The sequence below is a fragment of the Pelmatolapia mariae genome, linkage group LG4 (genome assembly GCF_036321145.2).
Source record: "Pelmatolapia mariae isolate MD_Pm_ZW linkage group LG4, Pm_UMD_F_2, whole genome shotgun sequence".
Taxonomy (NCBI): Eukaryota; Metazoa; Chordata; class Actinopteri; order Cichliformes; family Cichlidae; genus Pelmatolapia; species Pelmatolapia mariae.
The window spans coordinates 35,914,603-35,986,691 of record NC_086230.1 but is presented as its reverse complement, the minus strand read 5'-3'; the positions used below and the strand labels follow the sequence as shown (position 1 = coordinate 35,986,691).

Sequence of the window (72,089 nt, the reverse complement as noted above, 5' to 3'; positions counted from 1 at the left end):
CTTTTCCTGTGAGATACACCGTGCTTTCATAGGAGTCACTTCATCCAAAATGTGTGCATATCGAAGCACTGGATAAGAGTGTTTACATCATCGGCGATCGTGGCTCAAGAGTTGGGAGTTCGCCTTGTAATCGGAAGGTTGCCGGTTCGAGCCCCGGCTCGGACAGTCTCTCGGTCGTTGTGTCCTTGGGCAAGACACTTCACCTGTTGCCTACTGGTGGTGGTCAGAGGGCCCGGTGGCGCCAGTGTCCGGCAGCCTCGCCTCTGTCAGTGCGCCCCAGGGTGGCTGTGGCTACAATGTAGCTTGCCATCACCAGTGTGTGAATGTGTGTGTGAATGGGTGGATGACTGGTTGTGTAAAGCGCTTTGGGGTCCTTAGGGACTAGAAAAGCGCTATACAAATACAGGCCATTTACCATTTCCATTAGAAAGCAGAGAACTGTCAGACAGAGAACCTCTCATCAGTAGTCTCAGTCATTATGCCTCTGTGAGTTTTTAATATGAAGAGCATTTATTTAGAGCTAAAGTTACAGGTACGTCCTCGACAAACACAAGGTCCAAGGTACGGCCTTTCAGATGTGTTGGTCCAGAAACATGTTTAACAAAGTTAAAGGAATCAGATACAGATCAAAGTTCAGCTGTTGAGTTTGATGTGGCATCATCAACATGTTAAAATCCCCAAGAATCAGAACCTTCTCAAAATAATAATAGAAGATAAAAAAAATCCAAGCAATCCGAGATTCTCCCAGGTGTGCAGTCGGCCTTGGCAAGTGATGAAGGTAATATATGGTGTGCTAAGAAAACAACCATTCAAACCACCACTACCCAGCATGCTTCTGATCATCACACAGGTCTGGCTACATCGTTTTATCCCGGATGCTACAGTGTAGCTACTGGGCCCCACAACTCACCGCCATGATTAAAATGAAGACTTGGGTTGGACTGTGTATCTATATTCACAACAACTGGTGCATAAATAGTAAGACCACAGACAATTTTCCATCAGAGGAAACACACTGGATCGAGTCCATTCCTACTTGAGGCACGCTCACCGCATAGTCCCCCTCCCACACCCGGGAACATCTGACCACCACTTCCTCATCCCAGCCTATACTCCCCTCAGAAGTAGAATCAACCTAATCAGATCAGACTCAAGAGCGTTGAAGCCTGCACAGAAAGATCAGTCACTTATTTGCAGGACTGTTTCGGTGCCACAGAATACCTAAGAATCCAGGACCTGCAGGACCACACAGACACTGAACTATCATACATCAAGTTCTGTATGGACAACATCACAGCTGCTAAACACATCTGTGTTTTATCCAAACCAGAAACCATGGATGATATGTGAAGTTCAGCCAGCAACTCTGCCTTCAGGGCAGAAGACAACGCATTCCTTGTGACTTTAATTTGCCATTAATTTGCAAACAGATCCACTGATGGTGCCATTTCCATCGCCCTCCATACCGCTATAAACCACTCAAAGCTCACAGGGACCCTAGTTAGACTGCTCTTCATAAACTACAGCTCTGTTTTCAACATTCTTACAAACCTTTGTTGGGCTCTGTTGTGAAAGACACAAGAGCCTGACAAAAGGAGGGCACCTTTGTTAAACACTAAAACACATGGGTATTGATGTGCCTTGAACTGCAAAACATTTGCTATTTACTCCGAAGGACTAGAGCGAGATTTGAATGAAAAAACCAAGCAGCCTTTAGCACAGTCATATAATCAAAAAAAGCTGCATCACAGATCCCTCTCAGATCACCGCTTCAGCTCGCTGCGTTGTGTAAGAAGCTACAGGAGCATAAAAAGCAGAACCAACACATTAAAGAATAGCTTCACTGGCCATCAGGCTACTCAACAATCACAAAGCAGTGACTAAACATCACTGATCCCTGTGCAATATCCCTCCTATAGTGCAAAGTGTAATAAGAATATACTAATAATGGATGGATATTTTATATCTACTCTACTGCTTACCTGTACCACTGTTAAAGCAGCTATCATTGGGATTACATAGAAAAGAAATTCTTATTACTCTTTTATTCAAGTAGTGTGATTGTTTGTTTGTCTGTATACACACAAGTTCAGCAGTTCTTCCACACTTTAACATTGTGTGTTTGGTAGGATTACAATAACAGAGCTTATGTTATTTTATAATATTTTTATGTTTATGTTGTTTGTTGCTGGTTTTTAGTTTGTTTTTTTGTCTGTTTGGGAGCTGACACAGCCTCTATGGAGATGGGTTTCTGGGGGGGTAACAGGAGGACAGAAGCTGCAGAGAGGCGTGTAAGACTGCAGCTCTGCTCCCAACTCTGGATAGTCATATTTTGGGAGGTGTTGAAAATTTGAAAATGTTTGTTTTCAGTATAAATAAAGCTGGTTTAATTATTTTTATATACACACTGTAAATGTGCTCATATGAGTTGGCACTCCTTTGAAGGTCGAAAGCTTCATTCGGCGTGACTGTCCACACTGATATATTGTAGGAATGACACAGAGTGCAAACACGCTGACACACAGATAATGGTTAGAATAAGTCTTTGGGTTAGAGAGTCCAAACAAGATATTCTGAACCAGAACTTAGAATCAGTACAAGAACAATGGATTATCAAGGCTAGGCGGGAGGTGTTTTCCTTTTCTGTCTCTTACAGAGGAGGGAGCAGATACCAGACGAGGTCGGACATGGACGGGGAGCGAGACAGCAGGACTGCCACATTCGTGCGGGAGCCAGAAAGCCATGATAATCTTTGTTTTTGTTTCACTATATAAAGTTGTAAAGCCCGTTTGAGGGTTATCCTTTTTGTGAACCAAATGCTGGATTTCACACAGATGTCCAGAGCTGTGTAAACTTGTAATTTCAACTGCCAACGCAAATTAAATCTTTTTAACTGACAGAACTTTCTCCTGAAATTCCTTCTGAAAATATTGAACACGACAGAGGTTTGATACATTTGTCCATATTTCTAGAAATGAGAGCTGCTCCATCCAAAGTGGGATGGATGCCGTCTCTCCTAACAAGACCAGGTTTCCTCCAGAAGGTTTGCCAATTATCTATGAAGCCCACATCGTTTCTGGGACACCACTCAGACAGCCAGCAATTTAAGGAGAACATGCGGCTAAACATGTCACTCCTGGTCTGATTGGGGAGGGGACCAGAGAAAACTGCAGAGTCCCACATTGTTTTGGCAAAGTTACACACCGATTCAATATTGATTTTTATATTTATTATTTATGTAGCGCCAGCTCACACACAGAAGACACGCAGAGCAAACTGCAGCCATCACCTCATTTCCAACAGTGCAGAGCCTGTGCTCCAAACACAGACACAGACTACATTTATTAAAAGAACCATTAATGCTGAAAGAGGCATAGGCCATGTTTCTAGGTTACAGTATGATATTAGCTGCTATGTAGAACTTTGTAATTAATTAAGTGCTACACAAAACACCACTGTCTGAAACAGGAAGTGGCACAATGAGATAAAGAAGTGAAAGCAGCAGTAATGAAAGCGCACACAGAAGCCTTTAAAGAGTCCTCTTTCTGCTCATGACGAAAGTGAAACCGCTCGACTGCTGATAAATTAACCCTTGGTGTGCGGGAATGACAAAACAGAAGGACAGAAGAAAATGGAAATGGACATTTAAAAAAATGTGGAAGCATTTCACAGAAAACCAAGTTAAATGAAAACTCTGCGACGCACAACAGCACTGCTGCTGTGCACGAGCATTTAAAAGGGCCGCACCCGGAGCTGTGACGTCAACTCTGAATGGGTCTAATATCCAAAAGTTGAATCTGTTCATCTGGACGTAGCGTTTTGTGGGAGAAACGTTTCGTCACTCATCCAAGTGACTTCTTCAGTCTCAGCTGACTGCAGGTTTCCCCAAACCTTATAAACAGTACATTTGCATAATGACTGAAACCAGCCCACTGAAGGAACAATGGGCTGGGAGGTCAGTTCATTAATCATAATTATGCAAATTCCCATGACCATTGATCAACAACCACTGACCAAAACCCACTGATCAAAGAACACTGATCAATGGCCATGAGTCCCATTCACAGAGAGTTGGGGAATGGCTGCAATCACAGCATTGTAAGATGGTGACAGATGGACCCTTAGGCCCCCTCCTCCATTCAGAGATGGTCTTTCCCTTTTCACGTAAATGGCCTCCTTGACTCCGCGCTCAAACCAGCGTTCCTCCCTGTCCAGGATGTGTACATCCTCATCATTGAAAGAGTGGGATGCAAGTGAAGAGAGATGTAACGTCGTACGAGACCATGGTTTCATCTGCCTCCATAATGACATCTCTCACCTTCTCAACAAAATCCAGGGTGTTCTGGATGTGGTGTTCAGAGCTGCCCACCAGCGGGTTGAGGATTGAAGCCAGAAACTTGGAGATGTTATAGGTGACCGAGTTGATCATGCAGACAATTGGTCTTAAAGTTGCACCCTGCTTATGTATTTTCGGTAAACCATACAGACTTGGTGTAGACTACCCTGGGTATAGCCTGTGGTATGAGGTCCAGTCAATAGCCTTGTCTTGTTCTAACTGTTTCAGACAGTCTATCAGCCTCTTCCTGTAACCACTTCCTGGGTCTCGTTTCAGGGGCTCATAAGTATTTTCATCACTGAGTAGTGACGAAATCTTCTCATGATAGTCTTTCTGGTTAAGTAATACTGTGCACCTACCCTTGTCCGGCAGACAAGAACACCCTGGATTTTGTTGAGAAGGTGAGAGATGTCATTATGGAGGCAGATGAAACCATGGTCTCGTACAACGTTACATCTCTCTTCACTTGCATCCCAGTCACGGAAGCGTTGGAGGTAGTCCGTAAGAGATTACAGGATGACACCAACCTCAGCAACAAGACCACTCTCAGCATCCACCAAGTGTGTCTGCTTTTGGAACTGTGTCTTCATTCCACCTACTTCACATACAAGGGTCAGTTCTACTGGCAGAAACATGGGTGTGCCATGGGCTCCCCAGTTTCACCCATCGTGGCCAATTTGTACATGGAAGAAGTGGAAAAGAGGGCTTTGCTATCCTACCCTGGAACACCACCAAGCCATTGGTTCAGATATGTGGATGACACCTGGGTGAAAATCAAATCTCAGGATATACTACATTTCACGGATCACATTAACTCGGTGGACCGACACATCAAATTCACCAGGGAGGATATGAAAAGTGGCAGGTTAGCCTTCTTAGACTGTGAGATTTCCATCAGTAATGGGGGACATCTAAAAGCTGACGTGTACCATAAACCTACACATACGGATCAGTATCTAAGGTCTGACTCTCATCATCCACTGGAGCACAAACTGGGTGTCATCAGGACGCTACAACACAGAGCGAACACCATCCCCACTGACACAGCGGCCAGGGAGGCAGAAGAACATCAAGAAGGCCCTGTGTAAATGTGGTTATCCCAGCTGGACTTTTGTCAAAGCTGGAAAGACACCTGTTACGACCCGGCTCATAGCCGCAACATAAAAGAAGATGAATACCAGTTTGTGGGATGAGAAGAGGCTTTATCTTAAAATGGACAACCAGGTTGGCTAAAAATGGCTGGTGCCACTAAGGCAAACACAACAAAAGAGATGGACAAAATGGTGAACGGAGAACTAAACTATACTGGGAAAACTAAACTACTGACCCTGAACAGAAACACAAACCTGAACACGAATAACAGCGAGCAGAAAACAGATGACGGTTGGGCAGCAGGGAAACACACGGATGAGACACGGTGGATACACAGACGGACCAGCCAAACTACAAAGACAGAGGACGCGACTTAAATACACACAGGGAAACACAGGGAGATTACACACAGGTGGGGAACACAGCTGGGAATAATCAACAAGACGAGACAGAGGTAAAACTGAACACACTCACATGAGACGCAGACCTTCACAATAAAACAGGAAACGAGAACAAATCCTTAAACATAACATAAAACAAAACACTGACAACATTAAATCGTAACATTTCCCCCCACCCAAAAATCAAACATTTAACCCCAAATGAAAATGTTTGATTCATGACCTAGAAAGCCATGAATGCTGTAGTCCTGGAGGACCAGTGCACAAGGCACTGGCCGCTATTCTGCAGGCAGACGGAATGCTGAAGCGGTCCTCCGGACCCTCCAGCGAAGACGGACGAAGGCTGGACAGGCCCCTCGGACCCTCCAGCGAAGACGACTGTTGGCTGGACAGGCCCCTTGGACCCCTCCAGCGGAGACGGACGAAGGCTGGACAGGCCCCTCGGACCCTCCAGCGAAGACGAATGTTGGCTGGACAGGCCCCTTGGACCCCTCCAGCGGAGACGGACGAAGGCGGGACAGGCCCCTCGGACCCTCCAGCGAAGACGAATGGTGGCCGGACAGGCCCCTTGGACCCCTCCAGCGGAGACGGACGAAGGCTGGACAGGCCCCACGGACCCTCCAGCTAAGACGAATGTTGGACAGCAGGGAAACACACGGATGAGACACGGTGGATACACAGACGGACCAGCCAAACTACAAAGACAGAGGACGCGACTTAAATACACACAGGGAAACACAGGGAGATTACACACAGGTGGGGAACACAGCTGGGAATAATCAACAAGACGAGACAGAGGTAAAACTGAACACACTCACATGAGACGCAGACCTTCACAATAAAACAGGAAACGAGAACAAATCCTTAAACATAACATAAAACAAAACACTGACAACATTAAATCGTAACACACCTAAAGAAAGCTCCAGCCGATCCAGGAGAGAAGGACAACCACTGCCCAAGCGAAAACCTGTAGTGATCCCATATGTGTCAGGAGTATCGGAGCAGTTGAGACACATTTTTTCTAAACATCGGGTCTCTGTGGCTTTTAAACCCCAAAATACGCTGCGCCAAAAACTGGTCCACCCCAAGGATCGGGTCCCCCGACACAAACAGAGTAACATAGTGTACGCTGTTAAGTGCCAGGAGGATTGCCAGGATTTATACATCGGGGAAACCAAACAACCTCTGGCGAAGCGGATGGCACAACACAGAAGAGCTACCTCGTCAGGCCAGGACTCTGCAGTCTATTTACACCTACAGGCCAGTGGACACTCTTTCAATGATGAGGATGTACACATCCTGGACAGGGAGGAACGCTGGTTTGAGGGCGGAGTCAAGGAGGCCATTTACGTGAAAAGGGAAAGACCATCTCTGAATCGAGGAGGGGGTCTAAGAGTACATCTTTCGCCATCTTACAATGCTGTGATTGCAGCCATTCCCCAACTCTCTGTGAATGGGACTCATGGCCATTGATCAGTGTTCTTTGATCAGTGGGTTTTGGTCAGTGATTGTTGATCAATGGTCATGGGAATTTGCATAATTATGATTAAGGAACTGACCTCCCAGCCCATTGCTCCTTCAGTGGGCTGGTTTCAGTCATTATGCAAATGTACTGTTTATAAGGTTTGGGGAATCCTGCAGTCAGCTGACACTGAAGAAGTCACTTGGATGAATAACGAAACGTTTCTCCCACAAAACGCTACGTCCAGATGAACAGATTCAACTTTTGGAGATTTACTTACCTGGATGATTGAGAATGCATCAAGACGAATGGGTCTAATAGGTGAGGGGGTGGGAGGTGTGGGGAATACACCCCAGTGATGTTTTTATGGTTTATTTTTAATGATAGACAATAAATATTAGAATATGGTAAGAATTCATATCTGTGAAGATGTTGCTCAAAGAACTGACAGTTACATTGCGCTTGCTTTAAAATTACTTTCAAAACTTTCCTCAGTGTGCAAGAGGACGGCTTGGTGCTACTTGCTGCAGGAGAGGCCGGATCTTTGGGTGGTTAGAGGTCAGTCATGTGTTGTCATCAAGGTCTAAAATATATTTTGAGAGAGTATACTCTGCACTCGAATCAAATGTATTCATATTTATTATTCTTTTAAACCTCATTGTTAGCATTTTGAAAAAGTGTTTCCATTTCATTGCAGTCGTCCTGATGCTTGTTTTAAACAGTTATCATTACCGCGGTATTACATTCCTGCTTATCACACAGGAACCACCACAGGTGTGTTTTGGTAGTCATCACTATTATGTAAGCAGTGTTGGGAAGGTTACTTTTAAAATGTATTCCACTACAGATTACAGATTACATGTCCCAAAATGTATTTTGTAACGTATTCCGTTACACTACTCCATGACAGTAACGTTTTCTAAATACTTTGGATTACTTAATATATTATCATGCCTTTTACAACTACATGAATGTCCTATTGCTGTGTGATTTATTACTGTTACTGAAGGTTACTCTCCATACCAATACCAACTAGATGTTTAAATCTTAATATAAATGAGTAACAGTAGGTGGACATTAGGTAAGGCTGCACTTTTTGCAGCGATCTCGTATAGAAAACTATTCCGCGCGTATATAAAACAGGTCCGCGGCTCCGAACCGTAGTAAAGGGACCTCTGGCTAATACGTCGGGTTCGTGTCGGGCTCGTAGCTGAAAACTAGCTTTACTTTGTTGTCTGGGTCAACTTTGCTAGTGAGAGACAGAGAGAGGCGTTGAAAGGCTGCTCCAACGGAACTTATTGTTTCGGAGGAAAACACGAACACGGTGTACAGTCGAGTCTTAATAGCTTACTTACAACTGGGCTCGTCAGGCACTCTTCTTGGCTGCAGTGGTTATTATTATATTTACATGCTTCCAGCTCCCGTTTCTGCTCGGTGACAGCTCGGACTTTTCCTTTCTCTCCCTCCCTCGCTCACAGACACATAACGGGTATGGCAGTCCATTCTCCCTGCAGCACGGACTACACTGCCCATGAGGCTACATGCTTTAGGGCTGTGCCTGTAACACTCTGCTATTGCCTTCATATTAAATCATTTTTGTGAATAATTTTTTAAAATATTTCTTCACGTCATTTTGCAGGCTGCAAGTAGAGGTGACATGGGCCGTGAGATTGAGACACAGACATTTGAGCCTCTTATTGCGTGTTTTGTTTGAGTTTCCACAGGCGTGGAATTACCAAAATAGAGAGAGCATAGCTGAACATATGAAACAGGAAAAGACCGCCATGTAATCCATTTATTTCAACAAAGTAACTGTATTCTAAATACCACCTTTTAAAACGGTAACTGTAACGGAATATTGTTACTCATATTTTGTATTTTAAATACTTACTTGCATGTATTCTGTTACTCCCCAACACTGTTTGCTGATGACACCACGGGAGTTGGACTCATCTCAAAGGGAGACTAGGCAGCTTATAGAGAGGAAGTCCTTAAGTTGGCAGCCTGGTGTTCAGAAAACAACCTGGCACTGAACACTAAGAAAACCATAGAGGTCATTGTGATTGTTAAGAGTATTAACAATACGTGCTTTCCCGTCAGTCTCTAATAACACCAGGAAAAACTCACTAGATTTGTCGCTCGTTGCTTTTTGGAAAGAAAAATCACTGGAAAGATATAAGAAGTTGCGACATCGATAAAGTCACTATGTTAGAAAGACTGACCAAGCTGCGCAGGTAGAGTAGCTAGCGTGACGTATTTTTCATTCCCGTTATATGAGCAGATCAGGAAAGATGAAAAGATGAATTAACAGCAGTTATAACCTAATATCCCGTCCATAACGGAGATAGCTTCACTAATAGACCACTATCTTAAATGGAATTCCAGCATAGAGGCTGACCATGTCCAGTGCACTGAGGTTTCTAGAGAAGTTGTCTCTTAACAGACATGGCATACTCGAATATTACAGCTTCCCGGTTTATATTGAATGCAGTTTAAGATACCAAATTATTTTCTTAATGAACAATACGAATTAAAGACTTACAATTGTAAACTCACCTTGACTTCACTCTCTTCTCGAAATTGCATTTATAACTTGTGCTCTTTGCCACAGAATGTCGTTAGAGCCAATGGCAGCGTAGGAAACATAGGGAGAGTGTAAAGGAAAAGATTGATTGGTTGTTTCGTTGTCAAGCACCAGCCCCAAGAAAATGCTCGGATTGCACAGAAAATAAATAAATAAATATAGATCACAGAAGTAGAAGAATTAAATCGTTTGTGATCAACATACAGCTCAACTGTAAACTGCAGTAGCAAAGCAAACATTGGTCACAAGGCATGGGGACAGGAAAGAAAAAACACAAAGTTACAACCAGTTATTGTCTCTTCCGGGAGATAATTTTGGATGAGAAGATTTTCCAAGTTTGACAGTCGTGGGTCGAGCTTTATTTAATTTTGCTGTGGTATGTTCAAGATTAATGATATGGATAAGACATCGTATCCAGAATGATTCCATACAAATGTCAGGACTGAACCATTGCTTTGTAATTGTCTTCTTTGCAGATGTGAACTTTTATAATAATTTTTTAAAGAGGAAGGGTATGTTGTTTAGACAAAGATGTAATATATTTATTATCTGCTGTCTCATTTTTAAATTACATTTATCAGTTGAAAGGTAAACACCATCCACTGTAATCTTTTCAGTTCAAACACTGAAATATTACCTATCCTGTTTTTCACATTTGTAGTCTTGAATAGGGATATTTTAGTTACTTTTATTTAGATCAAAGTATTTCTACATCAAAATCTGTTAGGTGTACAATAATGAATATAAACGTCTTTTTATGGGAACATATGATCTTTTGGAGTCAGGTTCAGAACTTTTTACTCTTTTATTTACTTATTACTTATAAATATTTCTTATGAATTAGTCTGAGTTTCTCAGTGAAGATTCCTTTACAGTAAACACTGTGAGTTATAAGAAAAAGTCAATCTTAAATCTTACATTAGACTTTTTTATCACAAAATCACATCTACACAGATGTTTCATCCCCAGGAGTCGAAATATGTGAAATATCAATAATCAAATGCATGCCTTGAGTTTCTATTGGATTATTAATGTTTGCACTTATCAGCAAACTGACATGATGACAGTCTTTTGAAACCATTTTAATGTATTTCATGTGAAGTGAATTAGTCATATGGAGGCTAAACCAACACACCTTTTTTTTAACAACAAATTGAAATTCCTGGAAACTGAGGACAAAATCTTATTGAATCTAATCCGAACTCACAGGATGTGAGGATTTGAGACATCCAGTACAACTTGATGATGCTAGGAAACACTTCCATGCCTGTTAGGCGACAGATCTGGGCCACATGACCCAAACCACAATCGAGCCAGATGTGGCATGTCATCACATAGACAGTGCCTATACCAGGCCTGGCCCACATCTGGATGGCATACATCTTATCATGCCAGAAGTCAGCCAGCAGTGCCAGCTTGATATCAGATCCGGGCCAGACCTGCTTGCTATGTGGGCCGGTGCATTTTCTATTATTTGGATTATTTGGATTGCAGATTTAAATGAATGGGGACATTCACACTCAGGACCAGATCAATCTCTGCCAGGGATTGATTTACAACGTTTGTCCTCAACATCTGTTACTTCAGCTTAATGTGCTCTGACACCTTCTTCCCAGTGAGCTGTACTATCTTATCTGTTTGACCTACTTTAGCCTATCTTATCTGTTTGTCGCTGCAGCCAGCTCGGCTCTTTTTCCTCCACATCGTCCAAGATGTTTTGAGCTGGTCGGCACTATTCTGGATTCTCCTGACGTTTATCTACCATCCTATGGCTGGACTGCTTTGCTATACGGCCGCTGAGCTCTTGCGCCTTCCCGTCGCTGGACGGAGCTCCACTACCACCCAGACATCCAGCATCCCCAGAGGTTGGAAAGCATCGTGGATTTTCCACAACTCCAATTGAATTAAATGTTTTGGTCTGCTACTAGCCGCCCTCGCAGGAACCCTGATCGGGCTTTCAACCACTGGTCTCTAGTCCACCTGCCCAGGGCACCGCCCGAGATTAGCAAAAGCGAAAATACTCCAGTCAGCTTTGGCCTTCTAAACATCTGTTCACTGACAAATAAGTGACCTCTCATCCAAGACTGATCTGACTGTAAGTTTGACTCTTTCTGTTTAACCGAAACCTGGCAACAACCTGATGACTTTTCTCAAACTGAATGACTCTACTCCTCCAGGGTTTGTTTACTTTTCGAAACATTGCTGCTCAGGTTGTGGGGGTGGTCTCGTCATCATTTTTTGCTAGCATTGAAAATTTTGCCAGTGAATGTTGATACATTTAGTTCTCTAGAGTGCCTTACATGTGAGCTGACTGGACCTATTCCCACCATCATAGCTACTGTATACCGCCCCCCCAAACCTAACTCTGTCTTCCTCAGTGATTTTGCTAACCTGCTAACCCATCTTTCATCTCTCTCCCCAAATGTTATCTTGATGGGAGATTTCAATACAGTACAATACGATTTTATTTATAGAGCACATTTAAAAACCAACGGTATACTAAAGTGCTTCACATAAAAGACAGAAAATAAAACATAAATTTTGTAAGACCATAACAAAGTACCAAATATGCTAACAGGTCAGTGTCACCAATACACAAGAATAGCATAAAATGCATTTCAAGTAAAACATGTTAAAAGCACAAAGCCACAAAAGATATGCATAAAAGGGGAAATAGAGTAAGTCTAGGAATCAGATACAGGTATTAACAAGCAGGAAAGGTAAGGTTAAATAAATAGGTTTTTAACCGTGATTTAAATGATTGGATAGAATCGTATGTGCGGATAGCAATAGGAAGCTTATTCCATAAATCTGGTGCAGCCAAGGCAAACGCACGGTCTCCTCTAGACTTCAGCCGAGATCTTGTCTGCACAAGGAGTAACTGGGTAGGTGATCGTAGTGCTCTAGTGGGAATGTACGATCTAAGGAGTTTGATAAGGTAACTCGGCACTGTGTTGTTGATCATTTTAAAAGTAAGCATCAATATTTTAAATTGGATGCGGTGTTTAATGGGTAGCCAGTGCAGGTCAGCTAGAAGAAGGGTAATAGAGGCAAACCTCCCAGTTCCGGTCAGAAGGCATGCCGCCGCATTTTGAACAGTTTCCAGTCTATGAAGAAGGGCAGAGTGAAGACCGAAATAAAGGGAGTTGCAGTAATCCAGCCTAGAGGTCACAAAGGCGTCAATAAGCTTTTCCAGGTCCTTAAGCGGAACATAATGCCTAGCCTTGGAAATGAGACGCAGTTGGTAGAAACTAGATCGAACTACAGCGCACACCTGTTTATCAAATTTAAAAGAGCTATGCAGCAACACGCCCAAATTGCTAACATTGTCAGAGAGGGAACTGGCAAGGGAACCAAAGGCATCATGAAGATGGCTGCGAGGAATATTGCTGTCAAACACCACAATTTCAGTTTTCCTGTCATTTAAGATAAGAGAGTTTCATGCACTCTTGAAAGCACTGGAGAGACAGAGCAGGATCATCAGCTAGCTCAAAGTAGATCTGTATATCATCAGCATAACAGTGAAAAGCGATATTGTATTTCTCAAAGACTGCACCTAGAGGGAGCATATACAGTGAGAATAGAATAGGGCCCAGCACAGATCCTTGAGGCACGCCACAGCAGACAGGTGCAGCGGAGGAAGAGCAGGTGCCCAGGTCGACCGAGAAGGACCTATTGGAGAGGTATGATTTAAACCAACCAAGGGCGACACCTCTAATGCCTGCAGTATGCTCAAGCCTCGTTAGTAGGATCTTGGTATCTACCATGTCGAAGGCCGAGGATAAATCCAATAGAACTCGGACCTCAGAGCGTCCAGTATCAGATAAGAAGAAGATTATTAAGGACTTTAAGCAACGCTGTGTCAGTGCTATGACGTGGTTTAAAGTCAGACTGGAATGTATCAATAATGCCATTTGCATCCAAATATGCCTGGAGTTGTGAAAGAACTATCCTCTCAAGGATTTTAGACAGGAACGGGAGCTTAGAGCTCAGCCTGTAATTCACATAATGATTATAATCAAGGTTTTTCTAAGAACAGGCTGGACTACGGCATGTTTAAAAGCTGACGGGACGCAGCCAGAGAGTAAAGAAGAATTCAATAAAGAGAAAATACTGGTCCAATTACATCGAAGCAGTCCTTGACTATGCGAGATGGGAGGATATCATATATAGGATTAGTGTTATTCAGTTGCTCAACTAATCGCTTGAGAGTAAGGAGTGACACAGACTCAAACTGATGGAAGGTTGATGAACAACCAGGAGCAGAAACAGGGCTCGACACTAAAGGAAGCGAGGAAGAGAAGAAACTTTATCTAAGAAGTGATTTAAAAATTGTTCACAAAGAGCCGGAGAGCACACCAGCGACATATCAGGACGGGGATTGACCACCGAATTAAAAATTTTAAATAGCGTTCGGGGGTTGTGACCATGAGCCAGGATCATTTTTGATAAGAAAGCCGCTTTGGCCATTTTAGCAGCAGTTTGAAATTTCGAGCGGCTGGCACGTAGGATTTCACTGGATACCTGGAGTTTATCTTTTTTCCACCTCTTCTCATCACGACGGCAGACACGTCGTAAAGCGCACGTAGAGTCGTTTAACCAGCGTTGGGAAAAGGTTGTAGGGCGCTTCATTTTAATAGGTGCAACAGTGTCAAGGATAGAGGAGCATATGGATAACAAGGTGTTTGCAAAGTCATCAACCATATGAGAGGCAGAACAACCAAAAGTACTGGATGCAAAATTCAGTAAAGACACAAAAACATTTGCCACAGTTTCAGCATTAACTATATGTAAAGGGCGAAGGAGGAACTCAGGGTGCAGTTCAGTATTATCTAAGTCAACATCAGAGATGACCGGGGAGTGGTCGGAGATCCCAACATTGTTTATATCCTTGATGCGAATGTCCAAGCCATAGGAAAGGACCGAGTCCAGGGTGTGGCCTTTAGCGTGGGTAGGTTCATTTACCCACTGAACAAGGTTAAAAGAGTCAGTTGATGCAAGAAACTCTTTAACTAACGGGTCGTCCTTACAGCAGACATGTATATTAAAATTACCAGTAATAAAAACACAGCCATATTTAAAAAGAACAGCATTCATATGGATAATAATGACTTTCTGCTCACCAGAGACTTTTCCTCCTGTTTCGAGGGTTTTGAATTCAAACGATTTATCGACTTTCCCACACAGTCCAAAGGACACACCTTAAACCTGATCTGCTGTTCTGGACTTACTCCCTCGAATCTTTCTGCTGCTGAAATTCCCATAACTGACCACTTCCTCCTTTCATTTAACCTCACACTTTTACCAAGCCAACCCATCTCATCTCGTTTATCAAGAACCCTGATTTACCTCTGACCTCCGAGCACTGAAGGGCAAAGCTCGGCAGCTAGAGCATAGATATAAAAAAAATCTGGTTTAACTGTTTATGCAAAAATCTATAAATATCATGTACTCCAGTACAAAGATTCCATCAACCAGGCAAAACAAAGCTTCTACTCAGGTATTATCAGTTCTTATGAGAGTAACACTAGGATCCTGTTTTCGGTTCTCAACAAACTAATTCAACCCCCCAATGCTTTACCACCACACTTCTATTCTTCTGAGACCTGTAACTCCTTGATGCTGTTCTTCACTACAAAAATTAATTACATTCACCAGCAACTCACTTCGAATGTTGTGTCTACCCCCTCTCCAGAACCTTTTCTCTATTTGGAGCCCTTTTCCACCTTTCATCTTCCTGATATATCTCATATTTCTGAGTTCATATGCAAATCAAAGCCCGCCATATGTCATCTTGTTCCTATGCCTAGAGGGCTTGTGAAATTTTGCCTCTCTTCCTTACTCCCACTCATCTCTGCTATCATTCACTCTTCACTCACCACTAGTATCGTTCCCTCCTTATTCAAGATTGCTTCAGTCACTCCTATACAGAAAAATTCCTTCCTTCGACCCTAACAACTTTAACAACCTCTGTCCGATTTCTAATCTACCCTTCATCTCTAAAATACTCGAAAAATTAGTTGCAGCTCAACTTCATTCACACCTGGTTAATAATAACATCTACGATCTGGTTTTCGCTCGTGTCACAGTACAGAAACTGCTTTACTTAAAGTCACTAACGATCTTCTAATCGGAGCTGACTCTGGTCTTCTCAGCATTCTCGTCCTTTTGGATCTGAGCTCAGCCTTTGACACCATCTCTCACTCTGTCCTAAGCAGACTCTCCTCTCTCAGCATCTCTGACACACCCCTCGCCTGGTTTCAATCATATCTCCTTGACCGCTCCCAGTTTATTCAACTGAAATCAATCCACTTTCGTCTTTTCCCGGTCACCTCTGGTGTACCCCAAGGTTCAGTCTTAGGCCCTCTTCTCTTCATAATTTCTCCCTATTGGTTCCATTTTCCATAAATTTGATCTTCACTTTCACTGTTTTCCTGATGACACAGTTATATCTCTCCTGTAGACCTGATTCCTCCCTCCCACCTTCTTCCCTTACAGAATGTCTATCTGAATTAAAACCCTGGTTCAGCTCTAATTTTCTTATGCTCAATGAGGATAAAACTGAAATCCTCCTTATTGGCACTAAATCCAAAATATTGAAGTCAAATCATTTCTCTTACACTATTGATTACTGCGCAGTTTTCCCTTCACCTCAGGTTAAGAGCCTTGGTGTCATCCTAGACAGTTCAGTATCCTTTAAATATCACATGAGTGATCTCACCCGTTCTGCCTATTTCCATCTACGCAACATTAACAGAGTACGTCCTTCTCTTGCCACCCAGTCTACGTCCATTCTTGTCCAGTCTCATTACCTTGCCTTGATTACTGTAATTCTCTCTTGCATGGTCTCCCCCATAAGTCCCTCCATAAGCTTCAACTGGTTCAAAACTCTGCTGCTCGCATTATCACCAGAACCCCTCCTACCAGCACATCACTCCTGTTCTTCAGGAACTTCGTCTACTCACCTTCAAGGCCATTCATAACCTTGCTCCTCCTTACCTTTCTGACCTGTTAAGCACTATCTCTTCTGCCCGCTAACTTCGAACGTATTCTTCTATCCAGCTTGCTGTGCCTCCCTTCCGCCTCAGCACCATGGGAAGCAGAGCTTTCAGCTGCTCTGCTCCCAGGCTGTGGAACTCTCTACCCCCACATATAAGAAACACTGGTTCTCTCCCCCAGTTTAAATCTCAACTCAAAACCCATCTGTTCAAATCAGCATATTCACTGTGAACCTATTGTTTGTTTATTTTATCTTGTGCTTTTGTTTTTATTGTTCTTCATTTTGTCATTGTTCTATTATTATTTTTATTCTATTGTTAATGCTATTGGGTGTCCTGATAGGCGCTTTCAAATAATTTATTATTATTATTATTATTATCTTTCCAAAAATGAAAGCACTACACTTTATTGTTTGATCATTTTTCCATTTCTTTATTTTTGACACCATCAGACATACAATTAACTACAACAATTAGCAAAACACAACTGTTATCATAGGATTCCCTGATTATTTCACTGAACTGGCATCAAATGAGCATTTCTGGGGAAACAACATCCCACCTACAATACAGGATTTTTTTTAATAGTACCAGGTCATACAACACTGAGAGAAGATTCAAACAGGAGAGCGGAGAAGCTGCAGCTCCACGTGTTTTTGTGCACCAAAAGAAGGAAAAGATGAAGGACACAGGCACCACTGAAAGAGAGAACTTTTAAAATAATAAACTTTAGTTTCACCAACCACATTGAAAAAGAAAGATTTGTTTTCATACATGAGGCTGGACTGTATAATATGAAACCTCCAGTTTCATAGTTAACCTGTGGGATGGGCTTGAGCCTTAGACAGCTTTTAAACTCACGATGGCTTCAGCTAAGACAACGACCAAGTGAGTCATACAGCTCGACATGAATAAAAGTGCTGGTGGTTTGATCCACTTTCTGCTTCACTATACTGCAGTGTTTACAGACAGGGTTCACTTTGGCATTTGGAACCACACTCCATAAGAACATATTTGGTTTCATGCTGTTTTACATCACTGATCCCTTTAAAGTTCAGCAAATATTAAACAACCTGATGTTCTTTCACACAGAGGCTCATGTTGGATATATTGTTTGTACAGTACAGTGCTGTTCCAATGCATTGTTCAGTGAATTAGCTGTTCTGACAACATCTGAATGTGACATCTAAAGAAACTGAGCTGCCTTATTGTAGCACGACGTCAAGAGTTTCATGTCATATTGTGAGTATGTGGAGTTGCTGATATGACTATCAGTGCAAACTGACAAAAATATAGGAAAAGCTGTGTACTTAAAACACACACACACACACACACACACACACACACACACACACACACACACACACACACACACTGTACATTATCCTAATGAACTATTTCATATTGGATTTCAGTAAACACTGCACGGGTGACTTCGTCACATTCATGTCGCCCACCTTGTGCCAACACTTTTCCAAGGTCTCCTGTGTGCTGCTTCATGAATAGCTGATATTATTCAAGATGACGCCTGTGTGTTTGGCATGCCGTCAACCGCTCTTTTTTATCTGTTTGATTTTATTGTTTTTAGCTAATGTTGTGCAACATGTCAGTTCAATACTGTCGTATGATCGCCAGACTTTATTGGAAATCGGCTCATCCACCAAAGTTTCAGTTTGGTTTGGTAAAGATAGCCAGGGTTTTCTGCCTCCCTACCTGGAAGCAGTACCATTGCGCTGGCATCCCCTACCACTGCCACCAGATATGCGGAAGCGACGCAGGAGACGGGGTACCCGTGGAGGTCGCCTCGTTAAGCTGAGAATCCGGATTTCTTACCTTCCTCACGATCTACGCTCCGTTCGTCAATCTTTTCCACGACTCCTGGTACCATCGCGTGCCCTGGATCCTGTGGATTCCTGGTTGGTTCCCATTGTCGGCTCTATCGGGAGCAGCCCTGTCAAATCATTCCCTCTTTGGCATCTGCGTTGGAGGGGAATGGATCGATCAAACCTTCGATCGGTGGATCTGGTTGTCACTGCCGCGGAGGTCTCCGAACCAGCTCCCCTCAGGTTGGGTTTAATAAATGCCAGATCGGTGGCGAATAAGACCTTCATCCTGAAGGATTTCTGTTCTTCCCATGCATTGGATTTCCTCTGTTTGACTGAGACTTGGAGTTCACCTGGTGAGTTAAGCGCCTTTTCTGAACTGCTGCCCGCTGGCTGTGCTTATCTTAGCGCTCCGAGAGCTTCTGGTCGTGGCGGGGGGTTAGCTGTTGTTTTTAAATCACACTTTGAGTTTAAGCAACTGTCCTCATGGACACGCCACACCAGCTTTAAACTTTGCCTGTGTGAACTGGGCCACTCGCCTTCATTGCTGTGTGCAATAGTTTATCGGCCTCCTAAATATAACAAGGAGTTTTTATCTGAGTTTTCGGAGTTTCTCGCTGACTGTGCATCCCGGTATGACCAGGTCCTGCTACTCGGTGATTTTAATATACACATATGTTGCCCAGGGAAGCCCCTGGCTAAGAACTTCATGGACCTGGTGAACTCTTTTAATCTTGTTCAATCTGTTAAAGGTGCCACTCAAGAACGTGGTCACACATTGGATTTGGTGTTATCATATGGGTTATCTGTCTGTAACTTACATGTGGAGGATGCTGTGTTCTCTGATCATATGCCCATTTTATTTGACGTTGTTGCTCTTAGTCCTGTTGTTAAACGGGCTGCACCTACGCAATGCTATCATGCCTTCGGCTCAGATACTGCTGAAGATTTTTCAACACTATTTGAACAACTTGTGTCCAGTCCCTCTGAGTCGTCCTCCGTAGATGGATTACTATCTCATCTGGACTCTGTTTGTAAATTTGCCCTTGATGTTGTTGCACCTCTAAGACTCAGGCAGTGTAAACCCAAGGCCAGCCCTTGGCTAACCGATCCTATTTTTCACAACTTATTGCTGTTAATTCACATAACCCTTGTGTTTTGTATAATACCATTAATTCTGTACTGAACGCAGAGGATCATGTTCTTCTGCAATCTTCTGAGGTTATGTGTAATAGGTTTCTTAATTTCTTTGTGGATAAGGTTTCTAGTTTGAGACCCTCCACTGTATCTTCTGTTGACCCGGCTGTGCATGTTCCCTGTTTAAATTTGCTTATTGCTTTCCAACCAATTGTTCTACCTGAACTAGAGAAGCTTGTGTTAACTGCTAATCCATGTGGTTCTCCGAATGATGTCGTTCATCCCCGTTTTCTGAAAGAGGTGTTTCCTACTGTTGGACCACATATTCTGAACATAATCAATACCAGCCTCTTGTCAGGTCAAGTACCAAGTGACTTTAAGCATGCCGTTATTCACCCCTTACTTAAGAAGCCAGGCTCAGATATTTCAGTAATGTCAAATTTTAGACCCATCTCTAAACCTCCTTTTCTGAGTAAGATCTTGGAAAAGGTTGTTCACACTCAGCTGATGGATTATCTAAACAACGTTCAAATGCTTGAAGTTTTTCAGTCCAGCTTTAGGCCGTTTCATAGCACAGAGACAGCTCTCATAAAGGTTATGAATGATATTCTGGTAGCGACAGACTGTGGTAAACACGTAGTGCTTATACTACTAGATATGACTGCTGCATTTGACACAGTGGATCACGACCTGCTGATCTCTCGATTACAGCATTGTGTGGGCATTTCTGGCTTGGCACTCCTGTGGATAAAATCATATCTCTCAAACAGGAGCTTCTGTGTTAAGTTGGGCTCATCATCGTCCTCTGTGGCCCCTCTGCCATGGGGTGTACCACAGGGATCTATTCTTGGGCCATTACTGTTTTCATTGTATCTCCTGCCACTGGGTGCGATCTTTCGTAAACACAATGTTTCATTTCATCTATATGCTGATGATTGCCAGCTCTATTTTCCTTTCAGTCATTCTGATAGCTCCCCAATTAGACTCCTGCTTGATTGCCTCAGCGATGTTAAGTCATGGATGGCTCAAAATTTTTTAAATTTTAATGAACGTAAAACAGAAGCAATTGTGTTTGGCCCGAATCGTTCCTCTGATATCCCTGATGTTGACCTTGCTGCTCTGACCCCTCACCTGAAGAGCTCGATTACCAATCTTGGGTTAAAAATCGACTCTGCACTTACCTTTGATGGCCACGTGAATGGGGTGGTGAAATCGTCATTCTATCACCTCAGGCGTCTGTCGAAGGTTAAACCTTTTCTTTCAAGGCGTGACTTGGAGACTGTTATCCACGCTTTTATAACTATTATAACTAACTCCCTTTTAATAGGGGTTGGACTGGGCACTGTTACGGGTCCGAAATTGAGGACGAGAGTAAAACAATGATAGTCCAGAAGAGGTCGATCAAACAATTGATTTTAATGAATACACGCAGCGTGGGGAGACGTACACTGGAAACCATCAGTCGTAAATCCCCACCCAAAAATACACTTCAGATTGTTTTTATATTGTCAGGGTATTATAACGCCCCCTCTTGCGTTTACAAGCACATAATTTGCATCTTAAGAACATTCTTTGCCCCTTGTACAGACAATGATCTATTCTAAGAAATAACTGCAGACACAGAAGTTCCCCTTTCTGGCATCCTCTTTCAAATATGGTGATGATCTCAGGCCTTTGAGGTCCCCATGGACTGGACAACTTCTTCTGTCACCTGTTGGCAAGCAAGCTCTAGTGCAGCAGGTTGCTGAATACATTCAGGCCTTTGCTCAAGCCTGCTTCTTGATTATATGTATTATCACAAATGCTTGTTATGTGGTTTAATGCAATGTTAATTAATACAATGATAATGCCAATAATAAGTATAAGTAGCAGTAAAATATTCCTTATTCCACACTCCCTCTTTTGACCCTGTTCACAAACAGGGTCACCACACTCCGTTGAGTCACTCTTCAACCCACTCTGTCACCTCTGGATCCATTAATGGCATCATGGGCCCCGAAACCACCATTCCCAGGTCCACTGCCTTCGCTCTGACCCTCTCTAGCCATCCCCTGACTCAGCAAATCAGACAATAACCTCATGTCATCTAGGTGGTCCAATAATAAAATGCCAGCTCCCACTTGAAAACACTTCATGCTTAAGTGGTCTCTGCTCCTTTCCTGGGTCCCTCACTAATGGAAATCTAATGGAATGGACCCTCGTCATCAATCACTAAGTAAACTGAATTGGCGCAGGTCTCAAATAAGAAGCAGAAGACACTTGGGCCTTCGCTCAGGCCTGCTACTAGATTTATGTGTATTGTAAGCATGCATGCAATTAACCTGCTATGTTCTCATCTTCCCTCAACATGTATCACCTGGACACTCTCACCAGTGAAGCTTAAAACCCTCTTGGATAGAACATCAACTCTAAACAAGCACAGATATGCAATGTGTATAAAATGAACTAAACCTGTGAATAGAACGAATGTGATGACAAACATATTAAATGCAATATGAACCCTGTAAACAATATTACTAATAAACAATGCTGTAAAACATGTTCTTAATGCAATCATAATAATGCAGATTATATAGTAGGAATAAAAATTTTCTGAATCCCCACATTCCCTCTTCTGACATTCCGACAAGGAATGTCACCACACCTTATGTTGTATCACTCCCTGCGCCACTCTATGGGTTCTAAGTTCATCTAATAGATGCCCTCAACCCAACCAGGGTTCGCAACCCTTGCCATTATCTTTACCAACAATCCTCTGACACAAGGAATGATACAACAACTAGCGATGACCAGTATTCCCAAAAATACAGTCAAAGAAAACATCATTGACATAGCCACACCTTTCTATTGTCCAAACACAGATGTCATCCAGGACGCCAGCAGATTTTCGATACCTGAGTGCTCATGCATGGTTTTAGACAATTCGATTTTGCTCTCCCGTCAGTGAACTCGGACCCAATTGTTCTGCGAACCCCATCATGGCGTCCCTGGTTTGGTTAGAGAGTCTCAGCAGGTTGTAATGAACATAATGCGGCCAACATTTCTATTAGGCGTTACCCAAAGAAATATACTCTCCAATCCTACAGCTACCTGACTTACCAGCTTGTACTCATTAGGAACTCCCCTGGGCACTCCTATGGAGTCTATCCAGGTCGGCGAGTTCAAACGAGGATCATATGCATGGGTACCCTGGGTCCCTCTTTTGGCCAAAATGTATCTCTTACGTATGGCAGCTAAAGTTCGCGTGTTATGTTGTGGAATAGCCTTTACCTGGTTTCCAATAAGCATGAGCGGAGCTCCCAATCGCCCCATCGCACATGTCCCTACGCTTCCCATAGGAACACGAGTATTTTCCCCACAGTAATAATAGAACCCACTTCTTGCCCATGTTCCAATTACCGTGCTAGGGTCACTTACATTGTTTGTGGTTCATCCCGTGAGTGTGACAGCACACCTAGTTGGGTCGATCTCTCCCACCTTGTACTTTTCATTATCTGTAGAAAACTTGAAACATGTAATTATCTTATTTTAGCATAAATGGTCCCACTGCTGTCTGCTTTGAAATGGGAGGGAAAAGTCTGGACAACAAAATACAGTTGCCAGTAGTCACTGCACTTCTAGTTAACTGTAACATACAATCCTAGCCCCACTCATCCTCTAATGCAATGGTGCGGGCTCTGTAAACAACCGTGACCTAGCTGAAGCACAGGCAACACAGTCAGATATATGTTGTTCTCTAGCATTTTGAGCCACCCAATCAAGCCAGAGGTTACTGTCCTTGAAACCCGTGGCGCGTTTTATCAACTCCTTAGGCTTCAGTCTAAAGTAATCTGTTGTCAGAAGTACTTTTGGTTCCTGTTCCTTTTGAGCTACTGTTCCTGAAGTTACCATCTGATCAGTCAGAGTGGTAATTAAGCTTTCTGCGAGCGGCTTAGACTTTGCATCAACTAATTTTACCCTAAGCATATCATGGGGTGATTGCAGACCCATACATCATACGCTCTCCAGCTACTACTAGCTCCTGTACACTTAATGACGTCACACAAATCAAATGTGAATGAGCTGGTAGACCCTTTACCATAATTCAACTCTATGCCATTATTCATTCTGAGACACTCATCACCTTTACCTGACACCTCGCGCTTTTGTCTTTTTTACCGATCCTGTTTTAGCAACTACAGTCTCAGGAAGCGCTGGGCTGGACTGGCCTCCGTGTTCAGACAAGTGGTCCGGAGTGCCCTGCAAAATATAGACAATAAACAACACAGCCATAGTTAATATCATTGCATACAATAAACATGTAGTTGTAACGAACATTCTAATCAGTTTTCTCATTACGTGTCTCTGATTCGTGTGTTTGCATCATGTTATATAAACTTTGTATACTTTGTAGTGCATTATGCTAAACAAACAAAACCTTTCAATTCCCCAACCCTATCTGTCTCCTCAACGGGTTGTATGTTTTCAATGTTTCCTTATTATTTTGTCATAAAAATAAATCAAACAAATGACTTAAGCTGTGTGACGGCACCTTGCGTTTACGCCAGGCTGTGAGCTGCCCTAAATCTACTTGCTACACCCCCTTTTTTCACCTAGTTTAATTTTTTCAGTCCTAGTTTAAACTATTCCTGACTTCCCTCAGTGCACACTGTAAAGTGTAAAAGATACAATTAGCTTTCTCCTGGTAAAAGGTCCTACATTATTTTCTCAACCTTTGGAAACCTCCTCTATCGAGTTAACCCATTTCATTTTTCAAACTTAGGCCTGATTTCTTCGCCCCCTTTAACGGGTAGCGCATATCCGGTCTGAACACTGTGTTTGGGCAATTTACGAATTGTTGCAGGATTTCTATGTTATGTAAATTTCCTCTCATCCCTTTTATGCTTCCATTATAACCTATGTCTAACAAGCTTTTGATCTTCTTCGTAATATAAACAACTAGGTGTCTTTGTGCTCTGTTTTTCTCCTTTCTCTGGTTGGTTCCGTTCGGTCTGGGGCTTCCAGGATTCTCGCCCCCCTATGGTCGCTGTGGTCCTGAAATCTTCTCCTGTAAATATAGAAAACAAAAAGCCTCTCTCTGCTACACCTCACTAATCTACTGTGTTCATCCAATGTTCCTTTAATTATTCAAACTTGGTTCACAATATCATGTTCTGGGCTTTATCCTTTTTATTAACTTTACTTAATCTCAATACTCTTTATGTGTGTGCGCAACGCTTTTAGTTTTATTAAACACACCCCAGGTAAAATATACACCATCCCCATGTCAGCCTAAATCTGCGCTAGAAAGCACGCTTCAAAATTTCTATCAGGATTTATGCCTCTTTTTGCTTCAAGCATATACATAACATGCAAAAGTTACTGTTAACGCCAGTTAGACAAGTTTCCATTATCTACAACATTTTGTTTCACCCGGCTCACCCTCACATGTTTCCTGTTCACTTATTCCATACTTATCTTTAACACCGTCTGCCTCACTAGTTGCTAAGCAGAAACAAAGCACCATGTGTTCCACCTTTGCCCTATAAAATAAATCTATGTCAGGTTTGTGTCTGTAAGCATGTTTTGCATTCATTCCTTACACTCCACGCCATCCCTGCAAGTTAAGAGCTATACAGTTAAAAGCTACAGGCCTTTGGCCTCGCCTATTTTAAATAAAGCAGGGGAGTTCCATTTTACTTTAAAAATAACTCTATTTAAAAATAACAATTTCTGCCTCAGTTTTACCATATCTAAATTATCAACAACCCCAAAAGTCATAAAATGATCCTAGAACTCATTTCAAATTACCCCTTAAATACCCCCTTTATATTTGGACACACCAAATGTGTCCAAATAAATAAAAACTCAAACAACTCAAAATGCATCACCCGGGCTTAAGAAATTAAAGGAAAACGGTTAGTCATATCATCTCTCCAAACACCTCAGCAATCCTCCTCTCCGGTAGATCTGCTCCAGCCCTGTAAACCTGTGTTTGAGGAATAAAATCAATTTAATCATTATGTCAAATCTTCTCAAACTCCTTGCTCCATGCAAAAGTCTGGATCCTTGGAATTTCCTGGAAACAAAACCTGTACTTTACATTTCATACTCAACTCTCCCCCTTTATGATCCAATCTGTGTTATAACAAAGAAAACTTAAAACAGAACAGTTATCAATCATGTGTTTCTTCAGTTAATGGTAACGTAAGTTATATCAAAAAATGATTCCCTCTTAGCATTTAGCATTTTATAATGTAATAACATAATCCAACCCCAGTAAATAAAACAAAAACTCCCTCCAAGCAAACATCAGCATCCCCAGAATCAAGTCTTCCACTCCTCCTGTTTGTCAACATTTTATTCATCCCCACCTTGGTCCAGTCACACACTCACTCACATGCATTAACATCAGGTTTTGCTGATAGTGTGGACTCCCTCGCAAATCATCAGAGTCTTCACTCTCAGCAACCTGAGCTCATTCATTTGTTTTATTTTGTTTTCTTTTTTTTTTAGAAAATAATTCTTTATGGTTTTGTCTGGATTGGCTCGCGGCAATCTTTTAGACAGGGACTTTCAATCTGATCAGGTCCCAACAGGTAGCCTTTCCTCCACCCATTGAAATCTGGAAAAGTCACCTCATATTTGTTTGTCCGGAAATTTTGTCAACGCTGTCAGTTCACTTTCTTCCAGGCCTGCTTAGAGCAAAAATGAGAAAAAAGAGAGCTGATTATTAGCTCATCAAAGTACAAAACAAAATCACCTGACAGGTTTTTTCTAAGTGCACTGTTACAAAAACTATGGGCCCTTTTAGACATGTCCATGTTTATCAAAACTCCCTCTATTAAAATGAAAAACACAGCCCCAAAAAATCTTAAACAATCTTAAATTTCACCCATTCAACGCACTGAAAACCTTGTCAAAGCTGCACCGTTTTACACACAACCATGTCCACTTTGACACTTCACCATACTTAGATTCAGCCTAAAATATAAACACGTTATAACAATGTGTCAACACTAAATTATAAATTTCTTGTCCAAATCTGCACCTCTGAACTGTCTACTTTGCTTCCTTTCCTCAAGGCCTCAATCACACACACACACAGGAAGCTCCTCTGTCGTCACTCACTCCAGCTAATTTGCATACTGACTCATATCTCCACAAGTAAACTTGGCAAGAGAAATACATGTTTAAAACTTATCACATTATTGAATTACTTTCATTTTCTTTCTATACTAATCACTTGCTTTGGTCAATCAGTGCAAGAGCACTCCTAAGTCACCCTTTTAAACTACTTTAATCACTTCTCTTTTGTTTTTGTTTTTCCATAACTCACTCCCTTGTCATACAGCTTCGTTTGAGTTATTCCACAACTCTATTTTATCCAAGTGTGTTTTAAGTGTATTTTCTTCAACATTCACACCATTTTAACACTCATGAAATTAGCAAGCTGATTTAATTACATATGTTTGTGTTCTTAGCCAGGTTTTAATCACTATCTATGCAGTAATCTTCATGAGCTTATCTCTGTAAGGTTAGTGCATTTTCTGTTTGTATGTGTGATTTTTATAAATGTTTATTCGTGATCTTTGTGATCTTGTAAATGTTTCTTTTGCAGTGTTTCAGACTCCTTTTGACAGGGTGTGTTTTCTCTCTCTGGCTCATCACTGGTCATTGTTAGTGGCATTTCCCCTTCGCCTGTGCCCAGCGGCTTTACCCGTTGAAGTCCCGTCTCCTCCAGTGACTCCAAGGTCACTCCGGGACTTAGGTTCAAGCAATCGTGACTGCGCCTTGCCTTAGGTTGTCCCAGGGTTTCGAGGTGGGATCTTACCTGTCATGGGCTGTCCAGCCTTCCCTGCTTGCCTGATACGGGGGCCAACTGGGCAAGGGTGTTATCAGGTCTGGGGGACACACTGGTTCTGGAAATTAAAGGAGTGTAAACTGCTTTCTTTATTTCATGTGTGTATTAAACTTTCCAACAATAATTTCACCTGTAACAGTTTGTGTACGTGCATTTTCACTTCATTAATGTAATTGTTAGTTCATGTATTTATTTCTCTCGGTCTGTCTCTTTCTAAAACCTATAATTAGTATAATTTCATTACTTTATTACTTTTCTTAAAACATGCATTCGCCTCATCTTCTTAGAATTTTAAGGTCTGTCTATTTCTCTGGGTGCTCTCCTGACATCATCAGTCACACACACACCTTCCTCTCACACACACAGCAGCACAGAATTTCCTGTTTCTCTTTCCTGTTTCTACAAATTAATCAAACCCTTGTTTTTTCATATTTACAGTCTACAAACCCTCTTTAGTTTACTAAGTCTTGGTCTAAAACCAATACACCCTTATTTCATGCACACTTTTAAATATTCCAAGTTTTTTGCATTTGTCAGTTTTTGTGACATCATTCACCCAATACTCTCATAATCGTCTCACCCACACTGCCTCTTCTCTCAACCTCCCACTTTTCACTCATTCTACTATAAACCTCCCTAGTGTTATTATTACTTATTTACTATTTGGTACAAATCACACAGAGTCACTCAAATCAAATACTGACAGCATTCACACAGTTAAAATCACTCAAAATACGCTTCCCTAAGAGTATTTTACAGGCATGCTTTTCAAACTCAGAAGGAGCAAATCAAATAATAACAATTTAAACCTCTAATCATTCTCACAGCACACGCATAACTGGAAAAATAAAACACCACAGATTTTTTCTGAAGAGAGGTTACTACTGAAAGTAATATGTTAGTCTTAAGTATATACAATGCACTCCATATATATATATATAACTCAAAACTCAGTCAATTACTATACTACTGTATACTACTATACTACAGCAACTCAAAACTTCATTTATAACCCTCTAATAAACATAAATGGCGTCTTAAACACACGCATTCAACTTTCTATGCAGCATTATTTGTGAAACCAACCGTGGTTTAACCCGTTCACATCTTGCTAATTTGCATTTTATTGCTTTCTAGGACATTCTAGTCTCTAATTCCTCTGTTTTCATGTTATCTCCGTTTGACACACACAAACACACACTCCCCCTAAAAACCCACAACAAACTATCCCTAAAAACACACACAAAAACCCTTAAGAAACTTCATTCATTTATTCATTATTATTTTAAACCCTTAAGATGTTGTGCTGTGTTTCCTCTGTGCCCGCTGCAACCTATATTAACATAAAGCCAAAATGTAAACAAGTCTGTCAAATCTAACTACTTATATATTATCGGACTAAAATAAACCCACTTACAATCTTCTACAGTCCTCCTCTGCCCAACAAAAGTCAAATGACTTACACCTATATTGATCACTCAAAGTCAACAACAATACATTAGAACCACCAAATGTAACTGAGTATAGTATCCCAAACTGAAACAAAACCCATCTAAAAATCCTAAAACATCTTACTTGAACACACCAAAAGAGACATCACTTACAGACATATTTATTAATGAAATTATTTCAAACTCAATTTCAGTTTTCAGACCCCAAATAACGGTCCTAAGTATCAACAGTTTATGTATCCTATCTCAAAACCCAGCAAAAAGTCATACAGTCATGGCAAGAAATAAAACTTTACTTACATTATTGTAATAAACAAAACCAGCGTCTTAAATACAGGCATCAGCAATGTGTAGCAGTCTCTATAAACTTCCTCATACTCTATGCACCTCTCAGCTGCCTTATTTGCATTTTCACACACACACACACGCACACAGTCTAAAAATAATACCAGCCTGACTCACAGACCCAGACAAGTCTCTTAATATATTACACAGACGTCCCATGATTACAACTGCACAGATTATCAGGCCTAACATTTCAAAACCTACACAATTTCGACAATTTTAAACTAACGGTCCAACCGATAAACTCCCTGAGTTTTTTGCCATCAATTAAGCCATTGTCCCGTCCCCGACGGTGGCCCGATTGCTAGTGCCCTAACTGAATTTAAAAGCGTTAACCAACCCAAACTTTCCCTGAAGCTCTATTTGTGGCATCTCACAGCCAAGGCTTTCTCGAAATTTTAAGTTAAAGTTTCACGCCCGAAACCGGGTTTCTACCGACCAAAAACTGCAGAATGCCGTCCCGGACGACAACCTGGTAAATACCAGTGGCTATTTTGAACCAAGGTCCCAAGTCATTGGCAGGTGCCACCTGGGATAACCTCACGCCGGAGGACCCTTTCCCACGTCTGGAAAAGGTAGGGGGTTCCCACCCCTGAACTTGCTGCAGTCCTAGGAGCCCAGCTCCCGTCCTAAGATAATTTAATTAATTTGAAAACACCACCTAAAATCACACAAGTAATCCTATTGATGTCCAAGCCCGGCTTTATATTCAATTGACACTTTACTGTCACAAATACTTCACCAATTACCTATCACACTAAATTCTCTCTTCTCAGCAGTCCAACTACTTTTTTATTTCTTTCCTTTATTCTCTTTACTCAGTACTGTCATTTATACTTCATTATCATTACTTCAACTTCCATTCTCATGAGATTTTCACCAAAATCAAAACAGACCTTTACCAGTAATTTCAGTGAGTAGACTTTTAATTTTGTAATAGTCAATCTGGCACAGTTTGGAAATAATTCAACAGGTAGTGCCTTACCTTTGAATAAGCCGGCTTATGTCCACTCACTTCGACCACTGACTCGTGTCTGCCCGTTTGAGCACCTCGGACCCTCTCGGTCTCAATCTCCAACTTTCTCCCTCTCTCAACCCCCGGCCAATGCACCAAATGTTACGGGTCCGAAATTGAGGACGAGAGTAAAACAATGATAGTCCAGAAGAGGTCGATCAAACAATTGATTTTAATGAATACACGCAGCGTGGGGAGACGTACACTGGAAACCATCAGTCGTAAATCCCCACCCAAAAATACACTTCAGATTGTTTTTATATTGTCAGGGTATTATAACACCCCCTCTTGCGTTTACAAGCACATAATTTGCATCTTAAGAACATTCTTTGCCCCTTGTACAGACAATGATCTATTCTAAGAAATAAATGCAGACACAGAAGTTCCCCTTTCTGGCATCCTCTTTCAAATATGGTGATGATCTCAGGCCTTTGAGGTCCCCATGGACTGGACAACTTCTTCTGTCACCTGTTGGCAAGCAAGCTCTAGTGCAGCAGGTTGCTGAATACATTCAGGCCTTTGCTCAAGCCTGCTTCTTGATTATATGTATTATCACAAATGCTTGTTATGTGGTTTAATGCAATGTTAATTAATACAATGATAATGCCAATAATAAGTATAAGTAGCAGTAAAATATTCCTTATTCCACACTCCCTCTTTTGACCCTGTTCACAAACAGGGTCACCACACTCCGTTGAGTCACTCTTCAACCCACTCTGTCACCTCTGGATCCATTAATGGCATCATGGGCCCCGAAACCACCATTCCCAGGTCCACTGCCTTCGCTCTGACCCTCTCTAGCCATCCCCTGACTCAGCAAATCAGACAATAACCTCATGTCATCTAGGTGGTCCAATAATAAAACGCCAGCTCCCACTTGAAAACACTTCATGCTTAAGTGGTCTCTGCTCCTTTCCTGGGTCCCTCACTAATGGAAATCTAATGGAATGGACCCTCGTCATCAATCACTAAGTAAACTGAATTGGCGCAGGTCTCAAATAAGAAGCAGAAGACACTTGGGCCTTCGCTCAGGCCTGCTACTAGATTTATGTGTATTGTAAGCATGCATGCAATTAACCTGCTATGTTCTCATCTTCCCTCAACATGTATCACCTGGACACTCTCACCAGTGAAGCTTAAAACCCTCTTGGATAGAACATCAACTCTAAACAAGCACAGATATGCAATGTGTATAAAATGAACTAAACCTGTGAATAGAACGAATGTGATGACAAACATATTAAATGCAATATGAACCCTGTAAACAATATTACTAATAAACAATGCTGTAAAACATGTTCTTAATGCAATCATAATAATGCAGATTATATAGTAGGAATAAAAATTTTCTGAATCCCCACAGCACTCTGACACGCCTGCAACTAGTACAGAATGCTGCGGCACGGTTTTTATCTGGTAAAAGGAAATTTGAGCACATTACTCCGGGCCTGGCCTCCCTGCACTGGCTTCCAATTGAATTTAGGATTCATTTTAAAGTCCTTTTATTGGTTTTTAAATCTTTAAATGGTCTGGCACCTGCATATATGTCTGATTTGCTGAAGCCCTATGTCCCCACTCGTTCGCTCCGGTCAGCTGAGCAGCTGTTGCTCTCAGTCCACAAATCACGGCTGAAACTGAGAGGAGACCGAGCGTTCTCTATTGTGGCTCCTAAGCTTTGGAATAATCTTCCTCTTCACATTAGGCAATCGACATCAGTGCTGGTTTTTAAATCCAGATTGAAAACGCATTTTTATTCACTGGCTTTTGACTCAGTGGTTGACTGACTTGTATTTACTTATATTTTATTGTTTTCGCTATGTTTATTATTTTATCGTATTTATTATTCTTATGGCATCTATTATGTTTCTATTGTTCAGCACTTTGGTCAGCCTTGTGTGATTTTAAAGTGCTATATAAATAAACGATGATGATGATGACGATGATATTAAAACAAAAGCGTGTATTGTGAATGGGGTCATGTTCATTCAAAAGGAAAAAAAGAATTGGCACAATTTCACAGCAACTAGAATTCAAAGAAAAAGAACAAGCTATATATCTTATTGGGCCTCTAAAGCAATAGAAAAACACCATTCAGCTGCTCAGGACAGAACAGAAAATACCCTTCATGTTAACCCAAGGACAAAACTTTTAAAGCACTCGGTTCAACAACGTGACAAGACCCTCACAGCCCTTTAACTCTCTAGCTGCCCCAGAACCACTTATCGAGGTCATTGAATGCCTTGTATTCTTTGTGCCTACGCAAATAATCACATGTCAGGCATGCATGTTCTGCCCAAAATTGGACCTTCTTTACTTTAAAGTGTCGCCTCCACTCAAAGTACTTGAGGTACATTTCCTCATTCTTGTCCAGAAGCAGCAGGTAATCAGCCAGGTCCTTGGGTGAGCTGAAGTCATCGACATGAATGAAGGCGTCTCCCTGGACAATCTTCTCATAGTTCTGCCTGGTCGGGCCCAGAACCACTGGCACTGTTCCTACTGAGAGTGGGTTGAATAGTTTCTCAGTAATGTAATCCTTGTGGACGGAGTTCTCAAAGGACAGATAGAACTTGCAGCTGGTGATGGTTGGCATGAAGTCATTGTCAGAAATGTACTTTCCAAACGCTCGTCCATATGCATGGACCTTAACATGTTTCTGCAGCTCATTGAAATATTTCACACGGTCATGCTGTGGGTTCCAGTTGCTCACCATCCAGCAGACCAGCTTGTTTTTACTGGGTGGTACAAAATTCTCCTCCCCCTCTGCTGGTACGATGGTCCCATAAGGCACTCCAATGTTTGCATCCTGACGATAGTTGATAGTCAGATTGAACAGCTTCTCTATCCCAGACAGTTTGGATGAATGTGTTGGCGACTCAAGGTTCATCCATATCCACTTCTGAAAAGATGGCCGCGGCAGCTGCGGCAGATTGGACAGGTCACCCCTGATGTCTCTGTGATGGATGATGACCCCATGTGACTTATCGTAGAGATTCCTGTCTGCTGTGAGGAAGCAATTATCAATTTCAAAAAGAGAGCTGCAGACGCTGAGGTCAAACTTACTGCCAAAGGGCCAGAGCCAGATCAGCACAATGGTGGCATTTTGCTCACTCTTGGTGGAGATGAGGTTCTTCACGTGTTCTGACACTGACTCTACAGGAACTGATAACCAGCTTGTATAAGGTTTAAAATACATCACAAACAGAGTCACAAAGACTCCCAGTACAAGTATACCGAGGAGAAGGGGTCGCAGGACTCCGTTAGAAGATCCAGATGCCATACTGTGTTCTAAAAACGACAGACCACAGAGAACAAACTCAGTAATGTCATGGTCAGCAGGACACAACATCAAGACTGATCACCTTATCATGTTCACTTAGTGGTATGAATATATACAGTTGTGTGTTTAGTGCAGTAGTTTACATAATAAATGAAAGTGTTAAGCCTTCTACACAATATTGCAATACAAATTTGGTGGATTTTACTGAATGCTGAAATCCAAGCAAGAGAAGAGATTGTGGGGATTTGAGGAAATTGCCCCTACACCAGATCCATCTGTGACTCTATGCTCATAAGAAAAATGAAAGGAGGTAGCAGCTATCCTTCTCTTTGTTCTTGGCAAAATAATAATGGTTTTTAATTTAAACTCATCCATCAGTTCTCTTCTTCTTGTCCTTGTCAGGGTCACCTGGGGTTTGGTGGGTGGTTAGGAGGGGGGCTGGATTCTATCCCAGCTACTACCTGTTTGTCACAGGCCTAACACAGAAAGACAGACAACACTTTGCACTCACATTCATACCTATGGGGAATTTAGATTCACCAATTAATCTAACCCCAATAACTGCATGTCTTTGGACTGTGGGAGGAAGCCAGAGTACCCAGAGAGAACTCACACAAACACAAGGAGTGCATGCAAACTCTACAAAGAAAGTCGGGGAATCAAACTCAGGACCATTTTTTTCTGTGAGGCAACAGTGTTAATCACCACGGCATATCAATTTAAAATTAAATTCAGTAGAATTATAAATCACATCGGCAGTAATGACACCCGGTTACGCCAATGTCACTAAAATCAATATTGAATCGGTGTGTAATTTTGCCAAAACAATGTGGGACTCTGTAGTTTTCTCTGGTCCCCTCCCCAATCAGACCAGGAGTGACATGTTTAGCCGCATGTTCTCCTTAAATTGCTGGCTGTCTGAGTGGTGTCCCAGAAACGATGTGGGCTTCATAGATAATTGGCAAACCTTCTGGAGGAAACCTGGTCTTGTTAGGAGAGACGGCATCCATCCCACTTTGGATGGAGCAGCTCTCATTTCTAGAAATATGGACCAATTTATTAAACCCCCCAAAATATGACTATCCAGAGTTGGGACCAGGAAGCAGAGTTGCAGTCTTACACGCCTCTCTGCAGCTTCTCTCCTCCTGCTACCCCCCCAAACCCATCTCCATTGAGACTGTGTCAGCTCCCAAAAAGACAAAAAACAAACCAAAAACCAGCAACAAACAACTTAAACATAAAAAATCAAAAAGAAAGAACAATACAGAATCCACATCTGAACCAAAGAGTAAAACAGTGAAATGTGGATTATTAAATATTAGGTCTCTCTCCTCCAAGTCTCTGTTAGTACATGACTTAATAATTGATCAACAAATCAATTTACTCTGCCTTACAGAAACCTGGTTGCAGCAGGATGATTAAGTTAGTTTAAATGAATCAAATCAATCATTTGAAAGCCTGATGCTTAGCCTTGTCCACCCCAGCTGTAAAACTCAGAAACCAGTCTTACTTGTTATCATATATCGTCCACCAGTGGCAGAGCGGGGGGGGTGGCTTACTGAGCTTAAGCCCGGGTTGTTTTTTCAGAAGCCCGGGGTCTTTTGGAGTGTAATTTTTTTCAGCTGTATAAAACAAAAACTACACACAATATTCGAAGCACATAGTGCACACTGTGGGAATTTACGACTGTGCGTAAATCCCCCCTAATATTGGTATGATCCGAGCTCAGACGCTAAGGTCGTTTCTCAATTCTAAGCATGCAAGTACGTACTCGCGTTCTCGGCGAGACCGGACTTGCCGAGACCTCATGGGAGTACGGACAGGCGATTTGTATAATTGGAACACCAGCATACTTGATGATGTCACAGGTCTGGAGTTTTTACTGCCGTCACCTCTTAATTTAACTGTGAGTAATATGTTATGAAGCTTAACTTTAATCATAGCCAAACTGATTTACTCAGGAACAAATAAAACACTGAAATAAACCAAACATTAACATTTAGAAGTGATCTAAGTGACTTATATATTGTAACGGACTGGGTTACAAGTTAGTTGACTTTTGTGTTATCAGTGTTTGTGTTCAGAATTATGAGTTACCTATGGCATAGTTGGACCACACCCGCAACAGGGTGATTTACTGAGTGTCCTTGAACGTGCAGTAGTCTAGAGGCCGGTTGGCCTGTCAGTCAGATCAGCTACCAATGACAGAGAGTCTGGAGGAGAGCATGTGTGTGGTTGGCTAAGAGTGTTCGGGGGGGCGGGGCCTGAGTGAAGTGGTGTGAGTGGTGGCGGAAGAGAAAAAGGAGGGAGAGATTGTTGTTGTTGCTGTGAGCGCGCTTTTTCCCTGTTTTTTTGGCGTTGGCTACGGCCCACAGTAGCCCGTGTTACGAATCTGAATAAACGGCAGTAACCAGAACGCCGATCGTCTGTGTCTTCTGTCGGAGGGACGCTACAATATCATTTTTAACCTCAGTAGCGAAATCTCTATTAATAAAAATAGTGTACATGTATGTCTTAATAAAAACAAGCAGGTGAGATGTTAGAATGCTTTTATTTTTATTCTAGTGGACACTCAATACAATAGACAGCTGCTGGGGTTTGTTTAACGTGAGTAGCGAAAAGACCGCCGGGGGGGGGGGGTTGAAAACGATGTACCGGGAGTCCGCTGTTCTTGCCGGCTCTAGTGATCCTCGACCTCGCTGTCTGCTATGGAGCTGTCGGAGCACGTTTGGAAATATATGATATCCTGATAAATCGAGCAGATATTTGAAGCTTACACAGCTACATTCTCGCTTGAAAATAACTTAAAAGTTTATTTTGTGACCCAGAAAGAGTAATATTTAAAAGTTTTTAGCCCCGCTCATCCGCCATTGCCACGTTTGAGTTTTGGACGAAATGCATTCTGGGATATTTAGCTGTACCAAGTCCACACAAGTCACCACCGATGCATGCTCGATAAAACAGGCGCAGCGAGAACACATCCGGGACTTTTTCGCGTTCTCGGCTTGATGCGTACTTTGAATTGGAACAGTACTTGGTCTCCGACTGATGACGTATCACAAGTACACGAGAACGCAAGTACGCACAAGTACGCATATTGAGAAAGTGCCTAAGCGACTGAGCGAGGAGGCGGGGGGAGCAGCTGCCTGCGAGTGCGCTGTTGGAGAAACGCAGCCAGGCAGACAGAGGAGAACTGAAGTTCGACCAGGTACCAAAGCAAATCATTCGTACTGTACAAATAATGTAAATATGACGGTGTATCACAAAAGATTGATATCAAACTGATCACTTGACCCATATTACGTTACTTGCTCTTTAAGTGAATCAACAAATGGCGAAATGAAAAGCCGAACAACAACAATGCTGTTTCTTTAGAGAGTCTTAGCTCACATGTGTGTTTATTTCATATTTTCAGTTGTTTCCCTCCACGGCTAAATAAATCTGTTTCAGTAATGTACTGATATACAAGAATGGACATAAGGAGCTTCTTTCAAAGAAAAAACTCTGGTAGATGTTATTTTATATATTATGCTTTGTATGTTGTTCAGTATATTTCTATGCAAAACGAGGAATTTCAATACACAGCAGTATATTCACAGCTGAAACCAGATATTTACATACACTTTATGGAAAACACAAGAACATTTTTTTTTACTGTACAACATCAATTTTGAGTAAACTTGTTTTGTTTTAGATAAATAAATATTGAAATATCTTTTGAATTAGTTAAATGTCAGAATAAAGAGAGACAGAGCTGTCTATTTTTTATCACTTTCATCACATTTAGGAGTACTTATACACTAAGTTTATTGTTAATTAATAAGAAAACTCCAGACGATTCCATTCTGAGCTGAAGAAGCTTCTGCTAGGTTAGTAGAGTCCATGTGAGTAAATTGGTGGCACACCTGTGGATGCATATAAGGCAAAACACAGAGCCTGTTTCTGTGACAAGGGAACATCAAGAGATATCAACCAAAACACCAGGAAAAGAATTGTGGAGCTCCATAAGTGTGGCTCAGTTTGAATACAATTTGGTGCCATTTACAATTAAGAAATACAGATAATTTCTCTCTTTACTCTTAAATTTAACAAATATGTTTTTATATTTATCAATCTAAAAAAAATAAACATTTAGTCTGATTTGATGTTACAATTAAAAAAGTGTTTTTATCTGAAGAGTGATTAAATATCTGGTTTCAACTTTATATATGATGATGTTGGTGTTTGGCTTGATTGTCAGCACAAAGAGGGAGAGAGAGGAACAGAGAGGGAGAGAGAGGAACAGAGAGGGGGAGAGAGAGAGAGGAACAGAGAGGGAGAGAGAGGAGCAGAGGGGGAGAGAGAGAGAGGAACAGAGAGGGAGAGAGAGGAGCAGAGAGGGGGAGAGAGGAACAGAGAGGGAGAGAGAGGAGCAGAGAGGGGGAGAGAGAGAGAGGAACAGAGAGGGAGAGAGAGGAGCAGAGAGGGGGAGAGAGAATGAGGACAGAACAGAGATGGAACAAGAGCAGGTGAGACACACATGTTAGTCAAATGGTTGTTTACCAAAAGTATCACCGTATCAGAGGTACTCATGTATCTCATACCTAGTGTTTCTTTTTAGGTTTGTTACTTTTCAAATTCTATATTTATTAAGTTATGCAGGCTTGTTTGCACAACAAGGCTAAATAATTATATAAACTTTTCTGAATCTAAATAGTGGACTTTGGTAGAATTAAAAAATAAATGTAATGCAGGTCTATGATGATTTTTAGTGCTACTATCATCTAGTTTTGATTCTGGTTCTGTCTTGGTTAAGTCCTAAGTAGTCCTGATTTTGAACTGTTGTAGTCCTGTTTTAATTCCGGATCAGTTCTGGGTCTGGTTGAATTGGGGTTCAGTCCCTGTGTCTTGATACAGCCCTGACTTTGTTCTGCCTTGCTGCTTAATTAAAAAACTAGTTTAAGGTGTCCTGCATATGTGATATATATTTTTCCCTATATGAAGTCATTCTTTTTTGAACAAAACTCAAAACAGAGCCTATTAATCTTTCAGTCATTTCTGTCGGATTTCTCAGACTTTTTTTCTGATTTAGTGCTCAGCTCAGATAAAATAATTATTGTGGGTGATTTTAACATACATGTAGATGCTAAAAATGACAGCCTCCACATGGCATTTAATCTGTTATTAGACTCAATTGGCTTCTCTCAAAATGTAAAAAAAAAACCCACCCACCACTTTCTGGGACGATCGTGGCTCAAGAGTTGGGAGTTCGCCTTGTAATCGGAAGGTTGCCGTTTCGAGCCCCGGCTTGGACAGTCTCGGTCGTTGTGTCCTTGGGCAAGACACTTCACCCGTTGCCTACTGGTGGTGGTCAGAGGGCCCGGTGGAGCCAGTGTTCGGCAGCCTCGCCCCAGGGTGGCTGTGGCTACAACGTAGCTTGCCATCACCAGTGTGTGAATGTGTGTGTGAATGGGTGGATAACTGAATGTGTAAAGTGCTTTGGGGTCCTTAGGGACTAGTAAAGCGCTATACAAATACAGGCCATTTACTTTAATCACACTCTAGATCTTGTTTTAACATATGGCATAGAAACTGAACATTTAACAGTGTTTCCTGAAAACCCTCTGCTGTCTGATCATTTCCTGATAACATTCACATTTACAATAATTGATTACACAGCAGTGGAGAGTAGACTTTATCACAGTAGATGTCTTTCTGAAAGCGCTGTAACTAAGTTTAAGAATATAATCCACCCACTGTTATCATCTTCAATGCCCTGTACCAACACAGAGCAGAGCAACTATCTGAACGCTACTCCAACAGAGGTCGATTATCTTGTTAATAATCTCCAACCTTCCTTTCATATCAAACATCCTTGAAAGAGTAGTTGTCAAACAGCTAACAGATCATCTGCAGAGGAATGGCTTATTTGAAGAGTTTCAGTCAGGTTTCAGAGCTCATCACAGCACAGAAACAGCTTTAGTGAAGGTTACAAATGATCTTCTTATGGCCTCTGACAGTGGACTCATCTCTGTGCTTGTCCTGCTAGACCTCAGTGCAGCGTTCGATACTGTCGACCATAATATCCTATTAGAGTGATTAGAGCACGCTGTAGGTCAAGACAAGACAAGTCAAGAAACCCTTTATTTGTCACATGCAAGTTGCCCTGCAGCGAAATGGGACCCCCCCCCCCGACCTTACATACACAACACAGACATCACATGGGGAGACAGGTTGGAGACCGGTAGTATTATGGAAAAACACTGAAATGTACAATACAATGGGCAAGTTGAGGAGGGGGGAAAAAAGAGACCTCTACTCATGCTGGGCTCCTATGGGAGGACAGCATCAGAACAGAAAACAAAAAAACTCCTCTGTACAGAGAACACATAAGTGTCCACATCACAACATCATGAAGCACGTGACAAGCAACAGGGGTGGGTAAGGGGTGAGAAGTAAGCCAATGCAGACACAACCATCCTGCCCTGCAGCTATTCATCCAGTGCTGGGCCCAGACCCGCCGTCCGACTCAGCCTTGGAGATAAGCGTACCAGGGCTTTTGGAACGAAGAGTCTAAACACAGTTTGTTATCAGGGGAGAAATTGTTTGTTATGTTCAGCTCCAGCCTTGAGACCGCAGCTGCGCCGATATGGTAGCCGCATGAAATAATGGTGGTGTTCTTGCTTTAGTGTGAACCACTGCATGTCAATTTTCACAGTTGATCTAACGTCCATCGCTGGTTCCTCACCATTCCCGTTGGAGAGCCGTGAGCCTCGCCACCATGTTATCCAGCTACACCGAGATGTTATCCAGTTTGCTCATAGAGCATAAGTGTTCACGACAGCCGTGAGCCTCTCCAAGATGTTGTCAGATGTTGTCAGAGTCTCAGCACTCACAGCAGCCGCAAGCTTCTCCTAGATGTCATCCGTGCTGCGTCTAATGAGCCCATTCTAAGAAGCCATGGCTCGCTCCATCGTTCCAATCAACACAGCGGGCAGCCTTGTGGGGATTTGAACAGCTGTTTCCGCTTTCTTTATTCTTCGATAAGCCAGGGCCAATCCAGGGCCAAGCCAGGGCCAAGCCAGCGCCGATCAGCAAGAACCCTGTTATCATGGTTCCAAAAAGGTAGATGTCTTCAATGGGCTCTCCCGAACCCAGGCCTCCTCTCTCCTGTTCCAGGTATGTCCCACCGGGAGGAGGCCCCGGAGCAGACCCAGGACACGCTGGAGAGATTATATCTCTCGGCTGGCCTGGGAACGCCTTGGTGTTCCACCAGAATAGCTAGAGGAGGTGGCTGGGGAGAGGGAGGTCTGGGCTTCTCTGCTTAGGCTGCTGCTCCTGCGGCCCGGCCCCGGGTAAAGTGGAAGAAGATGGATGGATAGGTGGATGCAGGAATGTCTTAAAGACATAAAGACCTGGATGGCCTCTAACTTTCTGCTTCTTAATTCAGATCAAACTGAGGTTATTGTACTCGGCCCTGAAAATCTTAGAAATATGGTATCTAACCAGATTCTTACTCTGGATGGCATTGCCTTGGCCTCCAGTAACACTGTGAGGAACCTTGGAGTCATTTTTGACCAGGACATGTCCTTCAATGCACATATTAAACAAATATGTAAGACTACTTTCTTCCATTTGCGCAACATCTCTAAAATTAGAAATATCCTGTCTCAGAGTGACGCTGAAAAACTAGTTCATGCATTTATTACTTCCAGGCTAGACTACTGTAATTCATTATTATCAGGAAGTCCTAAAAACTCCCTGAAAAGCCTTCAGTTAATCCAAAATGTTGCAGCAAGAGTCCTGACAGGGACTAGAAAGAGAGAGCAGATTTCTCCTGTATTGGCTTCCCTTCATTGGCTCCCTGTTAAATCCAGAATTGAATACAAAATCCTGCTCCTCACATACAAGGTCTTAAATAATAGAGTATTTAAAAGTAGAATGGGAGGCAGAGCCTTCAGTCTTCAGGCCCCTCTTCTGTGGAACCAGCTTCCAGTTTGGATTCGGGAGACAGACACTATCTCTACTTTCAAGATTAGGCTTCAAACGTTCCTTTTTGCTAAAGCATATAGTTAGGGCTGGACCAGGTGATCCTGAATCCTCCCTTAGTTATGCTGCAATAGACGTAGGCTGCCGGGGATTCCCATGATGCATTGAGTTTTTCCTTTCCACTCACCTTTCTCACTCACTATGTGTTAATAGACCTCTCTTCACTGAATCATACCTGTTATTAATCTCTGTCTCTCTTCCACAGCATGTCTTTATCCTGTCTTCCTTCTCTCAACCAATCACAGCAGATGGCCCCGCCCCTCCCTGAGCCTGGTTCTGTCGGAGGTTTCTTCCTGTTAAAAGGGAGTTTTTCCTTCCCACTGTCGCCAAAGTGCTTGCTCATAGGGGGTCATATGATTGATGGGTTTTTCTCTGTATGTATTATTGTAGGGTCTACCTTACAATATAAAGTACATTGAGCCGACTGTTGTTGTGATTTTGGGCTGTATAAATTAGAGATGGAACGATCCGATATTACGTATCGGTATTGGTCCGATACTGATCTTAATTACTGGATTGCATATCGAAGAGAAATAAAAAAATGTAATCTGATACATTAAATATCACAAAAGCACCTCACAAACTTGCGACATGGTGTAACCCAGGTCACATGATAGAGCTACTGTGGCGTGCAGGCTCCAAATGCTCAACCAGACCGCTGACAGGTCTGGTTGAGCATTTGGAGCCTCGCTACGTGCTTCCAAACCAGCATTTCATCTCCGAGAAAGTTCCCCAGAGAAGTAAAGCAAGTGTGTAAGTTCATCTCTGAATGTTTGTAAAGCATTCCCACGTTAAGCTTAACAACCAATATATGGAGCGACTGCTTCTTCTCTCCCTCCCTCTCCTGCTGCTACCTCAATCATGTAACTGATCAATGATCAGCTGATCGGCTTTTCTCTCTTGTTTGTTTATTGCCCACTTTGCACCAGAAAGAGGAAACCAGCGGCTGAACAACAGCAGCACATTTAAGCTTGATAAGCTGTTGTTAGAATTTATTTAATATTACTTTCTACACCAGGATCCTTTTCTACGTAGCTGACGGCTGGTAACTGTGCAGGGGCGGATCTAGCAAAGTTATGCTAGGGGGGCAGGTAGGGTATTAACAGGGAAAGGGGGGCACAAAGAAATACTTTTCTTTCTTATTCTTATTTAAAATGTGTAGCTTTTATTAAATAATTATCTGAATCTTACAACCAAAGTTTTCATCTGATGTAAAATGTATAGAAGTCCATTACTGTATATAGTAACTATTAAGTCTAATATACCCTAGTAAGCTACAGTACTTTTTCCTTTGGAAAGGTACCATCTGTGCAGTCTGCAATTCTGTTGAAGAAAGATCTTGAATCTATTTAATTACTGTAGAAAAATAATTGATTTCTGTGCATTTGTTTTACACATGCATTAAATTAAGTCGATTACGTTGATTAAGCATCACAAGGAGGAGGGTGGTTCACTATTTTCTTTTGCTGGGAGTTGGCAACCCTATTACTTAGGTTGTTTAATATTTCTGCTAAGTGCTCTTTAAAATACCAGAATAGGGAGGATGATGTAGGTTTAAGTTTATTAGATTGATCAGTTTTGCTGAATTATGGAATTTTTTGCATACAAGTATAACAGAATAGCTTTAGTTTAGTTTAGTTTTTTTTTAACTTGAGTATGAACTTATACAAAATGCAGCAAGATATTTAAAAAAAAAGTTTTATTGATTATAAAATATGCTATTTCGGATTTATATCAGTATCAGCAGATATCCAAATTTATGATATCGGTATCGGACATAAAAAAGTGGTATTAAGAATAAGAATAAGAATAACTTTATTTATCCCGAGGGAAATTCTTTTGTCATGTACATGCTCAAAGCAGCAGGAGAGACAGAGGAACAGATGAATAAGATATACAATATATACAATAAGAATAGTAGTATACAGTAATATACAGTAGGATAGTGCAAGACATAGTATAAAATAACTCTAACGAAGTACTATATAAATATATCCTGGAGAATAAATAACTTAACTATCAGTGCAGGCGATTCTAGAAAGTGACAAAGTATTGTGCAATAGAATAAAGGGAGTAGCAGCGTATGATGGGGGGATGAAACAAATATTCAATAAGGTACTGTTGGGTAATATTGCACGGTCTGGAAGGGAACAGAATTACATTGGTAATAGTCTCAGGAAAATCACCTACAGAGTGAGTAAGAGTTGTACAGTCTTATTGCCGCCGGCACAAAGGATTTACTGTGGCGGTCAGTTCTGCATTTCGGGGCAAATGGTCTGTATTTGTATAGCGCTTTTCCAGTCCCTAAGGACCCCAAAGCGCTTTACACGTTCAGTCATCCACCCATTCACACACTGGTGATGGCAAGCTACATTGTAGCCACAGCCACCCTGGGGCGCACTGACAGAGGCGAGGCTGCCGGACACTGGCGCCACCGGGCCCTCTGACCACCAGCAGTAGGCAACAGGTGAAGTGTCTTGCCCAAGGACACAACGACCGAAACTGTCCGAGCCGGGGCCGTGCATGGGGTGGGAGGGGTTGTCCATGATAGAAAGAAGCTTTTTTAGCATTCTCCTCTCTGACACCCAGGACAGAGCCAGCCTTTTTAATCAGTTTGTTCAGCCTGTTGGCATCAGCTATCTTCACCCCACTTCCCCAGCACACAGCTGCAAAGAACACGATGCTCTCCAACACCGAGTGATGGTCAGCATTTTCCTACCAACATTGAAGGACCTGAGTCGCCTCAGTAGGAAAAGCCAACTCTGCCCTTTTTTGAAGATAGCATTGGTGTTCTTGGTCCAGTCCATTTTACAGTCCAAGTGTACCACCAGGTACCAGTAGTCATCAATGATCTCCACATCAGCCCCTCTGATGGTAGCAGGGTTAGGAGGAGGAGCCTGCTTCCTAAAGTCCATAATCAGTTCTTTTGTCTTTGTGATGTTAATGTTATTGTGCCATCTCTAGTATGAATAAAACTGAATTGAATTCAAACCTGACTGAAAGTCTTCAAATAAGCCATTCCTCGGCAGATGATCTGTTAGCTGTTTGACAACTACTCTTTCAAGGATTTTTGATATGAAAGGAAGGTTGGAGATTGGCCTATAATTAGCTAAGACTGCTGGGTCTAGAGATGCTTTTTATTTTTTTTTCTCCAGGTTAAATGATGATCTTCTAAATTTGTGACACGCCATTTCCTCTCCCGCTTAACAAGATAATCGACCTCTGTTGGAGTAGCGTTCAGGTAGCTGCTCTGCTGTATGGGCATTGAAGATGATAACAGTGGGTGGATTATACTCTTAAACTTAGTTACAGCGCTTTCAGAAAGACATCTACTGTGATAAAGTCTACTCTCCACTGCTGTGTAATCAATTATTGTAAATGTAAATGTTATCAGGAAATGATCAGACAGCAGAGGGTTTTCAGGAAACACTGTTAAATGTTCAGTTTCTATGCCATATGTTAAAACAAGATCTAGAGTGTGATTAAAGTGGTGGGTGGGTTCTTTTACATTTTGACAGAAGCCAATTGAGTCTGATAACAGATTAAATGCCATGTTGAGGCTGTCATTTTTAGCATCTACATGGATGTTAAAATCACCCACAATAATTATTTTATCTGAGCTGAGCACTAAATCAGATAAAAAGTCTGAGAAATCAGAGAGAAACTCTGTGTAAGGCCCAGGTGGACGATAGATGATAACAAGTAAGACTGGTTTCTGAGTTTTACAGCTGGGTTGGACGAGGCTAAGCATCAGGCTTTCAAATGAATTAAAAGTCTGTCTTGGTCTTTGGTTGATTAATAGGCTGGTGTGAAAAATTGCTGCCACACCGCCCCCTCGGCCTGTGCTTCGAGGTTTCTGGTAGTTAGAATGACTCGGGGGTGTTGATTCATTTAAACTAACATAATCATCCTGCTGCAACCAGGTTTCTGTAAGGCAGAGTAAATCGATTTGTTGATCAATTATTAAGTCATGTACTAACAGAGACTTGGAGGAGAGAGACCTAATATTTAATAATCCACATTTCACTGTTTTACTCTTTGGTTCAGATGTGGATACTGTATTGTTTTTGTTTAAGTCATTTTTTTCTAACAAAAGTTGATGTGAAGGATGGATGATCCCCTCAAATTACAGCGCTGCACCACGAGGTTCCAGTTTACCAACATTTGATGAAATGGGGCACAGTATCTGACAGGGAGAGGACAGAGACCTCTGTCAGTTATGTGTTAGCCCTGTGATAGACTGGCCTGTCCAGGGTGTGCTCGGCCTTGTGAATCGTGATTAGATGCAGATTATGAAACAATTTTTAAGATTTCATGTTGATCTGACTAATTTATAATTTCTGTGTTATTGATTAAGTGCTCAGCTGTAGTTTTGGTTCTCTGGTCATCCATCTCTTTGACCAGCGTACCCGTAATGTACAAACCAATCACAGTGGAGCATTCCTCTGCAGGCAACCTGGCATGAGCACTATAAGCTCTCCGTGGTGACCGGTCAACAACATGCAGGATTTCAGCAGCTGTGTTTCAGAACAAGTCTATCTGGTGGGGCTAGTGAAAGCACTTCAACAATGGACAGAAGAAGCTTTCTTAAAAAGAAAAATGTGGAAATGACAAGGTTTAGATAAAGTGAGAGGAGGTGGAAAAGAATTTTCCATCTGCATGAGAAGATCGCTGCCTCAGAATCAGGTCTCCCATGTCTGACACACTGTTTTCTTTCTCTTATCCAGATTAGGGTGGAGTGGGGCTCCAAACCCGAGCTGGGCTTTAAAATCTCTTTTTATTTTAATTTATTTAACCTTTCTTTATACACGTAGTCCCGTTGAGACGTAATGAGTCATTTCCTCTTTTAGACATTTTATGATCTGAAGACTATAAAATGTGCGTATAACAGCAAAATGCAAGCTTCAGATAAAACAAAAGCTTAATGTGAGTCTACTGATTATGAGCACAGAGCAGTAAAAAACATTTGAAATGATATTTTTTGACTGAAATAAATGATTATATTTCTCACCGTGTTTCTGAAACATCCACCTGCGCTCAGCTTTACTTCCTCCTGCACCCGGAATACTGTCAGGCTCCACCTTTACCTGGAAGCACCTGAGTGATACCAGGACTGAGTAAATAAGCCTGTGATCATTTTCAAAGCAACAGCTGGAAAATCAGAATTAGTGCTGTGTGTCATGATTATATATAACAGCAGTAATAGGTTTAAACTTTGGGATGTGATGGTAAAGTGCTCAGCTGTAGTTATTAAGACTTCATGATAAGCAGTTTGTGACCTTTGTGTCATACAGCACGACATCACCACTCACATTATTGTCAGTAAAAGCAGTCTGGGGGGGGTGAGTGAGGCCACAGTCAGTGAGTTTAACACACGTGACCAAAGCGTTTTTGTACTGGAAATTTATGGATCACAGACAACCAGGACTGCAGTGGGCCCTCACTGACTTAGCTGAACCTCTTCACTCCAGATCGCTGCCATTAGTTTGTACATTAATACATGGTGAACATATTATTCTGTATCCATGTATTCAGAGATCAAAGACAGTTTATTTACTTACAGCAATCTTATTGTTAATAATAAAATAAACATCAGAAACTTTGATAAACATGTAGATACTTCAGTCAGTGATGCATGTATAATGAAGTCACCACTGTAAAAGCATTATTAATGTTTGAAAGATCAACTTTTTGATTCCTCCCTTTCTGTCTGCTCCTCTCAGCTCTTCACACACTGAACAAACTTTAACTTCAAATATAGATTTCTGAACTCACCGAGTCTCCGCTGAGCTCCTCACAGCATCACCACCAAGTCAAAAAATAACTTTTAAAAGTCTTTTGTACTTTCAGACTCCTCCCCTTCTATTTCTTCTGGAAAAACCTGTTACCAGATCGGATCACATCATCTCACCTGTTGAACAGGAAGTAAGTCCCAGACATTTCACACAATCTACTCTAAAATGTCATTGGCCAAAGGTGATAAATGTATACAGGAAATAAAACCTACATGTGCAGGTATGAATCAGCACTTTTTTTCTGCTTTGCAAACTCACCTGTCGAGTTCCTGTCACACCTGAATGTGGCCCAACCCACTGACAGGCTCTGCTGAAGTATTGTCCTTTTCTATGACAGAGGTCAAAAGCACCTGCTGTGGTGATTAAATATTGAACTAAAAGTCATCAGAAAGTAAAGCCTGGTGTGGTTCCTGCTGCCACGTGTGTGATCCTGAAACACAAACTTCTTCTTCTTATTCAGCTGCTGATCTGAAAATGATCTCTGAACAGTTTCTGAGATGTTTTTTTTTTGTTTTTTAATATTTTATTTTAATTTTTTCAGCATAGAAAACCCCATCAGCGAAGAAATGCAGCTCAAGCGCTGAGATAATAGGACAAGAAATAGCACAATAATAATAATCAATAGAGAAAGAAAAAGAAAGAAAGAAAGAAAACATTAAAATTAGAAACTACCAGTATCCATAATGAATAAAATGTCATGAATATGTAATAAATAGGGAAATTGCAGTGCCATGGTACATGTTTATACAACGTGAGCTTTCTCAAGGTGAGTACAAAACGGAGTCCAGGATTTTGAGAAAACATTTGCTGCAGGTGTTTGCAGGTATCGAACTTTTTCCAATTGAATGACTGATAACATGTCATTGAGCCAGACACTGAAGGAGGGAGGAGCAGAGGACTTCCATTCCTTTAGAATAAGTCTTTTAGCAATCATCATTCTGAGATCAATTGGCACCCGCACAGTCGTAGGGATAGTTCTGGAACATACACAGCCAAAAACTGCAATTTCTGGATTGGGTGAGATGGAAATCCCATAAGTTTTAGAGTACCAATCAAACATTTTGGACCAGAAATTGGTCAACGAGGGGCGATGCCAGAAAGCGTGAGCCAATGTGCTCTCTGATATTTTACATCTGTCACATATGGGGGAAGTTGAAGGATAAATTTTGTGTAGCCGAACCTTGGAGTAATGTAGCCGATGGACAATTTTAAATTGTATTAATTGATGCCTGCTGTTAACAGAGCAGGAATGAATTTTTGATAAGCATTTGTCCCACATTGGTTCTGATATTTCTATGCCCAGTTCCTCCCTCCAAGCGTCTCTTATCCTCGTAGTCTGCACTTCAATGCTGTCATCAAACAAATGTACAATTGTAGAAGTCAAATGTTTGGAGTAAGGAGGGCTCAGGAGCACCTTAAAAAGGTTATGTTCATATGGAACGTCTTGGTAGTTCTTCGTATTGGATTGGATAAAATGCCTGATTTGTAGGTAATGGTGAAAATGTGAATGCGGTAAATTGAACTTTTGCTTAAGCTGATTAAATGATGCAAATTTTCCATCTATATAAAGATCTTTGAATTTGATTACGCCCTTCTCCTTCCAAACATAGTAGGATTTATCATCCCAAGGAGGCAAAAAGGCATGGTTATCACATATTGGTGCCTGCACAGAGGAGTGTGGCAGTTCAAAAAAACCTCTAATTTGGTTTAAAATCCACACAGATTGTTTCAGAACAAACCCCAGTTTCTTAAGACTCTCCGCCCTCCCTACTTTTGAGAAAAGCAGGGCCTCTAGAGAGGAGTCCCTTACAATGTCAGCCTCCATTTTAACCCAAAGGGGGATGTTGGAATTACCAAGATCTGGGGATGTCTAGTGCCAGAAGGTCAAGGCTCTTAGATTTGCAGCCCAGTAATAATGTTTAAATATTGGTAAACTCAGACCTCCCTCCAATTTGGATTTTTGTAGATGTAGTTTTGAAATCCTAGGATTCTTGTTGTTCCATATGTAAGAAGTAATAATTGAGTCCAACTCCTTAAGGTAAGAGGAAGTGAGATAAATAAGAAGATTTTGGCAAAGATACAGAAATCTAGGAAGAGAGACCATTTTTATGGAATTTATACGACCCACCATAGATAGGGGAAGAATTTTCCATGACTCGATATTATGCTTTAATGTTGATAAAAATTCAGCAAAGTTCAAGCTAAAAATTAATTTGGAATCTTTAGGAACAGTTAATCCAAGGTATGTGAAATGGTCGTTAACTATTTTGAATGGAACATTACAAAGAAAACTTGGCAAACAGGTTTTAGATAAAGGCATAAGTTCACTTTTAACCCAGTTAATTGTATATCCTGAAATTTTGCCAAATGAGGTGACCAAATTAAGAAGAGATGGTACAGATTCTTTTGCATTACGCAGGTATAATAGTACATCGTCTGCGTACAAACTAATAACAGTTTCAACCCCTCCGACCAAGAGCCCTTGTATTTTTGGATGCGCTCTTATCTTAATCGTGAGGGGCTCTAATGCCAGAGCAAACAGAGCAGGGGACAGCCCTGCCGAACACAGCGCTGCAGAGGAAATGGCGCCGACCTCTCTCCATTTGTGAGAACTGAACAGATTGGATTTGCGTATACTAATTTTACCCAAGATATAAATATTTCACCAAACCCAAACTTCCATAATGACTCGAACATATAAAACCACTCAACCTGATCAAAGGCTTTGTGTGCATCAAGAGCTAAAATTGCTGCTCCTCCCGAACTACCATGGTCAGAATAGATGGTGTTGAGAAGACGCCTAACATTGAAAAAAGAAAGTCTGCCAGGGATAAATCTCGTTTGATCAGGGTGAATAATGGAGGTCAAGTACTTGTTCAGTCAAAGGAGTTGCAAAGAAACGCGTCTGGACTTCTTTAAGTTGCTTGAAGACGTTTCACCTCTCATCCGAGAAGCTTCTTCAGTTCTAAGGTCAAATGGCCGAGAGTCCCAGATTTAAACCAAGTGGGAGTATCCCCCCAAAGAGGGACAAAGGACCCCCTGGTGAGCCTCTAATCACATGAGCCAAGGTGTGAAAGTGGGTGTGGGACCTAATCAGCCAGGGTTTCAGGTGTGCTCATTGTGAAACCTGGCCCCACCTTGTCATGTGAATTCCTGAGGTCAGATGGCCCAGGATGTGAGTGGGCATTAAAGCGTCTGGGAAGGGAACTCAAAACTGGGTTATAAATGGCAGACAGTTGGTGTCGTAAACCACCGCCTCTGTTCAAAGATGGTCGCTCACGGTGGACATAGATGGTCTCTTTCACTCCTCTTTCAAACCATCTGTCCTCTCTGTCCAAAATGTGAACATTGGCATCCTCGAAAGAGTGACCTTTATCCTTTAGATGCAGATGGACTGCTGAGTCTTGTCCTGTGGAGGTGGCTCTTCTATGTTGTGCCATGCGCTTGTGAAGTGGCTGTTTGGTCTCTCCAATGTAGAGGTCTGGGCATTCCTCGCTGCACTGTACAGCATACACCACGTTGTTAAGTCTGTGTTTTGGAGTTTTGTCTTTCGGGTGAACCAGTTTCTGTCTGAGTGTGTTGCTGGGTCTGAAGTACACTGGGATGTCGTGCTTGGAGAAGACTCTCCTGAGTTTCTCTGATACACCGGCTACATAGGGGATGACAACGTTGTTGCGTCTGTCTTTCTTATCCTCCCTCGCTGGTGTCTGATCTTCTTTTCTGTGCCTCTTTGCTGACTTTATGAACGCCCAGTTAGGATAACCGCATGTTTTGAGTGCTTCCTTTACGTGTGTGTGTTCCTTCTTTTTCCCTCAGGCTTAGAGGGAACATGTTCTGCCCGGTGGTGTAGGGTCCTGATTACTCCAAGTTTGTGTTCCAGAGGGTGATGGGAGTCAAAGAGGAGGTACTGGTCCGTGTGTGTGGGCTTCCGGTAAACTTCGATGTTGAGGTTGCCATTCTCTCCAATGTGCACGGCGCAGTCCAGGAAAGGCAAACAGTTATCCTGTGTGTCTTCCCTGGTGAACTTGATGTTTTTATCCACGGCGTTAATGTGCGCAGTGAAGGATTCCACTTCTTGTGTCTTGATTTTGACCCAGGTGTCATCTACATATCTGTACCAGTGGCTGGGTACTCTTCCTTTGAAAGAGCCAAGAGCCTTCCTTTCTACTTCCTCCATGTAAAGGTTTGCTACAATAGGTGACACGGGGGAGCCCATGGCACAGCCATGTTTTTGTCTGTAGAAGCCTTCGTTGTATTTGAAGTATGTTGTGGTAAGGCAGAGGTCTAACAGTGTGCAGATCTGATCGGGTGTGAAGTTGGTCCTGTCTTCCAAGGAGCTGTCTTCTTGTAGGCGTTTTCTGACAGTCTCCACTGCCTCTGTGGTGGGTATGCAAGTGAAGAGAGAGACTACATCAGAGGACACCATGGTTTCATCTGGATCCAGGGTAAGTTTCTCGACCTTGTCGGTGAAGTCGGTGGAGTTCTTGATGTGGTGTGGGGTGTTCCCCACGAGAGGTGCAAGGATGGTAGCAAGGTGTTTCGCAATGTTGTAAGTGGCTGAGTTTATGCTACTGACTATGGGTCTGAGTGGGACCCCTTCCTTGTGGATTTTAGGAAGTCCATAAATGCAGGGTATGGCATCCCCTGGATAAAGCCGGTGATATGTGAGGCGGTCAATGATTTTGTCCTTTTCAAGGTCTTGAAGGCAAGCTATAACTTTCTTTTTGTAGCTGCTTGTGGGGTCTCGCTTTAAAGCTTCGTAGGTGTTGTTGTCACTGAGGAGAGTAGTGATCTTTGTGTGGTAATCTGTTGTGTTTAGAACCACGGTGCACCTTCCCTTATCTGCTGGTAATATCGTGATGTTGTGGTCTTTGCTCAGGGAAGCGACGGCCTTCTTTTCTTGTAATGTGAGGTTAGACGGAGGGACTTTCGCACTGGAGAGGGTGGCTGAGACTTTCATCCTGATTTGCTCTGCTTCTGTCTGTGATAATTTATTAATCCGTATGGCAGTTTCTGTGGCTGTGATGAGGTCCACTATGGGCAACTGTTGCGGCGAAATGGCGAAATTGAGTCCTTTGGCTAAAACCCTCTTTTCAGGTTCAGTGAGATTCCGGTCTAAAAAGTTCTTTACCCATTTCTCCCTACTGTCTTCAGGTGTGTTTTCTTCTCTGGGTTGTGTGGGTTCAGACTGAGGAGTGTGGGTTTTTGAAAGCAAAGTTTGAAATTTCCTGCGTTGTCTTTCTTTTCCTTTAGAGTGTTGGGCCCGCTGAGCCTTGTCAACAAACTTGTATACCTCTTCTAAGATTGGAGAGGGTAGAAGGGTTTCCAGTTCCTGCAGAGTCTGGCTGATCTTGATCTGGAGGGCATCTATAGTGAAATGGACCTGTCTTATCCTTTCACTTAAAAGGTGATTTTGTGCTCTCTGTAGAATCAAGTCTGCTCTGTGTCCCCTGACAGTGGATCCAAGGCGCAAGCTCCTAGGAACAACTCTGCTTTGTCTGCATCTTAGGTTGAAGCGAAGGTGGTTCCTATAATCCGCCAGTTTCCTAGATTCCCTTTCATACTCCCGTACCAGTTGAAGGGTGTTCCTCCCAAAATGTACGGCAATATGTCTGTGAAGGTTCTCAGTCATCCAGGTCATCGTAGTCAAAGTCGTAGTTCAGTCTAGTTGCTAAAATTTTGGTTATCACCTTTCGATCAAAATTTTGAACAGCAATTGGCCTGAAGTTAGCAGGATCAGAGTCATCTCTGCCTTTCTTCAAGATTAACTAAATATTTGCTTCGTACAGAGTTTGGGGTAGTACGCCCTTGTTTATAGAATCACGCATCATCCTAAGCAAGAATGGAGTGAGACCATCACAAAATTTCTTATAAAAATCTATGCCAAAACCGTCAGGGCCTGAAGCCTTCCCAGATGCAAATGACTTAATAGCAGCTACCACTTCTTGCAATGTAAAGTCCGAATCAAGTTGATCTCTGGCAGCTTCATTTAGCCTGGGCAGACTGAGAGAATCAAAAAAGTCATTTAAAGCAGACTGTGTTACATTCAACTGGGAAGAGTACAATTCCTGAGAGAACTCTCTGAAGGGCTTATTAATTTCTGTGGGATTTGTTAGAAAAGCACCCGATTTGGATCTTATTTTGTGAATTGCTCTCGAAGCTTGTGTTCCTTTTAGTTGTTGCACTAGCAGTTTACTGGGTTTGTCTCCTATCTCAAAATGTTTATGTTTCAGCTTCAGTAGTAGATTGGTAACCTGGTCACTCATAATTGCATTGTATTTGTATTTGAGTTTTAATATTTCTCTGTAATCCTCAGGTGATTTAGAGTTCTGGTAAGCCCTTTCTAGACGAGGAATAGCACTATTAATTTCAAAAAGTCGCTTCATCTTCTCCTTTTTGAGGGCTGAGCTATAGGAAATAATTTCACCACACATTACGACTTTTAATGGTTCCCAGAGTGTTGAATCAGAGACCTCTCCGTTGTCATTTGAGTCAAGAAAATCCTTGAGTTTGGGTGTAATATATTTAATAAAATTTTCGTCACTGAGAAGGGTTGGGTTGAAACGCCAGGAATAGTTTTCTTTAGGCCAGGGGTCCCCAATCTCAGTCCATGAGGGCCGGTGTCCCTGCAGGTTTTAGATGTGTCCTTGATCCATCACAGCTGATTTAAATCGATAAAGTTCTCCAGAGGCCTGGTAATGAACTAATCATGTGATTCAGGTGTGTTGACCCAGGGTGAGATCTAAAACCCGCAGGGACACCGGCCCTCGTGGAGTGAGATTGGGGACCCCTGCTTTAGGGAGACTAAGACTCAATGATATAGATGTGGGACTGTGATCAGAAATCAAAATATTATGATATCTGGAATTTGAAATTTGTGAAATAAGACTTGAACTGACCAAAAAATAATCAATTCGACTGTAGGATTTGTGGACGCCAGAGTAATCTCCTGCTATTACTATATTTGCGTCAGTATCATCCAGTAGCAAGTCAAACACCTTTCTGAAAAACATAGGCTCATCTGTATTTGGACCGTAAATATTGAGTAGGGTTAATGGGAGTGAAGCTATCATCCCTGAAACCATTATGTATCGTCCCTGAGGATCGTTGATTACAGATTTTAGTTGAAATGGGACATTTTTCTTAAATAGTATGGCTACCCCCCTGGCATGTGATGTAAAGGATGACTGATATGTTTGAGATATCCTGTTACATTTTAAAACATGCCGCATTGTAGATTTTATGTGGGTTTCTTGCACAAAAATTACAACTGCACATAGAGATTTCAAATGTTTAAACACTTTACCCCTTTTGACAACTGAACCAAGCCCTCCAACATTCCATGATACAAGCTGCAAATCCCTGTTTCCCATTTGTATACTAGCCTGTGACCTAGCCATTATAGTGAGGAAAAATGAGAAAAAGAAAATGATAAGGTGTGACATTGTTCATACAAAATGACCGAAAATCATAAAGTAATCATAGTAATCATAGTAATGAAGCTAGTGCACCTGAGCTGTAGTACAAGAACAAATCAAAACATACCCCACCCCTTCCCCAAAAAACGCGTCCCCCGGAACCTGACGCATAACATCCCCTCATCACTTCAAAGGGAGCTGCCCGGCAAATGGCAAGATATCTTCACAGCCACCACTCAGAATAAAAACATAAAAGTGCTGTGTATTACCACCACCATGTAATAGGAAAAGCAAACATCATTCGCTGAGAAAATGTTACACCAGTAAGGATGTCTCATCTGAAGTTGTTGGTATAATGTTGTACTTGAAAGTCCAAAGCCAGTTCTCAGCAGGGTGTCTTTTAAAGTTAGAAGTCTTAATATTGCTCAGTCATTTCTGCAGTCAGAACCACTACAGTTACCTTACACTGAGACCTTAATTTCTCATAGTCGACCCGTGTCCTTTAATGCAACGTGTCGCCTCATCTGCGTCGTTGAAGGTTGACGGTGCTTGTCCGTCACGCCAGTATACATAGAGCCTTGCCGAGTGCTTGATTCCATCACTGCGCAGGGTTTGCATCACACCATCAAAAGTGCGATGCTGATTCATCACTTCGCTGGTGTAGTCTGGAAATATCATCACCTTGTTTCCTTTATACTCGCAGCCTTTTTGCATCCTGCAGAGACGCAGGATCAGCTCTTTCTCCTGAAAATGATGAATGCGGGTCAGGATAGTGCTTGTAGTGAGCGGTGTACACGATCAACTTTTATCGGACGCGGAAAGTGCTCCTTTCCCAGCAACTCCGGGATAAGCCCAGAAACAAAGTCAGTGGGCATACTTTTTTCCTCGTCCTCAGGTATGCCGACAATTTTGATATTGTGTCTGCGAGAGCAGGCCTCTAAGTCCTGGAGTTTGGTTTTGAGTTGATTGGCGTGCTGAGTTAGGTCCGAACATTTGGCTTCGAGCGCTTCTATGCACTCATCCAAGGCACACCTCGCTTGTTCTTGACTTTCCATGCGGTTTTTCATCTCTTTCTGCTCCGAGAGGAGTGACTGAAATCTAGCCTCAAAAGTATCAAACCGCTCATGAATCTTCCCCATTATAGACGTGGCCATTTCCCAACACATCTCCTTGCACAGGGTGTAGGTTCAGTCTTCGTGGGGGCCAGCCTCTGGTTTGGTAGGGCTACTAGTGCTAGCATTAGCCCCGCTAGCGGTGTTGCTAACATAGCCCTCGATGGTTTTATTGTTGCTCGGAGGGTTCGTTTTCGGTCTCCTTGCGCAAAAATGGACAGCGTAGATCAGCCTGGAAATATTCACCCGCAGAAAAGTATCCGGCTGTGTAAGAATTTATGGTGGTGTTCAGTAAAAATTTGAGTTTTGGTGGAGAGCCCCGAAAAACACGTCTACATCCTACCGCTGCTCACTAGCGCCCCCCAGTTTCTGAGATGTTTGAATGTTTGCTCTTTATTTATGATATAGAAGTCATGTTGGTCGTGACTGGTGTGATACTGGTACGACAATGTCTCTGTTACTCAGTGATGTTCCTCCCCTGAGGGTAGCAGCACAGCAGGTTTTCCTTTTGAGAGTGTGTTTGTGTCTGATGAATCGGAGTGTAACTAAAGCTGGGACTCAAATTTGTCTTTGTTTTCACTGATAAAATTTGCCTGCTTCACTTCCTCTTGTCATGGATCACTGCTGTGGTTTCGAGCAGAAGAGCCCGGGGTCGCTGTAGTGCCGTGTGCTGACAATCAGGATGTTTTATGGACGTTACTGAAACCAGACTAGTGTGTGAAAAATATTCTTCATTAGAAAGAAGGAAGAGAAGGCAGGCTCAGACTTGCTAAGGTTTGCAGCTCAGGTTCAGTTCCATTTGATTGATTCCTGTGATGTTAAAAAGCTGCTGGATTTACTGAAGAGCCTCAGAGTCAGTTTGTGCCTGAAAGCTGTGAACAGGAGGGTTTTTGTGGCCATGAAAGAGTTTCTGTTCTGTTAGTTTCCACATGCCGGTTGTTGTGTGCTAAAAACAACGGCCACCAGGCCAAAGCAATGGTTTTGACTCGATAACCCCACCCCCTGGGTGTGCTGGGTGAGATTGACAGATAAAATTATTTCATGGTGAGACCTGAAGGAGTCAACTGTGCCAAAATGAATGAATTAAATACACCATTAAATAATTAATTAAATATGGCAATAATTAATTAAAATGTGAAATAAATAAATAATTAATTAAATGTGTCAAAAATATTTAATTAATTATTGCCACATTTAATTAATTATTTAATGGTGTATTTAATTCATTCATTATGGCAGTCCTGGCGTTCCATAGCAGCACCACACGGTCTGTCCTGAAACTCTAAACAACCTCTCCAAAAGTTGATTCTGTTCATCTGGACGTAGCGTTTTGTAGGAGAAACATCAGTGGTTGTTGATCAATGGTCATGAGAATTTGCATAATTAAGATTAAGGAACTGACCTCCCAGCCCATTGTTCCTTCAGTGGGCTGGTTTCAGTCATTATGCAGATGTACTGTTTATAAGATTGAAACCTGCAGTCAGCTGAGACTGAAGAAGTCACTTGGATGATAGACGAAACGTTTCTCCCACAAAACGCTACATCCAGATAAACAGAATCAACTTTTGGAGATTTACTTTCCTGGATGATTGAGCATGCATCAAGATGTTCTAAACAACCTCGTGCTGGGTTACTGCTCCTCAGTGATGCTGGACTTTACTGAAGCACAGCAGAACTGAACTCACAGCCACAGCGTTTCACACTCGGCTGCTCAGCACATCATGTGTGAAAGACAACAATGAAAACCAGAAGCCAAGACACCGCTCCTCCAGCACCCTGGCACAGTTTTAGTCTGAGGAGTGTGATCTAGACGTTTTTGGTAACAACAATTACAATTAGATCCACGTATAGTTTTCAAGTCAGATGTAATCAGAATCCTGTGAATTTTACAAGTGATTTTATTGTTAGGTTGAATTTCTCACCTTAAAAATTGTTTTCTTCGCTGCCGGCGTAGCTCAATGCGTTGGTGACCACATGCCGTAGGGCTGAGAGCAGCCGGCCTGGGTTTGAATCCGACCCGTGGCCCTTCTCCTCTCTCTCTCCCTCTGCTTTCCTTACTGCACTGTGTCTGTCAATAAAGCTGGAAAAGGCCAAAAACCCCAAGATATATATTCATATATATTTTTCTTTAGTTGCGGGACAAAAAGTAACTTGATATAGATTAATATACCACATGTTTCTACATTTTTACAACGTAAAATATAAACAGAAGCTAAATTACAGAAATTGACAGAGACAAAGACTTCATTCCAGCTTCTTCAGTTTATCTGCCGTTAATAAAAACAGGAATATTCTCTTTAAATATTAAAGTTGCTTGAAGACGTTTCACCTCTCATCCGAGAAGCTTCTTCAGTTCTAAGGTCAAATGGCCGAGAGTCCCAGATTTAAACCCAGTGGGAGTATCCCCCCAAAGAGGGACAAAGGACCCCCTGGTGATCCTCTAATCACATGAGCCAAGGTGTGAAAGTGGGTGTGGGACCTAATCAGCCAGGGTTTCGGGTGAGCTCATTGTGAAACCTGGCCCCACCCTATCATGTGAATTCCTGAGGTCAGATGGCCCAGGATGTGAGTGGGCGTTAAGGCGTCTGGGAAGGGATCTCAAAACTGGATTATAGATGGCAGACAATTGGTGTCGTAAACCACCGCCTCTGTTCAAAGATGGTCGCTCACAGTGGACATAGATGGCCTCTTTCACTCCTCTTTCAAACCATCTGTCCTCTCTGTCCAAAATGTGAACATTGGCATCCTCGAAAGAGTGACCTTTGTCCTTAAGATGCAGATGGACTGCTGAGTCTTGTCCTGTGGAGGTGGCTCTTCTATGTTGTGCCATGCGCTTGTGAAGTGGCTGTTTGGTCTCTCCAATGTAGAGGTCTGGGCATTCCTCGCTGCACTGTACAGCATACACCACGTTGTTAAGTCTGTGTTTTGGAGTTTTGTCTTTGGGGTGAACCAGTTTCTGTCTGAGTGTGTTGCTGGGTCTGAAGTACACTGGGATGTCGTGCTTGGAGAAAACTCTCCTGAGTTTGGGTGGTGTAGGGTCCTGATTACTCCAAGTTTGTGTTTGAGTAATCAGGACCCTACACCACCGGGCAGAACATGTTCCCTCTAAGCCTGAAGGGAAAAAGAAGGAACACACACACGTAAAGGAAGCACTCAAAACATGCGGTTATCCCAACTGGGCGTTCATGAAGTCAGCAAAGATGCACAGAAAAGAAGATCAGACACCAGCGAGGGAGGATAAGAAAGACAGACGCAACAACGTTGTCATCCCCTATGTAGCCGGTGTATCAGAGAAACTCAGGAGAGTTTTCTCCAAGCACGACATCCCAGTGTACTTCAGACCCAGCAACACACTCAGACAGAAACTGGTTCACCCCAAAGACAAAACTCCAAAACACAGACTTAACAACGTGGTGTATGCTGTACAGTGCAGCGAGGAATGCCCAGACCTCTACATTGGAGAGACCAAACAGCCACTTCACAAGCGCATGGCACAACATAGAAGAGCCACCTCCACAGGACAAGACTCAGCAGTCCATCTGCATCTAAAGGATAAAGGTCACTCTTTCGAGGATGCCAATGTTCACATTTTGGACAGAGAGGACAGATGGTTTGAAAGAGGAGTGAAAGAGGCCATTTATGTCCACTGTGAGCTACCGTATTTACGGCACTATAAGGCGCATGTAAAATCCTTAAATCTTCACAAAAATCGACAGTGCGCCTTATGTATGAATTTTGGTTTGTGCTTACTGACCTCGAGCCGATTTTATGTGCTACACGATGCTCAAAAATCTTTCAAAAAAATTTTTACTGCCTCTTTTCGGAGCATTACGGTTATTGTTGCAAGGAGCCTCGCGGAGTAATACGTACTGTGCTTCAACACAACATTACTGTGCTGTGTGTGTATAATGACTTCAAAATGGTACCCGCGAAGAGACACGCTTACGAAGCAGATTTTAAACTCCGAACAATCAGTTATGCAGTAGAAAATGGAAATAGAGCAGCTGCGAGACAATTCGGCATTAATGAGTTGATGGTGCGCAAGTGGAGGAAGCAAGAAGATGACCTAAAACAAGTAAAGAAGACCAAAAGGAGTTTCCGAGGGAACAAGGCGCGATGGCCGCAGTTAGAGGACAAAATTGAACAGTGGGTAATTGAACAGAGAACAGCAGGTAGAAGTGTCTCTACAGTCTCTATTCGACTCAAGGCAACAGCGGCAGCACGTGACATGCAGATTAACGACTTTCGAGGGGGACCTTCTTGGTGCTTCCGTTTTATGAAAAGGCATAATCTCTCAATCCGCACAAGAACTACTGTCTCACAGCAACTGCCAAACGATTACAAAGAAAAGTTGGCCATTTTCCGCACCTACTGCCAGAATCAGATCACTGAAAAAAAGATCCGGCCAGAACACATCACTAACATGGACGAGGTCCCCCTCACCTTTGACATCCCCGTGAACCGTACTGTCGAGAAAACAGGGACCAGTGCGGTATCTATACGCACCACAGGGAACGAGACGTCATCCTTCACTGTAGTTCTGGGCTGCCAAGCTAATGGACAGAAACTACCACCCATGGTCATTTTCAAGAGGAAGACTTTGCCAAAAGAAAAGTTTCCAGCCGGCGTCATCGTCAAGGCTAACTCAAAGGGCTGGATGGACGAGGAGAAGATGAGCGAGTGGCTGAGGGAAGTTTATGTCAAGAGACCGGATGGCTTTTTCCACAAATCTCCGTCTCTTTTGATCTACGACTCCATGCACGCCCATCTCACTGAGGCTGTCAAAACCCAAGTGAAGCAAACTAATTCGGAGCTTGCCATCATTCCGGGTGGTTTAGCCAAAGAACTCCAACCACTAGATATTGGTGTCAACAGGTCGTTCAAAGTTAAATTACGAGCTGCGTGGGAGCATTGGATGACAGAAGGCGAACACACATTCACCAAGACAGGGAGGCAACGCCGAGCGAGTTACGCCTCTGTCTGCCAATGGATCGTGGATGCTTGGGCTAAGGTATCAGTCCGAGCTTTCACGAAGGCTGGAATAATCACTGAACAGCTAAGTAACAGCAACGAGACTGATTCAGATAATGATGAGAGGAATCCGGGCATGCTTGATGCTGAAATTGCCCAACTGTTTAACTCAGACACTGAAGGTGAAGAGTTTGATGGATTTATGGAAGTGTGTTGCTCAATATTTAATGTTTTACAGCTTAACAATGTTAATAGTTACTGTGAATGAGTTGGTTAAAGTTTAACTCATCTGATTGTTTTATTTTGCTGGATGCACTTTAAACGCCTTTTAATCCTCCTTTTTTGTTTGTCTTAATGCGCCTTATAATACAGTGCGCCTTATAGTGCGGAAAATATGGTACTGTAATTCATTATTATCAGGAAGTCCTAAAAACTCCCTGAAAAGCCTTCAGTTAATCCAAAATGCTGCAGCAAGAGTACTGACAGGGACTAGAAAGAGAGAGCAGATTTCTCCTGTATTGGCTTCCCTTCATTGGCTTCCTGTTAAATCCAGAATTCAAAATCCTGCTCCTCACATACAAGGTCTTAAATAATCAGGCCCCATCTTATCTTAATGACCTTGTAGTACCATATCACCCTATTAGAGCACTTCGCTCTCACACTGCAGACTTACTTGCTGTTCCTAGAGTATTTAAAAGTAGAATGGGAGGCAGAGCCTTCAGTTTTCAGGCCCCTCTTCTGTGGAACCAGCTTCCAGTTTGGATTCAGGAGACAGACACTATCTCTACTTTCAAGATTAGGCTTCAAACTTTCCTTTTTGCTAAAGCATATAGTTAGGGCTGGACCAGGTGACCCTGAATCCTCCCTTAGTTACGCTGCAATAGATGTAGGCTGCCGGGGATTCCCATGATGCATCGAGTTTTTCCTTTCCAGTCACCTTTGTCACTCACTATGTGTTAATAGCCTCTCTGCACTGAATCATATCTGTTATTAATCTCTGTCTCTCTTCCACAGCATGTCTTTATCCTGTTTTCCTTCTCTCACCCCAACCAATCACAGAAGATGGCCCCGCCCCTCCCTGAGCCTGGTTCTGCTGGAGGTTTCTTCCTGTTAAAAGGGAGTTTTTCCTTCCCACTGTCGCCAAAGTGCTTGCTCATAGGGGGTCATATGATTGTTGGGTTTTTCTCTGTATGTATTATTGTAGGGTCTACCTTACAATATAAAGCGCCTTGACGAGACTGTTGTTGTGATTTTGCGCTGTATAAATAAAGTTGAATTGAATTGAATTTAAAGTTGAACATAATTCACTTTGCAGACGTGTCCGGCTACTTCTCCACATCTTCCCCAATACACCACGTCACCACACTGCTTTCAGATCTGGGTGGAGGTGATAATAAATACAATTCATTAACAAAATCAGAGCTGTTCAAATACTGACACTCAGTTACAAGAGCTGGACACAACCACCCACTTCACTGTGGCTGTATAGATTTTTGCTGGCTGTTAGGAACAATGCATGCTTCAAGCAACGTGACACTACAAAGCATTGGGACACACGCCTGAATCGGAGTCAGGCGTGCTGCCTGCTTTACAAACATTTGTAAAGAGTTCAGTGAGCGTGGTGCTGTAACAGGATGCCGTTGCTGCAACAAGTTCATTTGTTTCTTTCCCTCTGACAGAATGCACGATCAAAGTACGAGGTTTTATGGGCACATTGTTCCAGCAGGAGCAGGTAGTGTAGAACAGCCGCCAACGCTCTGCAGTGACACACACGTAATTCTACCAAACTCATTATTTAAAACAAGAAAAAAGAAGCTGTTATTCCATGTCACATTAATACTGTGTAAGGTCTTATTCTCCTATCTTATCGAGAGTTAAACTAGAGATTATGTTGACCATGTGACCTGTGAGTATATTTATTAAAGTAGTCCACTAATATGCTAACATGTAAGATCACGTTTGTGCTCCAACTCAGCTCTAAACTACAGTCCTGTAAACGAGGCGTGGCTGTGATGTCATCACGTGTCGCAGGCAGACTACCACACCCCTGACAAGCTCTCTGTGGTATTTCCTGTTTCAGTGCGTGTCTATAGGACCACAACACAACCTGATACTGATTACAGAAACATATTCTCACTCCCTCTAAGTGTTTTTAACATGTTTGACATGATACAGGAGGCTTCACAGTACCCAACAGCCTCAAATAAAAGTGCGGAACTATATAAGGCATTCATCACTCATAGCTCAGTTACTGAACACAACACAGACGTTCTACAAACACACACAGGTGTAAAGTGTCTCTGTGAACTGTTGGGCTTTAAGCTCTGCTCTGTTTTTGCCCTCTGGTGTCATGTCCAGCTCTTTTCTAATGAAAACTGTTCCAGTAAAAATCATTTATGGGTGTCAAACTGTGCTGGATGGTTAAATCTTACTGATTAAATTTAAAACTGATGAAGACGTTAATCACAATTATGAAAACCTCTTAGAAGCAGCATTCACACAGTGGGCGTAGCTGTCACCTGCAGACACTCTGTGCAGCCACACCCCCAAACTGCTCCATCACTGTTTTTACATTTTGCTCCACGAACTCAGGACAAGAAAAAACAGTCTGTGTTTACTGAAGGTTGTGCTGTTATATTATTATAATATATATCTTGCTTCAGTCATGCTGACATGCTAACTTTCATGTTTTATGCTGAACCCAACCGTGTTCTTGTCTGATCTCTGTAATAATCTGTAAATTATGATGATTAAATATTTGAATACAGTTCACCTGCACACACCTGTTCGCCTGGTTCAGGAAACACGCCCACAGCACCTGCTGATAGTCTAAGAGGAACAGCTGCTCTGTGAAACCAAGCAGAGAAACTGATTTCTAATCAGCCTGTGCAACATCAGCACTTCATGCCTTACTTAACTTTAACTTTTAGATGTGTATTTTTAACTTCTTCTTCTTTTATTGTAAAACCACACCTGCAACTTATCAGCATAATAATATGTCCCTTTTTCCCTCTAAAGAGGAGTGGTTCTTTGCAAGGTGAGCAAATAAACAGACAAATTATAGAAATCAGTGACGATACCTAGCCCTACTTTAGACTATAAATAGCCCGTACACGGAGGTCCTATGGAGTCCTTTCCTCCACAGAACCAAAATGGGTCAGCCCTGAAAAAAGTATCTGAGAGGCGTTAAACCTATTCATAATGTTTGTTATTAAATATGCCATGCGTGTCACCTACCTTCGTGTGAGACATGTGCAATTACCCTCCTTTGGCAGATAGGCAGGTGGTGTGGTTATGTTGGGTGCCACTGAAAACAAAGAGCTCAGAACATAACAGTTAGCATCGTTATAGTTGATATGCAAAGCAATCAAACCGTGTCAACCTTTGGACTCTTTAAACATCTAGTTTTCAATCAGTAACACTGCAATAGCAGTTACTGCAGACGTTCAGCGACAGTCTGGCAGCGTCAATGAGACAGTCGTATTGCTATACTGTGCAAAACCAACGCTGTAAATGATTGAGGTAAAAAGTAATATAACAAGATCAGACCTAATAAATACGTTGGTCAACTATTTTAAACACTGTTAATATTGACCTAGCTCTCTTGATTTAAAGGTTTTTTGTTTGTTTTAATATCACTGCCTTTCCCTTAGATTTTTAACATTTATGTAAAACAGTGATTCAGGAACTTTAGATCTAAATGTCCCCGTGAGAGGCCATCATTGGCTCACAAGTGAGTGACATCATCTGTTCTGCATAAGATTCTTAGGAGCTCATCAGTAGGGTCCCTGGTTCTGGTGTCCTTCCAACATAGATTGTGGGATCTAAGATGAGTTTGGAATTCTGCCATCTGGGGCCTTGAAGTCCAACTCGTCCCCCTTGTGGTGCCATTCTGGATTCTGCAATCCAGTAGTGTATGCCTACTCGTCTTCTTGGATGCCCCTTCTGCCAATAAAGAAATCCCGTCAAGGCCTTCCAGGCCTTCCAAATGGCTCGTACACAGGCCACTGACACTACACTACTCCCCACTGACACTACTCCCCAGATGCATCTGGGGAGTAGTGTCACAACTTAATGTCTGTTGCTGTAGTTGTGCTTGATGCCTTGTGTGATATTGGGGTTTTGTGGTACTCTCTATCTTCTCTTCATCATCTTATCCCACTTGAGAGAGAAACAGCCTTCACTTTCAAAATGTCCATCTCACAAATGTTTGCTTTTTTCTTCTTTAAGCATTTCCGTTAATGTTCCATTAAACCTCCCTCTCATTGGTTGTTTGAGTGTTTCAGTGTTTCCCCTCCTTGCTTGCTCTTTCTCCTTTTGTTCTTCTGTTTGTGTCCTTGATTGCATCGTTGTAGCCAACTTCGAAATAACAGTTATTCCTCCATCTGTCATAGGAGGAATGTCTGTTAATAATAATACTCCTGATGATAAGGACGGTGCATTAGTACAGTATTGTCTTTGTCTGTCACTTATTTCTAGCCTTTGGGTTTCATCCTCTTCTCCCTGGTGTCTCAGTTCAAGTTCTTTTCACTGAATGACTGACCTCTCCTGTATATCTTCCAAGAGAGCCAGTATTCTCTTACTTGGGATGAATAAAGAACAAAATACAAAAACACAAGAAAACTAAGGGGGCTGGGTCAAAATGACCCAGGACCATGACTGTTTGACTTAAAAACGACGCTGTGTCACAGCCTTCGCTCAGGAGACCCAAATGAACAAAGAGCACCACACCCAGGCAGTAAACACTTTTATTGTGTGTCATGTAACCTAAGTGCTAATATAATTGGTTAAACAGCGGTGGGTGGTTTAGACTCCGGTTTCTGGCTCATATTACGCCCTGTGGCGCAAACTTCTCACTATAATATGAAGGCAGGGTGGCTGTAGCTCAGGTGGTAGAGCAAGGCAGCTACTAACCGGAAGGTTAGTGGTTCGATCCCCAGTCCACATGCCAAATATCCTTGGGCAAGATACTAATCCGATGTTGCTTTTCCAAGACCCCACTTCACCATGGCAACCATCACGTGTCTACCAGTCAGGTGTGGAGAGAAAGAGAGTGTAATAATAATCAAAGTCAATATTACATTAAAAACTTCTATGTAGATAGTTAAACCAGTAATGCAGCTGACCAGACCTCCCACTAATAAAGATTTATCTCATCTTTATTTAAAAAGAGCATGCTGGAATCTTCATGTTTATGTGGTCAATAAGAAAGCTTATATTTTTAATTAAACATGTATTATTTTGATATCTCTGATAATATAATATCTGTATTTAGGAAGAGTTCTTAATTTTGTACTAACTGGTGTCTGCTGTAACCACTTAAGTTGGGAATATTTTTTAATTCTAATTTTGAAAATAATTGTGATTTAGGTTTAATCAAATCAAATTTCACATTTTATTTGTCACACACACAACCATACACAGTACGACATGTGGTGAAATGCTTATTGCTGTGCAATGCCCGACCACGACAGTAAGAATTGAAGGTAAGATTTACAGATTTACAGATTACCACAAAAATGTACAGATTTTAACTTAGAAATATACGGTAAAAATGTGCAAATAACAGTTTACGTAAGAAATTATGAATTAAAAGAAATTATAAATTATAAAAAGTGTGCAAAAATCCAGAGTGCGTGTGGTGATGTGATGTTTGTGAGAGAGTCCAGTCCAATGACTGTAGAAAACATGGACAATGCGACAGCACCTCCTCTCTGTGGAGTGTGCAGCGATGAGATCATCTGCACACTCTACAGAGGCCCAGAGTTACTGTTAATATCAGAAATATCATGCTGTCCTTTGAGATTTTAACATAAGACTGTGAGTGTAATGGATCTAAAACTGTTTAAATCTTCAGAGCCCTCTACAGCCTGGTAACATGGAGACTTTAAAAACAGCAGCAGAACGTTTCAGTAGTGTAGTCTAATTTGATCTTTTCATTTAATAATAGAGTCCATATTATATCAACAGCTACAGTCACCTGGGAGAGAAACTAGTGAGGGAGACCATCAGGACCAAGCTGGGTTTCTGGGTCCAGAGGTTTGGAGAAACTTCTTCCCTTTCTTTCATCACAGCTGTCCTGTGCCAGAAGTTCTGTTGACCCACTGAGAGAGGCTTCATTTAAGAAACACCAGGAAGACTGAAGCTCATCGCATTGATCAAGCAGGATTCATGATCTTCACCAGCAGCTCCCTCACAGGGAAATCTTCAGCACTCCTCTGTAGGCCCGCCCCAGGAGATGGATAAACCCAGCATTTCATGAACACTGTGATGGAGACCTTTGGTTTGTGTAATGTTATAAATACTCGGATACTCCCCAGAGGCTCCGGACTTTTACATAAAGATATTATATTCAGTCCTGTAGAAAGTTATATATTTAAAAATATATGATCCTCTCTGGTTACTCTGGTATGAATAACTCTGAATCACTTTATGGTAAATAACACATTATCTGCAAAAAACTGTGAAAGAATTCCAGATGACAAGTTTGTAGTTCAACATACAAGTGACGACCTTTGACCTTCATCAGGTTTTATTTAATTGTGTCAGAGAAACTCAAACGTGCTCTTCATGCAGCTGAGTACATCAAGTGTTTAAAACGGAAGCTGTGCAGGTCTGAGATCAGCAGCTCTCTGAAACACCAAACTGAGGTCCTGTTAATGCTGATATATAGTGACACAGTTACATGAGTGATTAATCCTTTTGTTTTTTTGTCTTTCACTTTATCAATAAAGCTGCAGCTTTCACTACAGCACATGCGGTACTTTAAATTTGTACTGTTTTCATCAGTTCATTTTGCAGTTAACATGTGAACATGTTTGATGATCTGTCTGCTGTCACTGGGTGGTGCTGAGGTCTGAATCTGAGGGCAGCTCCTGTAATCACAAAGAGAACAGAACCATCACAAACTCAAATATAAAGTTTCTCTCAAATCTGAAATAAAGCTGATCCTTCTGTCCTCACACACTCAGGATCTGAAGTTCTTCTCTTACATTTTTTCATTCTACAGTTTAATCCACAGTTACAGATTAATGAGGAGTTACTGAAGTACAAGCTTTTTTTAAATTTGGTGTTACTGTCTTTACAGATGTGGTAAGAGACTGAAAACATGCCAAAGATTTGAGGTTTGAAGATATTTAATAATCAGCTCTGCACAGGAGCTGAAGCAGAGTGCAGCCTGGCCCCGCCCCTCCCTGAGCCTGGTTCTGCCGGAGGTTTCTTCCTGTTAAAAGGGAGTTTTTCCTTCCCACTGTCGCCAAAGTGCTTGCTCATAGGGGGTCATATGATTGTTGGGTTTTTCTCTGTATGTGTTATTGTAGGGTCTACTGTACAATATAAAGCACCTTATTTATTATTTATTAGTATTATTGATTTATTGATTAGCAATCAAATATCTCAGTGAATACAGAATAAAGATTACCACAAAGCAAGAAAGCACAAGACAAGGCTAATCAAAAGGTATTGGCTGAAGCATTTGCTTATTACGCCAACCCTTTTAACAAAAGATCTTTTTGTTGCAGCTCCTGTACACAGGGCTCGAAGTAACGAATAAAACAAAGCAAAGCAAAAACAAACAAACAAACAAACAAAACAAAACAAAAAAACCTTGAGGCGACTGTTGCTGTGATTTGGCGCTGTGTAAATAAAATTTAATTTAATTGAAAAAATCCATGGTTCTGCGGATATATTTGTAATTTTTGACTCTAATAAGTTTTATACTTATCTCTCATAGTTGTCTCTACCTTAGATTATAATGTGTTTCAGGCAAAGTTACTCTAACCCAGTTTTAGCCTCAGACCTTCCTGACTGATGTTAACAAATGCTAATGTTAGCCTCTGATTTCAGATTGCTAAAGTAGAAACTGAATCCTTCCCTACAAAAACAAGGTGAGTTTAATATTATGACTGATTTTTCAAGGCAGACGTAAAGCATAAAAGAAAACAATAATTTTTTGTTTGTATTTCTTTATTTTCTGTGTTTTATTTATTTATTTAATGGGGAAAAGTCTTGTCAGCCTTGTGCTGTGGGCTGCGGTCATCCATCTGAGCTGTTCTAAGAAACCAGAACTTCAGGAACAGCTTCTTTAGATCGGTTCAGTTTTAGTCATATTTATACTTAACAGTCAGAAGATTTTGTTTCAAGCCAGTTTATGTTGTAAGGTAAAGACCCTACAGTGTTAATCTAGGACAAATATTCACTCTGATTTATAGATGAAGTGAATCCAACATGTGTATACCATATCACGACTGGACAGACTCGGATGTAAACTGCAGCTTAACTGTTGGCTGAGGCAAAACAACCACACGGCAGTGATTCTAACTTGAAGGTACTCTAGATCTTGTTAAATGTTTGTCAGGTATTGTCATGGTCCTCGCTGGGTGACCCTGTTTTAGGCAACATGTTTTGTTTCTGTTTTCGCTCTTTCTCTCTCTCCTCTGTGGTGGTGCTCTTTGTGGGCTCCCGGCACTGGCCCACGCACCTGTGCTCATCATCGCACCTGATTCCAGTAATCATGAATGCTTCTTAAAGATAAAGATAAAGAAGAACTTTATTGTCATTGTAGTTATACAACAAAATTTGTTTGGTAGCGCACAGAGGCCAGCAGCAATAAAACAAGAAGCAGCATAGTAGCATAATAACCGCAGTAAAAGTATAAATATAAAGTAAAAAGAAGGCACTTATTATCTTAGTGTCTAAGATAATAAGTATAACAGTATTTACAGTGTGGTAATTTAGTGCAAACATTAAACATTAATGCCCAATAAATGACTTTGTACATTAGCAGCAGACATAACATGGGGTAAAGGAGAGAGAGGGAGAGTTAGCTATGGTGTGTTGGGGGAGGGGTGACACAGGCTGCAGCTCTGGGGGAAAAGCTGTTCTTTAGTCTGTGCAAGTTCTGATTGCCCCATATCTCTTCCCTGATGGGAGGGGTACAAAAAGTCTGTGACCTGGATGGGTTGGGTCCTTGATGATGCAGCTAGCTTGCTTCTGTAAACAGCTAGCATAGACCGTGTCGAGATTCAGGAGTTTGGTTCCAATGATCCCCTGGGCAGTTTGACGGTCCGGGTCAGAGCTTGATGGTTTGCTGCAGTGCAGCTGAAGCACCACACTGTGATGCAGTGACAGAGGATGCTCTCTGCTGTGCTCCTGTAAAAGTTTACTAAGAGCTGGGTTGGTACATTTGCTTTTTTAAGTTTTCTTAGGAAGAAAAGTCTCTGCTGTGCTTTCTTCACTAAGTGGGATGTGTTAATAGTCCATGTGAGATCTTTTGTTATGTGTAGGCCCAGGAATTTAATGTCATTCACCCTCTCAACTTCCTCACCATTTATGTGGAGGGGTGGTCGTGTTGTTTTCTTGGCCCTTCTGTAGTCTACAACGATCTCCTTTGTTTTGGCAGTGTTCAGAACCAGGTCGTTGTTTCCACACCATTTGATTAGATGTTGGGCGTCCTCTCTGTAGTGAGACTTGTTGTTGTCTGATATCCTTCCCACTATCGTAGTGTCATCAGCAAACTTCACTATGGTGTTACGGGTTAGGGTTATGATGGCGGATCTACGCTATTCTTCGCTGGATCGTTGAGCCATCAGCATCAGTCAACCTGCTGTCTGCAAATTAGAATCTGTGAGTTACCACGTGCTTTGTTACTAATTGGATTCTCTGTGTGTATAGATCTCCCCTGGACCTGACCCTGTAAAGACTGAGTGAGTGTGTGAACGAGAGAAGTGACTGAGGAGAGGACTTGGAGTTGTAAAAAGAGTGGAGCATGTTTTTGGACCCTTATCCTTTGCCTGCGGACCCTGGAGCCCTGGACCCCGTTACCCCAACACTTTGTATATGTTATCACCTGGTGTTTGTCCACTGTAAATAAACTCACTGTCTTCTTTTGCAAAAGGATTCCTGGTCTGCGCCCATTTCAAACCGTTGTCAGGTATCCTCTTTGAAGAAAACACAGGAGGAATGCTGACCCACATCCACCCATCTACATTAAAGGGATGGCTGTGGAGCGTGTGAGCAGCTTCAAATTTCTGGGCGTCCACATCTACGAGGATCTCATCTGGACGATCAACTGCTCCAAGCTGGTCAAGAAGGCTCACCAGCGCCTCTTCTTCCTGAGGACTCTGAGGAAGAACCACCTGTCCTCAGACATCCTGGTGAACTTCTATCGCTGCACCATCAAGAGCATCCTGACCAACTGTATAACAGTCTGGTACGGAAACTGCTCTGCCTTGGACCAGAAGGCGTTGCAGAGGGTTGTGAAAACTGCCCAGCGCATCGCCTGAGCACCACTTCCTGCCATAAATGACATCTACAGGAAAAGGGCTGGGAAAATCATCAAAGACCCCAGTCACCCAGCACATGGACTCTTCACCCTCCTGGCCTCTGGGAGGCGCTACAGGAGCCTCCGGACTAAGACCACCAGGTACTGGAACAGCTGTCAGACTCCTGAACTCTGCCTCCTGACATCTGACCCACATTAATCTCACAGACTGAACATACACACACCCACAACCACCCATAACTGAACACACACACAATGGACAAAAACAACAAATGGACCACTGGACCCTCATACACACAATAACAACATGGACTGAACCACCGCTCACAACCACCAGCACTTTATATAGACTCTGTAGAAATTATCCACATATTTCTTATCTTATCTTAACTGCACTACTGTAAATGCTGAATAGACAATCATTCTGTACAATATGATAATTATAATTCTACAACTGTTTATAACTTGTATATTTCATATTGCACCTACTACAGCCTGTACATACTTATATAGGGATGCTGCCTGGGCTAAGGCCAGAAAAACTAAATCCGAAGCGGACTGGCTGATTTTTAGACAGTTCAGAAACTGTTCAACTTCCTTAATTAAAAAGGCCAAGTCAGAATTCTATCTTTCAAAAACTACTAAACATTTGAAGGATCCTAATAAATTCTGGAAAATAATAAAATCTTCTTATGGGGACATAACTACAAATGAGA

The 72,089-nt window shown here is 42.0% G+C and overlaps 1 protein-coding gene across 1 annotated transcript; it reads right to left on the bottom strand.

Moving 5' to 3' along the window:
- Positions 1–32,690: 32,690 nt before the first annotated feature.
- LOC134626820 (4-galactosyl-N-acetylglucosaminide 3-alpha-L-fucosyltransferase 9-like) lies at positions 32,691–33,767 on the bottom strand. The gene has a single exon (XM_063472741.1). It carries the CDS (start codon positions 33,765–33,767, stop codon positions 32,691–32,693), a length of 1,077 nt encoding a protein of 358 aa, XP_063328811.1.
- Between the last annotated feature and the right edge of the window lie 38,322 nt (positions 33,768–72,089).

What these genes read in the sequence shown, in the direction of transcription:
- LOC134626820 (XM_063472741.1), bottom strand. Translation starts at nt 33,767, where the DNA reads ATGGCATCTGGATCTTCTAACGGAGTCCTGCGACCCCTTCTCCTCGGT.